This window comes from Oryza sativa, chromosome 11 (assembly GCF_034140825.1).
Source record: "Oryza sativa Japonica Group chromosome 11, ASM3414082v1".
Lineage (NCBI taxonomy): Eukaryota > Viridiplantae > Streptophyta > Magnoliopsida > Poales > Poaceae > Oryza > Oryza sativa.
The window spans coordinates 18,463,823-18,535,911 of NC_089045.1; the positions used below are offsets into that span (position 1 = coordinate 18,463,823).

The 72,089-nt window shown below is 41.4% G+C and overlaps 2 protein-coding genes and 1 long non-coding RNA gene across 3 annotated transcripts; 2 read left to right on the top strand and 1 right to left on the bottom strand.

Annotated features, from left to right (window-relative positions):
* Positions 1-27,640: 27,640 nt before the first annotated feature.
* LOC107279372 (replication protein A 70 kDa DNA-binding subunit B-like) lies at positions 27,641-30,708 on the top strand. The gene is made up of 11 exons (XM_066305672.1): positions 27,641-27,786; positions 27,879-28,152; positions 28,242-28,344; positions 28,470-28,606; positions 28,692-28,770; positions 28,859-28,979; positions 29,072-29,226; positions 29,309-29,864; positions 29,939-30,016; positions 30,105-30,329; positions 30,424-30,708. The coding sequence occupies exons 1-10, from the start codon at positions 27,643-27,645 to the stop codon at positions 30,201-30,203; spliced, it is 1,746 nt and encodes a 581-aa protein (XP_066161769.1). The 5' UTR covers positions 27,641-27,642; the 3' UTR covers positions 30,204-30,329; positions 30,424-30,708.
* Positions 30,709-30,873: 165 nt separating this feature from the next.
* On the bottom strand, positions 30,874-32,767 carry LOC107279456 (uncharacterized). The gene is made up of 4 exons (XR_001541316.3): positions 32,590-32,767; positions 31,568-31,938; positions 31,374-31,472; positions 30,874-31,284 (listed from the first exon to the last, which is right to left on the bottom strand). It is a non-coding gene; the product is annotated as an uncharacterized lncRNA (long non-coding RNA).
* A 32,539-nt stretch (positions 32,768-65,306) lies between these two features.
* Positions 65,307-68,307, top strand: LOC136354183 (uncharacterized). The gene is made up of 8 exons (XM_066305863.1): positions 65,307-65,436; positions 66,414-66,564; positions 66,646-66,691; positions 66,941-67,040; positions 67,115-67,302; positions 67,378-67,567; positions 67,640-67,744; positions 67,817-68,307. Exons 1-8 carry the CDS (start codon positions 65,307-65,309, stop codon positions 68,263-68,265), a joined length of 1,359 nt encoding a protein of 452 aa, XP_066161960.1. The 3' UTR covers positions 68,266-68,307.
* The last annotated feature ends 3,782 nt before the right edge of the window (positions 68,308-72,089 follow it).

The window sequence follows — 72,089 nt, forward strand, 5'->3', positions numbered from 1 at the left end:
CCTCTAGTTTACTAATGGTTTGTTCTTCCCAGGATCTAATTTACGGGATCTCTGATCACATAGACTGGGTTACCACCATAGTATAACTCACATGGGTCTCAAACCCATCTCCTTCGATGCATTTTCTATCACATTTCGTGATAGTCCCTTCGTGAAGGGATCTGCTAGGTTTCTAGCTGTTTGGATGTAATCCAACGTTATAACTCCGGAGTTTCTTAATTTCCTGACAGACTTCAATCGTCGTTTCACATGTCTAGACGATTTCATATTATCCTTAGAACTATTCACTTTGACAATTACCGTTTGATTGTCACAGTTCATAAGGATAGCCGGCACCGGTTTTTCAACAATAGGCCGATCCATTAATAGATCACGCAGCCATTCTGCCTCAACAGTAGCAGTATCCAATGCTGTCAGCTCTGTTTCCATGGTTGACCTCGTCAAAATGGTCTGTTTGCAAGACCTCCATGAAACAACACCACCACCCAATGTGAAGACATATTCACTAGTGGCTTTGATCTCATCCACATCAGAGATCCAGTTAGAATCACTATAACCCTCCAGTACCGCAGGATACCCAATATAGTGAAGCCCCAATTCCACAGTACCTTTCTGACTAAGTGTCAAAGAAATATTCGCCTTCTTTCTGAGTATAGCCCTTAGCAACAAGCCGAGCCTTGTACTTTTCAATAGTACCGTCAGGCCTAAGCTTCTTTTTGAACACCCACTTGCATCCCACAGGTTTACACCCATAGGGTCGCTCTGTCTCCTCCCAAGTCCCGTTAGCGATAATGGAATCCATTTCACTACGGACAGCCTCCTTCCAGTAGTCTGCATCAGGAGATGCATATGCTTCTGAAATTAACTTAGGAGTGTCATCCACGAGGTACACAGTGAAATCATCACCAAAAGACTTAGCCGTCCTTTGTCTCTTACTCCTTCGAGGAGCTGCACTGTCATCCTCCTCAGTGACATGTTCATGTGTATGTTCAGTTTGTTCTGGTGGTGTGATTGAACTAGGAATTATTTCAGATGATTGGCTCGAACTACTATGTGTATTCTTCATTGGGAAAAAGCTCTCAAAGAAGGTAGCATCACGAGACTCCATAATTGTACCAACATGCATGTCAGGTACCTCAGATTTAACTATTAAAAATTTATAGGCAATGCTTTGATAAGCATATCCCAGAAAGACACAGTCCACAGTCTTAGGTCCAAGTTTGCGCTTCTTTGTTATTGGTACATTGACTTTCGCCAAGCACCCCCATGTGCGCAAGTAAGAAAGTGATGATTTTCTCCCAATCCATATCTCATATGGTGTTTTGTCCTTATTTCTGTTAGGAACTCTGTTTAACACATGATTCGAGGTCAACAATGCCTCCCCCCACCATGCCTTAGGTAGTCCCGCAGTGTCCAACATGGCATTCACCAAGTCAGTCAATGTACGGTTCTTCCTTTCAGCAATCCCATTAGACTCAAGAGAATAGGGAGGCGTCCTCTCATGTATGATGCCATGTTCCTCACAGAATAAGTCAAACTCGTTTGAGAAAAACTCTCCACCACTATCAGACCTAAGTCTTTTTATCTTTCTGTCAAGTTGATTTTCAACTTCTGCCTTATAAATTTTAAAATAGTCTAGAGCCTCGTCTTTCGTTTTCAACAAGTACACATAGCAAAATCTAGTAGCATCATCAATCAACGTCATGAAATATCGTTTTCCACCCTTTGTCAACACCCTATTCATTTCACAAAAATCTGAATGTAGGAGTTCTAGTGGTGCCAAGTTTCTTTCCTCGGCAGCCTTGTGAGGCTTGCGAGGTTGCTTCGATTGCACATAACTATGGCACTTAGAACCTTTAACAATGGAAAACTTAGGAATTAAACACATGCTGGAAAGCCGAGACATCAAGCCAAAATTAATATGACATAAACGTGAGTGCCAAATATTAGCCTCATCATCCACACTGCCACAAATATGGTTCATAGACTTATTGCAGAAATCAGAAAGGGAAAAGCGGAACAGGCCTCCGCACTCATAACCTTTACCAATAAAATATCCATGTTTAGACACGACTACTTTATTAGACTCAAAAACCAACTTAAATCTGTCTCTAGTCAGACGGGAGCCACTAACAAGATTCCTGTCGATAGAAGGGACATGCTGCACGTTCTTCAGCTGCACGATCTTTCCCGAAGTAAACTTCAGATCTACCGTGCCAACACCATGAACATGCAGGACGGTGGAACCCCGAGCGACCTGATAAGAAGAAAACAATGAGATGTCAGCACAAACATGTACACTGGCCCCAGTATCAACCCACCAATTAGTAGACTGATTAACTGAAAAAACAGTAGGTAAATTACCATACCCGCTTCCATCTCCAGTGTTGCCAATGGTCACGTTAGCAAACTTAGAAGTCTGCCCTGCAGGTGCCTTCATCCCTTTGCGCTGTGGACACTTCCTAGCCAGATGACCAAGTTGGCCACACACAAAGCAAGTCCTCTCATCCTGATTAAGATTGTTGTTGTTCTTCTTCTGCTTCTTGAAGTTGGTGGTCTGCTAAGCTTTGTATTTCCCCTTGCTCTTGTTCTGGGCCTTGTGCACAACATTGGCACTGGACTGCCCACCATCGCCCTTAGACGCGGCATCTTTTTCCTGAGCTTTCTCCTTAACATCAAGAGACGGTATCAAGCCCTCAACGGAGTATTCTTGTCTCTTGTGTTTGAGTGCAGTACGGAAACTTCTCCAAGATAGAGGTAGTTTCGCAATAATACACCAGGCCACAAATTTGTCGGGTAAGACACACTTAAGGAGTTCGAGTTCCTTAGCCATGGTTTGTATCTCATGAGCCTGTTCGACTACAGAACGGTTGTCAGCCATCTTGTAGTCATGAAACTGCTCCATGATATACAGATTATTGCTAGCATCAGTAGCACCGAATTTAGTATTCAGTGCATCCCACAACTCCTTAGCGTCGGTCATATGCATATACACCTCGACCAGACAATCGCCAAGAACGCTAAGAATGCATCCCACAAAGAGAGTAGTGGCTTCCTCGAATTGCTTCTGCTGTTCAATAGTAAGAACTCCTTCAGGTTTGCCAATACTCACCCAGAAGCATTTCATAGCTGTCAGCCACAGAATGACCCTGATCTGCCATCTCTTAAAATGCATACCGGTAAATTTATCTGGCCTCAGTGCATCGGCAAAACCAGCCATAGTAAAATCACAGTGCCTATAATAAGGTTTTTGGATTGTTGAGATTATAGGCATATAATGATTTAATCTATTCCATAAATAAATCATGACATTACAGATGAAAACTAGCATGAACGCATCATTAGATCTACACATGTAAACTACACAGTATAACATGAACAGATCAAATATGCGCAACATATTGAACACGTACCGAGGTGGCGGGAAGACCGGCTGCTCGATCGAAACTTTTCGCAGGCGTCTACGAAGGCACGCAGCACGCGAGCGAAGAGGAAGGCGAGCCGTCGCGGACGAACAGGGAGCAGTCTCGCAAAGCGCTTCGCAAAAACCTTATTGCCGCCTTCTCCCGGTGCAGGATGTCGAAGGCAAAGGTTCCGGAGACCTGCTCTCCCGATCGCAGGTGCACGCCGGCGAGCGGGATGGAATAATCTACGAGCGACGGTGCAGTACAAAGTAGCAGGCAAACCCTAGATTGATTTCGCGTGTGTTGCGTGAAGACGGCGGGTCGGTTTATATAGAGAAGGGTCACTTGATCAGGGCGCCCGCACGATCTCCACTGCGCGTAACCGAACCGGATAAGTCGCGCGTAACTTATCCGGACTCCACGCCGTTTGCACGCATCGGATTTTTTCGGAACGTTTCCAAAACAAAAACGAATCCGAATTTACAGCAAAACAAAACTGTAAAAGGAGGCTGCATCTGCAGCAAGGTGAGGAACCAATTTGGCAGACCATTCGACGCGTACGTCGTGCACACGCACCGCCTGCCAGGCGAGGCGAGCGAGCGCGCGCGTGTTCCCCCTCTTCTCTCCACCACACATGCTTCAAGTGGCTAGGAGGGCATCCTACCTTTCAAGGAGGTCCCCCTCTCCTAGAATAAGCAAGGTGGTACTAAACTCCACATGCATGCCATCCCATGAGGTGGTCTTTTGTGATTTTCCAAAGAATTAATCTTCAAGTGGGCTAAGGCCCATTCATTAATTCCAACAACAGCAACCTTCGAGTTCTTGCAAATGGTACCTATTCAATTATAAAAACGAAATCTTGGCAGGAGCTCTGCCTATTCAATTAGTAGAAGCAAAGACTACTAAGATCATAATATAATGTCAGAGTATCACTCAACTCTTAGTACAACTCAAGAGTAGCTAGACAGCACCAGGAGCCTCCCAAATTTAATTTACACAGCATCGGTTGGTATTTGTAGTAAACACCTTTCAGTAAACTAGTAAGGTAGCCCGCGCAGTTGCGCGGGCATCTTATTTAAATTTGTTATTAGGATTTTGAATATTATGACTGTCTCTCAATGAAAGAATTTGAATGTTCCTTTATAACACATGATTGAAAAAAAAAGTATAAAGGCCGGAAACATGTTAGAAATACATGTGTAAAACAGCGAATAAACAAATTTCGGACAGTAAACGAATTTTGTACAGAGGACATAAATAACATGAATTTTAAAATTTGTTAACCCACATAGATGAAATCATCATCTTTCATTGCATAAATAAACTGCAGTTAACCAAATAACCTTTCCGTTAGCAGCTTGATTTTATCGATCCCATGCGAACGGAAAAAACATACGCATGCATCTTATTACTATTTTATTAATTTTATTGCTATAGAGATATACCGTAACCTTTTGGATATCAGCTAATCGTTATGTGCACCGTGCATGGATACCTCGTAAGCAATATGATTTAGGGATTAGTAGATAGTGGTAGTGTGGATATATCTCGTAATAATTGATCAAGTATATTGTATACTACATATTAAGCGTTTTAGTAGCTTTCTAAAGAGCTTATCGGAGTAGCTACTCCCTTATCCTATATATCTATAAAGTTCATTCTCAATAAGTGTTCTCAGTAAGTATAGTTAATGCTAATTCTCTCTTCTCTCATGAAGCCATAACACCTCAATTGTTTTTAGCCCTTGGATGATTCATCAAGGGTGCAAATTGCATCTCTTCTCCCCAAAAGCCACTCCATACAAATCAACCATTTATAACTTTTGAATAATTGATGAAGGTACAAAATATTCAAGCACATGAAAGAAAATCATATAGTAAATCAGATATTTTTTCTACTACTCATATCTACTATTTTATCACACAATTCTCCTACAGCAATGTGCCGGCCATCTAGTTCATAGTGATAACGTTTCCCGGACTGCTAAACGTGTTATATTTTATCTTTTTCTGATAATTTCTATTATTTTCTCTAATTTATTATAGTACTATGTACAATTTTAAGAGTGTTCATAAGATGTTTAATGGACTGAAACTTTTCTATGTTTATTTTTGCATGGTATCAGTAGGATATGAATTTTTTCATCAGACTTACTATAATGTATTCGTGCAAATTAAAGGACGGTATAGTGATGCAATCAATAGGAATCCCAATCGCACACTTTTTTTACTATAATCCAAAGGAGGTTTAAATTTTTAATTTTAAATCCCAACTATAGTTTTGAGCTGAGTTCAAACTTTTTAACAAAGTATTGCTTTTTGGATTTCACAGAGAAAACAAAACGAAAGAGAGGAACGTGGGACCTGCGTGGGTACATACTTATTTACACCTAGAAGTGGGGACTTTTAGAGATAAATTAAATTGGTAGTTTTTTAAGATAGATTCAATGCATGGATAAAACAATGGTCTAGCAAAATAAATGAAAACCAACGGTTAAATGCTGTTTTTCTTAGAATTTATGTGATTTATTATAGCGCCACGTGATAGCTTAGAAGTGTTTATAGGATGCTATGTGGCGGCTTAGAACCATTTATAGAGATGCTATGTGGTGGCTTAGTAGCATTTAGACGAAGTTTATTGGACTTTCAATATATAATTAATAGATAGATGGTAGATTGTCAGTAATAAAACGAATTAAGCTGAGCATAAAACCAACATATATTTTTTATAAGTTAATACATGCAAGGATGCACGCATGCATGTAACCCTCCATGAAGAGGACATGGACAGATGTAACCATGGTGCTTTTGCTCTCAACAACTTATGAAAAAAAAAAAGAACAGATGATGCATATACATGCTTGAGAGGTGAGCAGATTGCCGGATTGGACGTTTTATATGTTAGCTGTTAATTTTTCTTTTCAATCTGTAATTGTTTTTTGGTTTTTTATCTTTTTTTTATTTCGGTATTTTTTATCACTTTCGGATGTATTTTCTCTCATATAGAAACGGTATATTAGAAGTGAGAGATTATATTTTAATGGATCTAATAATCTAATGGTCCAAAATAACAGCTCCACAGTTTAAGTGTTAGATGTTTCACTTTTTTCTTACAATTCTCTAATTTATTATCGTGTCACATGGCGATGTATGAGCGTTCGTAAAAAGCCACATAACAACTTGAGAGTGTTCGTAGGATGTTTAATAGACTTTTAGTATATAATAGATATATTGTTATACACGATGTTTAATTTAATGGATATTTATTATTTGCTAGCTAGAAATTAAGGAGGCCAAAGTGAGCAAGGAGAGATGACGTAAAATTATTTGCGACCACATGATAGTATATGTTATTATTTTTTGCTATTTGTAGGAGTATTTGTCAAACGATGTATTTCTTATATATCAAAACACATGGCTAATATAGATAAATAGAATATGTTGTAGAAAATTATAATTATTTAGTTATCTAATTATTTTTTACATAATAAATTTATTATCTAAAAATTAGAAGATGGATGGGATGAAGAAAAGAGAGGTTGTGAGGGAGTAACGTACGTACACGTACATGTACGTGAGGAGTGGAGGCCCATGAGGGGAGCGGGAGTGGATGGGATCTTGGTTTATTTTGTTTAATATAGATCTAATGGTGTAAAATAATGGGCCCGCTATATTAAGTGAAAATCAAGGGTGAGATGTTTTGCTTTTTTCTAGAATTTCTTGGATTTCTCTAATTTATTAGAGCGCCAAGTGGCGGTTTAGGAGTGTTTGTAGGAAGTTTAATGGACTTTTAGTATATAATAACTAGGAAGGTGGCCCGCGCGGATGCGCGGGCATTATATTATTGAAAGATAAGATTATTGTTTGTTCGAAAATTTTGTCTTATAAATTAAGGGCAAACTAATGTTTGGATAATGTTATTTTATAATAATTTAAGGGTTCTATTTTTCTTAAAGTATCTTAAAAAAACCATTCACAAACTTTTGAATAGGAGATGGATTAAGTACTTATGACTTTTAAATCATGTTTTTTTCTCAAGTAAATAAGAAACTATTGGAAGTTAATTATTATACAATCCATTTATAGAGCAAGATACTTAAAATTCTTATGATTAAATCATCTCATGAAGACGCATGATATAGTAAGAACGGGAGGAAAGCGCATGCATGGAAAAAAAAGAAAGGGAAAAATGAAAAAAAGGGAGAGGAAGCATACGTACTCACGTACGTAGGTGCGTACCTATGCCAGGGCGGAGAGGTGGAACCTCGTAGTATTTCGTTTGTTCTAAGATCAATTTAATCTAATGGTTTATAATATTGGACACACCGATTTAAGTGAAAATCAAATAATAGATATTTTGCTTTTTTTCTTAGAATTTTTAATAGTTGCTTTAATTTATTAGAGCACCACGTGGCAGTTTGAGAGCATTTTAAGAAATTTTAAAGGACTTAACACATGTAATTAGAATATTAACTACATAATATATATATGCATGGGGCATATGGTATTATTTATTCCAGCTTCGTCCATGTTTATATACATGTAGAGAGAAATTAATTATGTGGCTAATTATGTGGCTAGCAAGCCATTAGATGTCTAATTAATAGCAATTAATTTTGACACCTATTTACAGTTATTCATAGTAGCTCTTACATATTTATCTTACGACTTTGATTATCCGTTGATCCCCAATTTACTGATCACTATGACTCGCATGAAAAAAACATGTACTACTTAGGATTTAGAATAGCTTATTTATATGATAGTTATTTGAGGGTACAAATGAATGAATTGACTTCTAAAAAGCTAAAATGTTGTTTAAAAAAGACATCATTTAGAAACTTGGAAAGCGTGCAAACGAAAACCCAAACTATGGAATTGGGAAAAAAAGAGGGTTAAACTCTCTTATAGTATGCATGTATTAGTAAAAGTTCTATTGATATTCGTTAATATTATGCCCATATTTATAACATAATGATTTCTTTCACCTGTACGAACAAATAGTACAAAATCCAAATATGACATAACACAATACATTATAATTATTCTATAATCAACTCTTAGTTTCAGGTTAAACAGAGCTAAGTGTTGGAAAAAATTCAACCCGCGGTGCTTAATTCTTCTCTCACGGCATCACACCTTTAATTTTCTTTACATGTTATTAATAAAATTAATCAACTCCATATATGACTTGATATGTGGCAAAGTGGTAGCGTAGCGGCGGTCGTAATCACCTTAGATGCCTTAGACACGACGCTTTGTCACGCGTGCAAAAGGCAAAAAGTGCAGACGTGCATTGTGTAGCGGGCCAAAAAAGAGAACTTCGAACGCTTTATTTATAAGAAAACAATAGATCCGATGATTTAAATAATGGGTCCACCGGTTCTAGTGTAAGTATAAATTAGTTATTATAGATTTAAAATTTTTAATTTAATGGGTACATAATATAATAGTGTAGACTTTATTTTGAAACAATGCATTATTGGAGAATAATAGTCCAATGTAATAAAAAATAAATCCAGTGATTTAAATAATGAGTCCATCAGCTTAAATGCACGTATAAATTAGTTAATATAGATCTTAAATTGTTTATTTGATAGGTACACAATATAATTGTGTAAACTTTATTTTTAAATAGTGCATTATTGGAAAATAATAGCACAAAGTAATGAGTACACCGGTTTAAGTGGAAATTATCTTACATTATTAATTTTATGGGTAACATATAATGGTCTAAATTTTATTTTTTAAAATTGTAGAGCTAATTTAGTTACATGCAAGTTGTACGATGGTAGATTCTCTATTTGTAAAATTATGATTATTTAAAAAATATATATCCATTATATAAATAGAAAAAAGAAGAAAAAAAAGGAAAAAATAAGCGAAAGAAGCGTACGTACACATACGTATGTATACAATATAATGTGTGAACTTTATTTTAAAATAGTGCATTATTTAAAAATAATAGTACAAAGTAATGAGTACACCGGTTTAAATGGAAATTATATTACATTATTAATTTAATGGGTAACATATAATGGTGTAAATTTTATTTTCAAAAATTGTAGAGCTAATTTAGTTATCTATGAGTTGTATGATGGTAGATTCTCTGTTTGTAAAATTCTCTGTTTGTAAAATTATGATTATTTAAAAAATATATATCCATTATATAAATGGAAAAAAGAAAAAAAATAAGCGAAAGAAGCGTACGTACACGTACATATGTACACATATAACTATGTAAACTTTATTTTAAAATAGTGTATTATTTAAACATAATAGTACAAAGTAATGAGTACACCAGTTTAAATGAAAATTATCTTACATTATTATTAATTTAATGGGTAACAGATAATGGTGTAAATTTTATTTTCAAAAATTGTAGAGATAATTTAGTTACCTCTAAGTTGTATGATGGTAGATTCTTTGTTTGTAAAATATAATTATTTAAAAAATATATATCTATTATATAAATAGAAAAAGAAAAAAAGGAAAAAAAGAATTGAAAGAAGAAGCGTACGCATGAATTATGATTATTTAAATATATATATATATATATATATATATATATATATATATATATATATATATATATATATATATAATATATATATATATATATATATATATATATATATATATATCTATTATATAAATGGAAAAAAGAAGAAAAAATAAAAAATAAAAGAGAAAGGAAAGAAGAAGCGTACGTTCATGGTACGTATATATGATATATCTAGGGAGGAGGAGAGGTGGGGCCCATAGTATTTGGTTTGGTTTATGTTAAGATCAATTTCATCTAACGGTGTATAATATTGGACCCACCAATTTAAGTGAAAATTAAGGGGTAGATGTTTTGCTTTTTTCTTAGAATTTCTAGGATTTTCTCTAATTTATTAGAGCGCCACGTGGCGACTTGAGAGCGTTTATAGGAAGTTTAATTTAATGGACTTTTAGTATATAATAGAAGATAGATAGAAGATAGATAGATAGATTAAGGGGTAGATGTTTTGCTTTTTTCTTAGAATTTCTAGGATTTTCTCTAATTTATTAGAGCGCCACGTGGCGACTTGAGAGCGTTTATAGGAAGTTTAATGGACTTTTAGTATATAATAGATAGATAGAAGATTAGTACTTGTCAAGTATTACCAAGCTATTCTGGAAAATTAATGCAATATGTTTCGTACTTATGATCAATGTTTTTTTCTTCAGAAAATCATGTCGACAATACATCAATACCTCCTCACGAAAACAAAGTACCACGCTCTCGCTGTATCTAGTTACTTATTCATGATCGTCTTATTGAATGACACTCGCAAACATGATGAGTAGTTGATTGTTGATAATCTCTGATAAGCATTCACTTAAAGAATATCTGTAAAGAGAAGACACCTCTACTGTATCGACGCTTGACCATTTGATGTACGCATGGACATCACGCTGAAGAACTCTGCATATCTAAGCAACGTTTGGTTCCATGCTGCTCGAGCAGGGTGTCGGCGAAGGCATAGGGGCGTTGCTTTTCTCATGAGAAAACAGTCCATATTGCACGATGAATTCCTGACGCCTTCCAAGCTTAAATAACAAGTTTGTATACATATTGAGGCTGAGCACTATGAATCCAAGGTTGCATGTGCTTGGCTAACTGGAGTGGCTTGCAATAGTGCATGCTGCACAACACACTACTACACAATTGAATTTTGCGGATGTGAGCACCCCCCCTCCATCCTCTAGGTGGACAGTAACGTCAGCCGCCTGCGATAATGTAGATTCCAAAGAAAAACAAATCCACTTAAAAAAACTCATTTTTTGCAAGTGGGACTCTTAACCGGCCCGCTTACCACCACTCCACCTGCCGCCCGCCCCACTGCCCTCACCCTTATAAAATCTACTAAATTATCCTCTCCCCGCCTATCCTATCCTCTCCTCTTTCTACTCCACCTCATCTCCTCCACATCGTGTACCAGCAAAGGCGGACGCTCTGGAGGTGGCTAAGGCGGTAGCAGCGTCGACAACTCCGTCGCATGAGCACGGGAGCGATGTGCCAACTTTGGCACGGGCACAAGAACGGGGTGGGCGGATCCAGCGCTGCCAACCTTGTGGCACTCGGTTCCGGTCAACAACGATTATAGGATGAGCGGATTCATCGTTGGCAACCGCCAGACGGACAGATGCCCCATCGACAGCCGTGGGGCAGGCGGATCTATCGCTGGCGTCTAGATTCATCGCCAGTGACTGCGGGATGGTTGGATCTGTCGCCCACGATCGTAGGATAGCCGGATTCACCACCAGTGACCACACAGTGTGTGGATCCATCACTGATGACCGTGGGATGAGTGGATCCTTGATGACTACAACAACGACGATGACGGCAACAGTAGGGTGGATCTGGCAATGCCCGACTCAAGAGCAGTGGATTCTGCCACCCTCGGCTCAGGAAGGGGAAAATCCGTTGGTGTCGACCTCCGAAGCGGTGTTGACTGCTATGGCGACGACGACATTAGCTTGGGGAGCTAGGGTTACGGTCGGCAGTGGAACAGAGATAAGATTTCAGTCGATTTAGTTTTTGGGAATAAAAATTTTGACATTTTTTTTTGCACATGGCCGGCATAGGTGCCTGTATGAGAAAAAGGGGTTTTCAAATGTGGTCGCTCTGCTCGTATGGAAAGATACATTTTCGTAGACATCTGGTGCGGGCGTGTGCTACACCCGCCTGCAGAAACGGGTTCTAGCCGTATGGGAAAATCTTTTTTTTAGTGACAGTAACATGTTCCCAGCATTCTTTATCCAACTCGTACTCGTCAACACGTTACTGATCCCTTACTATATCACTCGTTCTGTCAATTTTTTATAAGAACTATTTTGACATAAAAAATTAAACTTTGAACTTTTATTTCAAAGACATTTTAAAATTTAATTACACTTGTAAAATCAACAAAGTTATTTTCCCATTCATGTGGGCCTAAATCCATTTGTCCATAGGTAGTCCATGCAAGGGCCCATATTTTGTCAATATTTTTATCTTCAATACTTTTTTAGTATAAATCTGCTATATTACACCGTTTTGTTGTTACTTGCTAGGCAACAAGAGTATTCTTCGCTGAAGTTCTCACCAACGGGGACGAGGACACTAGTTTGAGTTAGTGTGCTTCCACTTCTCACTCTCCTTTAAGAACCATCTAGTCCTTGCTTCTTTGAAGTCTGAAGGACAAGCAGAGCAAGTGGAGAGAGAGCAAATGTGCGGAACGTGTTGCTTGTGGAACAAATGGACCCTGTGTATCTGCACATCTAATTCCCGATGCCTCATAATCTCTTAACAATAAGATCATTGTCTCATACAACACCAAGATATTGCTTCTATCATACTATAATGACCATCACATCATCGGGAGCAAAGTTGATGACAGCAGGCATGCTTGCTTGCATGCATGCTAGCATTGTGCTACTCTACCTACTTTATAAATAGGTCTCGGCTTGTATTAGACCCTGTTTAGATAGGGCTAAAACTTTTAAGTCCCTATCACATCAGATGTTTGGACACTAATTATAAATATTAAACGTAGAATATTAATAAAACTCATCCATAGTCTTGGACTAATTCGCGAGACGAATCTATTGAGCCTAATTAATCCATGATTAGTCTATGTGATGCTACAGTAAACATTCTCTAATTATGGATTAATTAGACTTAAAAAATTTGTCTCGCGAATTAGCTTTCATTTATGTAATTAGTTTTGTAAGTAATCTATATTTAATACTCTAAATTAGTGTCTAAATACAGGGACTAAAGTTAAGTCCAGTCCTTGTATCTAAACACCACCTTACACTGCAGCTGGGATATATGCCGGCGTCTCTTCTACTACTCCTCGGTATTTATGCATGACGCCGTTAACTTTTTAACAAATATTTAACCTTTCATTTTATTCAAAAAATTTATGTAATTATCATTTATTTTATTGTGATTTGATTTATCATCAAATGTTCTTTAAGCATGACATAAGTATTTTTGTATTTGCATAAAAAAATTAAATAAGTCGAATAGCCAAACGTTGGTTAAAAAATCAACGGCGTTATACATTAAAATACACGGAGGGAGTATTATTTTTACCTGAGAATGAAGGGAAATTTGATATTTCAGATACAGTAGTCGACGCGCCAGCATCTGCTGCTACACAGTATACGTAGCTATCTGCTGCAGCTGCAGCCATTGATGAGTTACTTGTACCGACAGTAGTGTAGTACATATTTACTCAGGATCTAATTGTTTAGCTTAATGCATATCACCAATTCTAATTGCGGAATTGAGATTATTACTGACCGACTGAATTAATGAAGCCATAAGTTTTGCTGATTGCCTTAGCTTCTTTATCATCTTTACTTTTTTTTGTTTTCCGTCTTTCTATTTCTTCTTGGAGCGGGTTGCACTATGAATCTTACAGTGCATTGAGATTGACCGGGCTCTCTTTAGGATTTCAGATTTGGCGTAGGAATTAGTCTTCACTTCTTCTCAATGCTCTCTTTTTATTTGCACTGGAGGAGCTCGAGGTAATCCGGATAGGACTCTAAGTTTGTTATCACCAATCATGGTAACGTTTATTCCTTATCTCTTATTATATTATTTGTTTCTTTCTTGTTATGGAAGAAAACATTGGAATTTATCTCTACATAATTATCTCGGCAATAACTAATATTACTCAATTATATGATAGACACGACTAGAAATATAATATTTCGAATGTAAAAGAACTCAAAACATTAAGGATGCTCATTAGTAGTGTCATGGGCATTGGGCTATAAATTAAGTCGAGGCACCTTACCTCCCAAGCAGTGCAAATGCCAAATATAAGAGTAATAGGAGCTCACTGAAGACTACAAACAAAGCCAGGGTTTACAAATGAATTAGATCACATGGTTGTTGCTATCTCAGACGATCAAGCTAGCATTGAGCAGCATTCAAACGATTCACACACAGATTTAACCATCATGAAACTGCAACAGACTCACTAGTTCAACCGTTTAGCTATCCATTTTAAGATTTATAAAAGGTATATGGTCACAGACCAGAACTCCTAATTATATATGACTAACCCACCTAAAAGGAAGACTGATTAAAGCTTACATGTATAACTTATCTCAAATGTGAAATATTCCCTCCGTACTCGTAAAGAAAGTCGTTTAGGACAATATTTAAGTCAAACATTGGAAATATAAATCATGAATAACTCTCAAGCTATTGAGTTTTAAAATGTAAAAATTATATTAATAGATTTGTCTTGAAAAATACTTTCATAAAAGTATACATATATCATTTTTCAATAAATATTTTTATAGAAAGAAAAAGTTAAAGTTGTGTTTTGGAGACCGTGTCGCTGTCCAAAACGACTTCCTTTACGAGTACGAAGGGAGTATGTATAACTTTTGTGGATGGAGGGAGTGAAAATACCAATTTACCAAGGCCCATGTTTTGAGCAAGCATTTATATTATAGTGAGATTTTGGGAGAAATTATTATAGTACATTGATATGCAACTAACAACTAAGCGTACGTACGTTAACATTTCTCCTGACCGTAGTGCATGCTTGTCTGAAGAACCATTGAACTACGATGAGCAGAGGAAGCAGCGCGAGCATCGAGGCGCAAATCTAGTAGCTTGTGGAACAAAAATCTTCCAACCATCCGCATATGACTCCTGATGCCTCATAAGCCCTTAGCACATGCGACAACAACAGATATATCAAATTTGTACTCCCTCCATTTCGAAATGTTTGACACCAATGACTTTTTAGCACATGTTTGACCGTTAGCCATATTCAAAAACTTTTATGAAATATGTCAAATTATATGCCTACATAAAAATATATTTAACAATAAATCAAATGATAGGAAAAGAATTAATAATTACTTAAATTTTTTGAATAAGACGAACGGTCAAATATATGCTAAAAAGTCAACGACGTCAAATATTTTAAAACGGAGGGAGTAATAACAAGAAGAGCAAGTTTCATAGCTTATACAACTTTGCTTGTATGCTAGGATTGTGCTATTCCTATTTACTTGGTATCTTTGCTTGTGCTGTAACTAACCACTGAGGGTGGATGTATATATATATATATATATATATATATATATATATATATATATATACTAGCAAAAATGTCCGTGCGTTACAATGGGTGAATAAATTCTAATAATAATATACGTTTTTCATGCATAATCATGTCAATAATAATGTTTGTATTTTAATGAGCGGCTTGTTTTTTTATAAACGGTGTATTTTTTCTTGTGTGATTTTCTCAAACCATTTTTTAGAAATGGCGCATTTCTTTCTAACAGTTTCTTCCTAGCATGTTTTTTTTTATTTTTTTTACTGACGACGAAAACCATATATTTCTCCCTTTTTTGCTTTTCTTTTCTCATGCGTTTTTTTCTTGTTCGTTTTAATGTTCTTTTTTTTTTTGCTTTTTTTCCAATACAGGAGAATATATGACGAAATAAAAGCCGTGTAATAGATGGCAAAAAATTGACGGATTCTATCCGACTCAAGTGTCCATCAATTTAGCTTTTTTTCTGATAATTTTTTAGAGCGATTTGTTTTTTAATAGACGGTGTTTTTTTCTTGCGCGGTTTTTTCATATCATTTTTTTTAGAAATGACGCATTTTTTTCTTACAGTTCTTTCCTTGTACGTTTTTTTAAAAAATTTTACCGATGATGGAAATAATATTTCTCGCACGTTTTTTTATGGAAGATGGAAAACCATTTTAGCATCGTTTTGTGCTTTTTTCTCACGCATTTTTTTGAACTGTTTTTATTTTTCTCGTGCATTTTCTATTTTTAAATAGTTAGATTAGATTAGAGATAGAGAAGAGATATATAGTGATTAGAAATCGGAATTTTTTTTGCCCTTTCCATTTTTTTCTCGCATGCATTTTTTATTTTGTACGAACCAGCATTTTTTTTACGAACCATTTTTTCGCCACTTTCTTAGGGAATCGAACGAACTTTTTAGATGTTTTTTCAGATTTTTTTCGCCTGTACAGGAATCAAACTTTTTTTTCCTTTTTAAAGGAATCGGATCTAGCCTTTATTTTTCACCACTTTTTTTTGCCTTTTATAGGAATCGGATGTCCGGTTTTTTTTCCACTTAGGGGAAACAAAATTTTATTTTTGTTGTTTTTCTTTTTTTCCCTTTTTTTTCTTTTTTTCGAGTTTTTCTTTTTCTTTTTATGCACCTTTATGCCCTTGTTCTCTCCCTTTTTATTATTTTTTCTAAAAAAACGACCTCAAGTATCTTATTGCAAGATTATAGGGACTCAAATGTAAATATAAAAATTATAGGGACTCAAATAGAAAAGTACAAACCCAAAAATAAAAATCATATAAAAATGGAATGCTTTCGACAGGTAGGTTCCGTTTTTGCAACCAGATCTTTAAACCGGCACATCAATTTTTTTCACCAAGATGTATGGGATATCACGGTATAGATTGAAACCGACAGGAGTGTGCCTGTAATCTCGGACTCAAACCGAGACGGAGAGGACTGGTGTGTTTTATTTTCCGTTTTTAAGGGGGGATCGGATTTAGAGTCGGACTTTTTTTTTTTTTTCTAAGAGGGAGTCGGACTTTTTTTTTAATATTTTTCGCTATTTATTTTGTTTTGACGGGAGTCGGACTTTTTTTTTTCCGGTTTTTTGATCGGACAGATTTTGTTTTTTTGCCCGGTTTTTTTTACCTTTGGTTTTTCTTTTCTTTTCCAGTTTTTTCACCCGTTTTTTTTTTTGGATCGGAGACAGATTTTGTTTTTTTTTGCCTGTTTTTTTTTACGTTTGGTTTTTCTTTTCTTTTTTCAATTTTTTCACCGGTTTTTTTATCGGATAGATTTGGTTTTTTTTCGCCCGGTTTTTTTACTCGGTTTTTTTGACGGACGATGGAAGCCTCTCTTATTTTTTAAGTAGTAGAGATATATATACCGGCATCTCTTCTGCATACTTTTTCCCTTGAAAACTGAGGGAAATTTGATGCTTCAGTTGGACTCATGTACTCAAGTACCCACTCTGCTTCTGCTGGTAATTAATACTCCCTCCGTTTCAAAATATTGACATCGTTGACTTTTTTTTCACATGTTTGACCATTCGTCTTATTAAAAAAATTTATGAGATATATAAAACTATATGTGTACATGAAAGTATATTTAACAATGAATCAAATGATATGAAAAGAATAAATAATTTCTTAATTTTTTTAATAAGACGAATGGTCAAACATGTACTTAAAAAATCAACGGTGTCAAACATTTTGAAACGGAGGGAGTATATATACGTATCCGTTATGACTGCTATTACAGAGAACTAATTAGACATGGGCGCAAACACTAGCTAGCTGCCACAGCAACCATTGAGTTATTGCAAATTGCACATATTCAATTATAAAATCGAATTTATGGCAGGAGCTCTGCCTATCCAATTAGTAAAAGTGAAGACTATTAAGATCGTAATATAGAGAATATATTCTATGCACACAACACTTCTCATGCACACGCCGTGCACCCAACTAGCAAATATCACAGAAAATTCTAAAAATATTGGACACATACTTCCAATAGTATTACACACAGGTGTGAAATTTTATCTTCAAATGGATTATAATTTTGTAGTAACAAAAAAGAGTAAAATTCTGACAGATTTTTACCCTTAAAACTGTCAAAATTTTCAATTTTTTGTTATGGATAAAATACAATAAATTTGAATATGAGTCTTTGTGAATATGTGCAATACTATTATTAGTAAATATTCAGATTTTTGTATATTTTTTCGTGATATTTGCTAGTTAGTGTATACGGGAAGCTTGTATGCGTAGGATATGTTCCCCATCATGTAATGTCAGAGCATCACTCAACTCTTGGAACAACTCAAGAGTCTAACTACACCAAAGGATCCTCCCAAATTTAATTTATAGTATCGGTTGGTATTTGTATTAAACACCATGTAGTAAATTAGTTCTTGTCAAGAATTACCATGCTATTTTCCAAGAGAAAATTAATGCAATATGTTTCGTACATATGATCAAATGCTTTTTTTTTCCGAAAAACATGTGGGCAATACCTCCTCTCCTCACAAAAGGAAATTCCACACTCTCTATCTGTATCTAGCTAATTATTCATGATCATCTTATTAAATGACACTCGCACACCTGTTGATATAAGTAGTGTTGACTGTTCATATGCTCTGGTAAGCATTCATTTAAAAAAAAAATCTGTAAAGAGGAGACACCTCCACTGTATCCACGCTTGACAACACCAAATTTGATGTACGCATGGACGTTGCACGGAAGAACTCTGCATATCTAAGCGACGTTTGGATGTTGTATGATGATCGAGCAGGGTGTAGGCGAAGGCAAAGGGGCATTACTTTTCTCATGAGTATAGAGAGTCCATATTGCACGATGAATTCCTGACGCCTTCCATGAATAAATAGCAAGTTTGTATAAATATTGAGGCTGAGCTCTATGAATCCAAGGTAGCAAGTGTGCTGGCTAACTGGAGTGGCTTTCAATTCTGGGGTCGTTTATGTCCAACTATTTTATCAAGCACGATATGAGGGGATGGCCTAGGAAATCATACCATCTAACCTTTGCAAACAAAAGAAAATAATGGCGGTATGTTATTTGCTCGAATTTTACTTAATTTACACATCACTCAAATTGGTGGTCTGTACTTTAAAAATAGCATGAAATTTTGATGCTTCAAACAACTAATTCAATTTGAAGAAGCCAAGCAGGTAAGAATCGAGTGTTTTATTGCGTGTAGTGTGCAACATGCATGTGCTCCCTATATGCTGCACAATACACTACCACAGAATCGATTTTCGCTGATGAGCCCCCCTTCATCCTCCGGGGTGGGCCATAACATCAGCCGCCTGCGATAAAGAGATCCGCTAACAAAAAAAAAAAAACAATTACCGCAAGCGAGGCACGTTTACCACCAGTCCACCTGTCGGCCACCCCACTCCTCTGATCTTCAAAAAATCTACTGACTTATGCTCTCCTCCCTTATCCTCTCATCTCCTCTTCACACTCCATCTCCTCTCCTCCACTTCATCGACCGGAGAAGGCAGACGCTTTGTGAAGTGGCAAAGGCAGCGACGACGTTGATGGCTCCCTTCCGAGGACACTGGAGCGGCGGCGGCACCTTCGGCACGCACACGAAGGGCCGGCGGATCGACCACCAGTGACCGCACTCGGCACCGACGACTACGCGGTGTCTGGATCCGTCGCTGACAATTGCAGGATGGGTGCATCCGCTCGCCGGCGACCGCGTATCACTCTCCTTTAAGAACCATCTAGCTCTTTCTTTGAAATGAGAACAACAAGCAGAGGAAGTGGAGAAAGAACAAATGTGCAAAACGTGTTGCTTACTTGCTTGTGGAACAAATGGACCCTGTGTATCTGCACATCTGATTCCCTATGCCTCGTAATCCCTTAACAACAAGATCATAGTGTCATATATACGACACCAATCGATACTGCTTCTACCAAACTATAATGAGCATCATATTAACGGGAGCAAATTAAGTTGATGACGGATAGGCATGTTTTCTTGCATGCTAGCCTTGCTACTCCTGCCTACTTTATAGGTCTTGGCTTTGTATTACACTACAGATGGGATATATGCCGGAGTCTCTTGTACTAATATTTTTTTCCTGAGAATTAAGAGAAATTTGATGCTACTGGTCAGTTACAGTAGTTGACCCACCAGCAGCTGCAGCCATTGATGAGTAACTTGAACCGACAGTAGGTAAGGAAATCCTGACAATTGTGTTGTACATATTTACTTAGGATCTAATTGCTTAGCTTAAGACATGATCACCAATTCTAAATGCGGAATTGAGATTATTATTGACCGAATGAATTAATGAAGCCATAAGTTTGGCTGATTTCCTTTGCTTCTTCTTCTCCTGATTAAGATAATTCCCACACAAAGCTCCTGGTCCATATGGGTTTAATGGTTTGCTCCTAAAGAAATGTTGGCCTATCTATCATTGCACAAGATTTTTATTGGTTGCCAGCTCATTCTCATGCTGGTTGCACAGATCTGCAGTCTCTCAACAGCTCCTATATAACTTTAGTGCCCAAGAAAATCTCCCCTGAAATCATCTTTACTTTTTTTCGTTTTCCTTCTTTCTATTCCTTCTTGGAGCGGGTTGCACTATGAACCCCTTACAGTGCATTGAGATTGACCGGGCTCTCTTTAGGGTTTGGCATTTGGCGTAAGAATTAGTCGTCACTTCTTCTCAACGCTCTCTCCTTTTATTTGCATTGGTGGAGCTCGGAGTAATCTGGATAGGACTCTAAGTTTGTTATCACCGATCATGGTAATTTTTATTTCTATCTCTTATTTTATTATTTGTTTCTTTGTTGTTGTTGTTATGGAAGAAAACAATGGAATTTATCTCTTCCTAATTATCTCGGCAATAACTAATATCAACCAACAAGTAGCTCATGTCTACCCAATCTCTTATATACAAACCTGCCGGGAATCGCTGGTGAAATCGGCTTTTGCCGCTGGCGTGGCCCTTGCCATGACTTGACACGTCATCCTGCCCTTGCCGAGTGCTGGATTTGGAGCATTGTCGTGCGCCGTTCCGTGCGCCGTTGGATCAGCATTGAGTGGCGATGCGTTCTGCCTGGGTTGTTTGCTGTTTTTATCGCCTGTTTTTTCCGTGGTCCGCGTCTGCCACGCGCCATTTTGTTAGCCGGCGCGTGCCTCTGTTGGTGTGTCGATGGGCCGTTGGACCCTGCCCAGGGAGGGATGTGGGGTGCCCTTGTTTTCTCCGGCATAGACCGCTGCCTCGTTTGCATACCCTGTTTCTTTGTTGTTTTCGGTGCTCTCGGTGCATGGGCTATTCATGGCTCCTGGGTGGGCCTTACACGCTGCGTGTGTTCTTGCGAGCCATGGAATATGTCCACGTTGTTTGGTTGCTGAACTGTGTCAGGTCTCTCTTTGCACTCTATCCATGGGTGCACGCTGTCTATGAGGCAGGCTCTCTATGACCTGTGGGCCTGCCTTTGTGTTTGTTCGTTCGGTCCGGTGCAGGAGTACAAGTTTTCGAGGGTCGCGCCTGTAGTGCGCTTTCTCTGCGGTGGCTTGTGCGCCATTGGCCCGTCCTGCTCTCTCAGCCATATCGTTCGTCGTGCGCATGGTCTATGGGCCGTCTCTCTCTGCGTTGTAGGCCATCGGAGGTCCAGATGCTAGCCTGGTTCATTGGCCTTTTTCCACGGACGTTTTGGATCCTGCGGTTTTCGCTCTCTGCCAGGTCTATAGGATTTTGTTCGATTTTTACTCTGGTGCGGTGCGCTTGCACCGCTGATGGGTGGGCCAGTGTAGGCTCGTCCGGCCACGTGTCCGCGGGTTATTGGTGGGTCTTTCTCTTGCATAGTGTGGATGTGCGTTTTTTCCCATTGGGTTAGCTTCGTGCAGGGGCGTTGCTTCCCTTGCTTATAACGCCCCTGCTTCCTTTTCGTTCTTCCTTTGCGCTTTCCCACTTCGTCCATTTGTTTCCTGCCTTCCCGTCCGATTCCCGCAAAAGTTGCGTTCGTTGTACTCCTGCTTAAACATCCATCCATCATGGCAGGGTAAGGCCTGGATCGTATTGTGTGCTTATGATGCCTGCATGGTTCTTTCGTTATATGCGCTGTGTTTGACTTCTTTGGATAGTGGTCGGTTCCCTTCTTTGCATGGTGGTGGGCTTTTATTGTTTGATTACTTACTTTGTTCCTGCCTTTTTTGTTGTGTTTAGGGGCGCTGATCTGCATGGGTTGCAACGGAGCTTCAAAGGTTCTTGATTGCTTTCAGCTAGACGTGCAAGGGCTGCTAGCAATATTTAGCAGGTGATCAAGGTTCCTTGTGCTTGTCTTATCCTTTGTTCAGGTTTTAGATTTTAGTTGGCTGACCATGCTGTCTGGTCTGCAGCTCTGTTTTGTTTGCTTTCTTGTCTGGATTGGAAGCCTGTGGTCTTACTCTGTTTGGTGCTTGAGGCTCTGCTAGAAGTTCTTTTTTGTTTGGTTGTGCTCTCTGCCTCTGCTGCACAATCAGTGCGCTCTTTACCAAAGGTAACTGTCTGCTATTGATTATTGTCGCTTGCTGTTTATCACTGTTAGTTTTATTGTTTGCTCCATATATTGTCCGCATCTGTGCATGTGCAAATATGTGTGTGCTTGGTAGATGTCTTCCCATCGTTTTATGGTGCTGAGTGCTTGTGTTCCTGTGCTGAATGAGTCTCTGTTTTCGGTCTATTGTTTGTTTTTTTTCCATGAGATTGACTGTGATTTCTGCTCCTTGCTGTTGGTCTTGTTGCGTGCGCGAAATCATGATGGCGATTGATAAGGTCATGTATGGATAGAGTGCATAGGGTACGTGCGAGCCGACAAAGGAGGGCTGTAAATCTGCTCTCTCGAGAAAATGCTATGCGTATAGAACATGACATAATCACGCCGAACCAATCGAGGCCGGAAAATGAGCGCAAGAGAACAAGTTCGTTGATGGATTTTGGGCCTGAGTTGTCTAGAGTGAATAGGCAAAGACGGTCCTTGCTGCGTTCAAAAGCAATCCCGTCGCCTCCTTTGGGGAACATAGATGGTATGCTGCTTTAGTTTGGTGAGATGCTAGCTGGGTTTTGCATAGCAACTGCATCCATGATTTTTTTACTTTGCCTTTCTTCCGTGCAGTTGCCAATGCTGAGGGGCGCGGTAGTTCATCACGGGTGGATAAGCAGTATATTCAATCACTAAAGGGTTCGGACGTTATGCTAAATATATGATAGGCTATTTTAATTCCACAAACAAACAATCTTTGACATTCTTCAATGTCTATGTTACAGCGTCATACCCAGGCAGGTCATATTATGGTCCACCAACATATGAATGCCCATATTGCCGTGCTGTATTTTGGTACCAAGAGAGAGTCAAAAGTTCTTCTGCCATTTCAAAAAGGAAAATAGTTTATAATCTTTGTTGCAAAGGTGGTCGCATACAGTTACCAAAAATACGTGCCCCTCCTGAACCTCTCGCGTCCTTACTAAACTTTAATGGCGATGCACGAGCAAAAAAATTCCTGAGGCAAATACGATCATATAACTCATTGTTTGCTTTTAGTTCGATGGGTGCAGCTATTGACAAATCGATTAATACTGGGAATGCACCTTATGTGTTTAAGATTAATGGAGTTGTCCACCATAGGATTGGTACTCTTGTGCCATCTCATGGTTCACCTCCTAAATTTGCGCAGTTATATATCTATGATCAAGAAAATGAACTACAAAATCGACTAAACATATTTGAAACCGATGGTGACCATGCAGACAGGCCAGATCCTGAAATACTCCTTTCCCTTTCATCAATGCTTGACACTGAAAATAGCTTGGTCCAGACCTTCAGGTATGCTAGAGAACGCGTTTTAGAGCATGGCGATCAACGAATAACTCTTTGCCTTTTAGGCTGCAATGCAAAGGACGATGTCCAATACAATTTACCAACAAACGGTGAGATAGCTGGCATCATAGTTGGTGATTTTTCTGCGAAAGAGTACAAGTTTGACGTGCTTGTGTATGATAGAAACCGTGGGTTACACCAGATTTCTCCGTTGCATCCATTTTATATGGCCTTGCAATATCCTTTGTTGTTTCCGTATGGTGAACGTGGATTTCATTTAGGCACTAAATACAACAATTATGATGGTACTGGGAAGAAATATGTGACGATGCCAGAATACTATAGGTATGAAATGCACTATAGGCTAAATGAACCAAATCCTTTCACATGCTATGGTCGCTTAAGTGATCAAAGTGCTGTTGATATATTCTCGACAATTGAGGCTAATAGATTACAGTATTTCATTGACCATCAAAAAGAATTGCGAACCGAGTCTGTGGATGGAATAGTGGATGCGATTGATAAAGGTGTCACTGATGGTGATTCAGTTGGCAAGCGCGTTATACTTCCTGCTAGCTTTACTGGAGGGAGAAGATATATGGTCATGAATTATCAGGATGCCATGGCAATATGTCGTGTGTATGGATCACCTGATCTCTTTGTGACATATACATGCAACTCCAAATGGCAGGAAATTGCTGAAGCAATTCGATTTGAGCCTGGCCAACAACCATCTGATAGAGCTGATATGATAGTGCGTGTGTTTAATATGAAGGTCAATGAATTCATAACAGATATTAGGGAAGGCAGGACTTTTGGAAAAGTTATTGCAGGTGCTCATATAATTCCTTTGTTTCTAGCATATGTTTATCATAGGTTCCATGCTGATAGTGTCCTTTTTTTTAATTATTACAGTCCTGTACACCGTTGAGTTTCAGAAACGTGGCCTCCCACACATACATTGCTTAGTTTGGCTTGCTGCTGCCACTGCTGATGTCTCGGCATCAATCATAGATGGCTTTATTTGTGCCAAAATACCTGACTATGAGTTGGTTAGTGAGTTTATGATGCATGGTCCATGTGGTGATGCCAACAAAAAATGCCCCTGCATGAAAAACAATAAGTGCTCAAAAAATTATCCTAAGAATTTTCAGGACGAAACTATTATCGATGAGAGTGGATTTACAATCTACAGGCGAAGAAATGATGGAAGAACTATCATTAAAAATGGGATCCCTTTGGATAATAGATCGGTTGTACCGTACAATATGAAACTGCTTAAAACATATGAGGCACACATAAACGTTGAATGGTTTGAAAAACGTCGCAAAACGATCAATGCTTACCGAATGGTTTGAAACTAACAAAAAATGCGAGAAGGCCCGTTCACTAACATATTGCGAGTTTCCAAAAGAATGGACATGGGAACCATCCTCTCAAACATGGCATGAGCGAACGCCTGCTCCAAAGATTGGTAGAATTTATTATGTGCATCCAACTGCTGGTGAGCTTTATTACCTTAGAATGCTATTGATGATTGTTAGGGGTGCTCAGAGCTATGCTGACATGCGCACATACAATAACGTTGTTTATAGCACATTTAGGGAAGCATGCGAGGCACAAGGGCTTCTTGAGGGAGATAATGAATGGTTCCTTCTTTTTGATGAAGCAATACTGTCTGCATCCTCAGCACAGCTTAGACAACTTTTTGTGACCATACTCCTTTACTGTTCTGTTAGTGATGTCCACTCATTATTTGATAAGTACTGGATATACATGACAGATGATATAAAAAATAGGCTAAAAAAAGCTCTGGATAACCCACGTTTCGTCATTCCACAGGATCACTTGCTTAATTTACTTTTGCATAAGCTTGTTGCTGTATTTGCGAATAGCGGTGGTAATATAAAGGATTTTAACCTGCCACATCCAACATCTATTCCAGATGTTCCTGGTAGTAATAGGCTAATTGATGAAGAGCTCGCAATCGATCCACTCATGCTGGCTGTACATGCAGATTCTTTAGTGCAGCAATTGAACGATGACCAATCAAATATTTTTAACATTATATCTTCTCGTGTTGCTGCTAATAGGCCTGGATTTTTCTTTGTGTCTGGTCATGGTGGGACAGGCAAAACATTCCTGTGGAATGCAATCATCGCAAAACTTAGATCGCAAAACAAAATTGTTCTTGCTGTTGCGTCATCAGGGGTAGCGTCTCTGCTATTGCCTAGAGGCCGAACAGCTCATTCTCGATTTAAAATACCCATCGACATTGATGAAACAAGTATCTATAATATAAAAAGAGGAACTATGCTTGCTGAGCTTTTAACTGAGGCTTCACTAATCATATGGGATGAAGCTCCGATGACGCACAGACGATGCTTTGAAGCACTAGATCGCACTCTATGAGATATTCTTTTAGAAACATATCCTGCAAATTCTATTATACCTTTTGGAGGAAAACCTGTTGTCCTAGGTGGTGATTTCAGGCAAATATTGCCAGTTATTCCTAAGGGATCTCGTTAGAGCATAGTGAATGCATCTATCACAAACTCAGAATTATGGAAACATGTAACAATATTAACTCTGAACATAAACATGAGGTTACTTAATCCAATCCTACCAGAGAGTGAAAGGAAGGACATATATGATTTTAGTCAATGGGTTTTAGCTGTTGGCAATGGTTCTTTGCCTATGATAGCAAGGGAAAATGAGAGCTGTCCAACATGGATCACAATTCCCGATGATTTGCTTGTTATGACTAATGGTGACAAGATATCAGCTATTGTCAATGAGGTGTATCCTGATTTTCTTCATTCTTACAAGGATATTGAATACTTAGCCAGCCGTGCGATTGTTTGTCCTAATAATATAACAGTTGATGAGATCAATGACTATGTTATTGGTTTAATCCCAGGAGATCCAAGGATATACCTCAGCTGTGATACCATATCAAAATGCTCTGAGTTAATCCCAGATTTTGACTTGCTATATCCACCTGAGTTCCTTAACTCAATAAATGCCACTAACTTCCCTACACATAAGCTCATTCTTAAAGAAGGTGCTGTGGTCATGCTGCTGCGAAATCTTAACCAATCAATTGGATTATGTAATGGAACAAGGCTATTAGTCACAGGTTTAGGAGATAGAATCCTACAGTGCACCATACTAACTGGATCAAACATTGGCGAGATTGCTTATATACCTCGAATAACATTAAGCACAACAAAGATGAAATGGCCTTTTACACTGCAAAGAAGACAATTCCCTGTTCGAGTTTGTTATTCAATGACTATCAATAAAAGCCAGGGCCAAACACTCCAGCGAGTTGGCGTATATCTTAGGAGGCCTGTTTTCACACATGGGCAGTTGTACGTTGCTATTTCAAGAGCAACAAGCCGTGCAGGTTTAAAGATACTAATTGAAAATAGTGATGGATCATGTGGCAAGGAAACAAAAAATATTGTCTACACTGAAGTGCTCAGTGCTACACAGGCAGCGGTGCTTTTCTGTGCATCATTTCATATATAAGCTTCTGTTAACCTGCTAAATTAACAACAAAGTAATGTGCATGTCTTCCTGGTGCAGGCTTCGCCGCTCCATGCCTAGCATTTTTGCCCTCACCAGCACACAGATTTGTACATATGTTTTGGAATAAATGGCCTTCTATCCCGAATAGTATAAATTATGTGTATACTACAGAATATATCGCTTACAATCATGTGTACTATTCTGTACGTTGCTATTTCTGTTATACTTTATGTAATTGTTTTACCTATGCTAAAATAATTCTGTGCTTATTGCAGATCAAAGATGGTGCATGTGCTTATTTCGCAGCTTGCATGTGGGGATTTAAACACAAGGATCCTTGCAAGAGTTTCTAGGTTATGGGATTTCTCTGATCTCAATGACAGCAGCAATATTTTCCATACCAATGTGGTCCTACTTGACCAGATGGTAATGATTCAACTATAACAATCTTTCTTGGGTGCTTTCCTTTGCATGTCTGTCATTTTGTCCATGACATTATTGCTTCTCAAAATATGCAGGGAAAAAGCATTCATGCCCAGATTTACCACCCTGTGATTGGAGTACTGAAGCCTCTTCTCCAGGAACAGAAGGTTTACTACATTGACTCATTCACTGTGAGATACGCGAACAGGTCATATAGGCCAGTTGAAAACAACCTGATTATCCTGTTCACTAAATGGCCGACGCTTGAAGAATACATTGACCCCCCTGCTGATTTCCCTAGCGTAACATTTTCATTAACATCCTTTGGAGATATTCCTCCCTTAGTGGACAAGACCTTATTCTATGTTGGTAATAACAAGCATCTATGCCACTGCATTCATCATGTGCATGCTATGCGCTATCATATTGTTGATCCATTTCCTATTCTATTCAGGTAGACGTCATGGGTGTCATCACAGAGGTCGGTGCACCAGCTATTGTGCGTCCTAAGTCAAGAAATACTGATAGTTTAAAGAGGACGATACAGATATGCGATGCAAGGTTAGTTCACTAGAATTACATTTCATAGATTTTTGCACAGCGCTTGCATAGATGCTCGCTATTACACCAATGTCTCTAATATTGACTCACACCATTTTGGTTCTGCTGTTTGTAAACAAAATTAGCAATTCTACGCTTCCTGTCACATTGTGGGGAGACAAGGCAGCTATTTTCGATGCTGACACCATATACAATGCTGGCCAAACTCAACCTCAAGTTATTGTCTTTGTTGGAATGCTTGTGAAAGACTATCCAGGATTGGGTATTTTTCCGCTTCACCTTTCCATTGCTTTGTTATCTATCTTCTACAACTAAAAGTGTGCTTCTATTTATGCAATACCATATAGGTCTGATAGTGACTGGTAGCTCACCATGCCAATGGTATCTTAATCTAGATATTCCTGAAGTGCTGGAGCTAAAAGAAAGGTAATACTGTCTGTTTCACACTATTTGTGATGCTTTTTCATACCCGAACATGGCATCCATTATTCTAAAACATAGCATTATTATATAGCTTTAGCGCAAACTTTCGCGCAATTGCCTGGGTTGACAATCCAGCAACAGGCTACAACCAAGACATTGCAGAAGAGAAAAAAATTTTAGAGATACTGGCTCTCAATCCTCATAAAAACAGGGTACAACCTTCCCACTTTGTTATCCAACTTTTGCCTGTGCACTTTTCCAGTTATACTAATAGCATGTTAATCTTCATTGTCTGCTTTTGCAGAGTACACGTTTTATAGTCACTGTCACTGTTAAAAAAATATGCACTGAAAATTCATGGTGGTATAATTCATGTCGCATGTGCTACAGAACTTCCAGACCATACGGTTCCACCTACAAATGCTCTGGCTGTTCCAACATAGGCATACCAGACCCAAGGTTTGTAGCAAGACTCAGCCCAGGTTTTCACATGTTTGCTGATTATAGCCTTACCATAGATATATATGTGTTGCACGTGTAGGTATAAGGTTGTGCTAATTGCCGGCGATGACAGCTGCGATGCCACGTTTATCCTTTTTGGGAGGATTGCACATCGTCTTATCAGAAGGCCGGTCGAATCTCTGATTGAAGACAATCCACCAAACAGTGAATACATTCCAAGTGAAATCGCAGCACTTATTGATGGCAAGTTTGTATGGAATGTCAGCTTCACGCGTAATACTGTGAAACGAAGTCAGGAATCACTTCAGGTCAACAGCATTGTGTCCACTGCCTCCTCAGGTCACAGCCTGCTGCTCATGCCCCCAGATACTTCACAGGCAACATCAGCTATTGTATCAGCAGGCTCAAGTAGCTCAGTTCAAATAGCACCACCAGTAAGTGAAACAAGCACTGGATCACACCAAGCTATTGAGCCAGGCCACAATGCTTCGACCCCAACAAAGCTAGCTATCGGTTCCACAACACATGACACGCCAACTAGCAAACCATGCCATTCAACACCAAGCAAGAAAAACATAGTTGTTTCGATGTGCCATGTGCAATCTGCCAGCCCTAGCCTTCCCACTGATACTAAGGTAAGAACACTGACATAGCTTCCTTCTGCTACACTATCTAAACCTCACCTTCCACATGTCTCTGTACGCAACAGGCTGATGCAAAGGTTGAAGAGGACACCTCACAGCATGCTTCTTCTACACCTCTTGTGGCTCACTCTGCTGAACATAAGGTGATCCTCCTTTCCTTTCCTTTTAGCTGCTTTCCTTTTACCTTATTTTTCTGTGCTAAAATAATGCTCATTTTACAAGGAAAAACAGCCAGCCAAACATGAAGAGAACATCCCACAGACTAGCCCATCATCGCTTGCAAGCGCAATAGCAAAGAAAAGGTGCTTAAATACATCTTGGGCACATTAACCGTTTCCCTGTCGTTTCCATTGTCACTTACACATCTTTGCATGTTAGTAGATCCAAACCTACAGTCGTAGCTCCAGCTTCTAAGAAACTCTTCAAGGACACTGCTGAATAATAGCAGGATATCAGGTTTGTGCTCATTACATAGAGCCTCTGTGGCTGCATAAAGAATTCAGGAACTACAAAAAATTTGCTCACCTCTTAACCCTTCTCTCTTGTACAGACTGGACGCCCCTTCTACATGCAGCTCATCACCAGGTCTTTTGCTTTTCTATATAGATGTAAGATATTAGCCCAGCCAAATAGCAGAAGGAAGTCCCTAGCTTAGTTAGGGCTTAAAATCAGACTCTTTTGTTCATGGCTTTCGGCCCTGGTTATTATTGTAAGACCTGTTGCCTATGTTTATGCCTGTTGGTGTTCTATATTGTAAGCTACTCTAGCAACAATATGGCACTGCCTGCAATGTGCGTAAGGAACTCCACTTGTTTATAGCACCTGTTCAATTGCCGTAGAACAACACTTTTTCGCGTTCCCTACTAAAACTGCCAAGGATCTTTCCTCCTTGCCGATGTGTACATTTAGCACGGTCCACACACCACATGGTGCCCTGTTCCGATTTCTGCCAACACCATTTCACTGCTATTATTCAGCCACACAAATAAAATAACCCGCATGAAAGAATACTCTGCTATATGTATAGCGTGCTATCACACAGCATAATATACACTTCCTCTCCCTGAACATACCAACAGTTTCCAGTTTCACATGAACATACACAAGGCTACAAAAAAAAACAAATGCAGCTAGAAATCTAATATTAATATCTCCCTTATGGTTCCTGCATATATTACAATAATATAACAAAGGCTGGCCCACCAGTCAATTTTACAAGTCTCCAGCAATGCATGCTAATATAACACATATATAATTAAGTGATGCAACAACTGCTTAACATCTTTCATGCTGAATATTTCTTCCTGACATTGTTCTTCTTCTCTTCAACGACCGCTGTACTTCAGGCTCCAATCAGAATCAACACTCATGCCTAAAGAGCCATCAGCTGAACTGCTGCTTTCCTCGCCATCTTATACATCATGTGATAAAACAAATGTAAATTTTAGCTTCCACGCTTAATTTGTAGACTACTTTATGGGTTACTAGGCACAGTGATACCTGCAATACATTCCAGCCTAACATGTGTCTCAAAAAATTCCCTCACAACATCTGGATCTTCATAGATTTCAGGGTCTTCATAGATTTCAGAATCTTCAGCTGTAATTGTGACAAATTAGATTTAACAGCATAGATAGATATGCACACAGTTAATTTGCTTATACAATGCATTTTTACCCCCATTTTTATATTACCTTCAGTGATAGCGTTCGATTCTGGTCCAGCATACAGTGAAGCCTCTAAGTTCAACAAAAAGGACTTAATTCGCACTCCATTTGATGTCCCATACTTTAGTTTCAGATGCTTAGACTTTGGAATAGATTAAATGCTCTGTGCAAATCCACAGATGTAGTAATCTTTGTTGACTGCATCAAACCTGTACGTCTGTGCATCGCAAAAGAATGATACTAGCCTCTCCATTATTTCTGGGTGGTTAGCATGCTCAGGAACATTCTTAATCTTGATTTCAACCTTTGTTGTCCATTCTTCACTACCCGTGCCATACTCATCGCACCACTCCATGTCAGCTCCAACAACTAAAGCGTTTTCCATCCTATTGATAATGCTGCTCAGACAAATATGCAACATGTCAATGCATAGTGCATTCGAAACAAGCAGCTCATCAACAAATTAATAACCAATCATATTAAAAAATAATACTTATAGTCGATTAAACCTTGGCTATGCATCATTGAAAAGGCCACTGTTAAACGCAGCCTTAAAAAATACATCTCCATCTTGCTAAATATTAATAGGCATTGTTCTCTAATATAAATTTTCACATTTCTAGCAGGGTAAAGAAGATGTAAACTATAAACTATACAGGGTTGTATGCAATCTGTATACAAATGAGCAGCCTATTATTCCAACCAATATTTCCGAGACAAAATCTTATAGATCTAGACTTGTTTTTGTCAACCAAAAAAAATGCACACCTTTTCCTAAAAATACTAAATGACATCCTAAAGTCCAACCTTCTGTATCACTTAATGCTAGGTTTCTACTGTAACCAACCCACGAATCGCCCAGGCTTTAGAGACAAATAAAAACCACTTGTTATAAATTTGCTTTTCTCCACTGAAAACACACGATTCGTTGCTATTGAGCCTAACCCAAAACAAGTTAATCAAACACCATACACAATTTTAGACACATAAAAAAAACATTGGGCTCGGCGACGGCACAGGACATAGCAATCCCCACGCACTGTGCTAACCTGCCTTATCCCCTTTCCTTCTCCCGCTCGCCGCTCCTCCCACCGCGTCCTCCGTGCTCACCGCAAGCGCATCAACACCCACAAGAACAAAAGCCCTCCACATCTGCACAAATGAAGAGAGCAAACCTTGGTCGCCGCTTTGCGTCACAGCTTATCTAACCTAACAAAGCAAAGCTGTAAGCAGCTCGCCCTGTGAAAGCGTTCATAAAGATAGACTGCAGCAAAGCAAAAGTCTAAAAAGCCCATAGCTCTGTTTTCTACACGTGTCAAGTCACACAAAGCCCATACTATTCTATCCTGTCTTGCTCCCGGCAGTGCGCCACCGGCGCGCGTCCCCCCTAGTTATAGTATAGACACAACTAGAAATATTAAGGATGCTCATTAGTAGTGTTATGGACATTGGGCTATAAGGTGGAGACCCTATATATAGGCAGTTCGTACCATGCAAGTTAGATATAAGATCAGCTTGAGTCCTTAATCGCTAGCTTACGGGTCAACTTATACTACTATAAAAAAAACCTCTACAACCTCATGTAGAGACACTTTTGTAGAGGCAATTTTTAAAATGCCTTTAAAGTCAGAAGTTATAAAGTGTAGAGACACTTTTTAGAGGCACTTTAAATATTGCCTAAAACACTTTTAATCTAGAGACACTAATAAGGCAATTTGTTAAATATATCTTGTAGAGTTACTTTTTCGGCACTTTAAAGTTTGCCAGATATGTAAAGGCATTTTCTTGAGACATTTCAATCTATATAGAGGCACTAATAGGAATTTTAGATAAAAGTAATATGGGGCACATAAGTATAAGTAATGACATTGGATTAAGATGGTTAGACCATTCAGGATTAAAATGATTTATTCAAGAGGTATAGAGTTCAAGGATTGGCAATTGCAATGAAAGTGGTAATTTTTCCTTTTTATAATGGTTCGATACGGTTGTGGCAAATTTTAATGCCTTTAGAAAATGCCTATACTCTCTTATAGACATAAAAAGATGTCGAAAATGCCAGAAGGTGTCGAGACATTTTGTAAAATGCCTCTTAATTTGTAGAGGCAATTCACTAGAAGGCATTTATGAGGCATTTTTTTAAAATGCCTCTAGAGTATTGTAGAGACATTTAAAAAGTGTATTTATTGTAATAGAGAAATGTCTCTACGAGAAATCTTTCTTGTATCTACATAAGGATATGATTGTTTTTATTATCATTAAGCAATGAATATTTATTAGTCTATTATCCCTTCCTTTAATGTCTCTCTCCCCAACATAAGTCTACATCCCTTCTCCAGGAGCCGATGTAACCCATCTATCCTCATGATGGTGCTTATCACATCATGGCCTCGTGTTGTGACAAAGAAAAATGCATCCTGCTATATAGAGTTACCAAGTTTACCATATTGATATTTATCATCTTATCAAGATGTCATGCTAATCTTCATGGTCAAGTTAAATATAATAAACCTACTACTTCGTTTATGTGGACGCTCTTCACTACTCTTTGTATGCATATAGCCATCATGCATGGACGTTATCTAATGCTTAGTATGGACAACTCCTGTGAATTAGTTATCATGCATGGCCATTGTAGTCTTGCATTGGTGGGTATGGCTACTGAATTGGGTGTAGCGCTACTTTATCACTGACAGGCGGTAACCGTCAGCAAAAAATAATGTATATTTCTGACGTGGTTTAGTTGTCAGAACAAAACAATGCCAGGTCTGATGGTTTAATCAACGTTGGCGATATTCAAATTTTTCTGATGTTGCATCTAATTGTGATGGCTATCCACATCAAGATTAATTTCCCTGACGAGGACAAGTCAGCAAATTTGAAATTTCCTGACAAGCTGGACTTTACAGTATTTTCCTGACTGTACCATGTATGCAGACGGAATTTTCCTGACGTGAATTTATTCCTTACGGTTTTGAGCTGTCGAGGCTAGTTGAATTTCTGGTAGCCAGCATGAGCTTAGCTCTGTTAAGTACTGAAGTTAGCGTGGCAGCGTCAACTAACATACATGGGTATGACATTGGCCGTGTGCCTGTTAACAAATAATGCAGTTATAAATTATTCTCATTATAAAAAGTGGCCCAAAAAAATCGAGCCGAGCCGAGTCAGCGCAGGGTGGGAGCAACAGGAGTACTTTTTACCCCACGGGACCATATTCACAAGGAGGACGGCCTCCGGCATGCCACTGTCCAACAAGGAGGAGAAGGTAAGGCACTCTCCTCCCACTGCCAGCTTTGGTGACGATGACGATAGTAGCCCCCTCGTCACTCACTCCACCAGATCTTGAGGTACCTCGTCCTCTTCTCCATCGCAGGCCCAGGCAGTCTCCTCGTCCTCGGCGCCGCGGCAGACACCAATTGTCAATGTCCCCCGTCGTCCTCTCCCTACTCCCCCACTCCCTCACCCTCCTCCTCCTCCTCTCTCTTGCTGATCTTACCGCTAGTGATTATCTAGATGACAATAGGTGGGCAGACTCATCCATGGTGGACAGCAGCATCGAATTGTATAGAAATCCTAAATCACTTCAAATCCATGTGATGAATTTTGTAAATATAATGTGATGTGGTCTGTTAACAGGCCCACTTACCACCGGTCCACTTGCCGGCCACGCCACTGCCCTCACCCTTAAAAAATCTACTAAAATTATCCTCTCCCCTCATCTCTTTTCCTACCTCATCCTCTCCTCTCCTCTTCCCTCTCTATCTCCCGTCCTTCACTTCGTGGACCGGCGAAAGCGGCGGCGGTGGTGGCGGCTGCTGTGGCACGGGCACGGGAGCGCGGCATCACCCGGGATTCATTCGCTGGCGATTAATTGTTGGATGGATGGATCCTAGTTAGCGACCGTGAGACGGGCGAATCCCCTACTGGAGACCGCGGGGTGGGAGGATATGCACGACAAGCAACCTCGTGGCATCCGGATCCATCGCTGGTGATTATGGGACAGGTGAACCCACTGCCCACAATTATAGGATGGGCATATTGACCACCGAGGACCTCGCGACGTCCGGATCCGGTGCCATAGCAGACTACTGGATGGGTGGATCTATCGACGACGATGACAACGACAACGATAGTAGCGATGACAGCTAGGGCGACGATGACAATAGCAGCAAGACACGTGAGGGAGCGGTGGATCCGCCACCCCCGGCCCAAGGAGGGGCAGATCCATCGCCGTGGGCCTTGGGAGTGGCGTTGACTGCTGCAGCAATGACGATGGCAGTGGCAGACTACAGCGACCATACTCCTTTGAGTTAAAAGTGAGATGCTAGGGAGAGAGAGATCGAGGCAGCCAGAGAGAGCGAGAGAGAACTGAGAGAGGCAGGGGGAGTAGACTTTGAGACAGAGGCTGTGGACTTTATTTCTTGCATCCCTCCCTCAGGCTACATCCGCGTGGTTCGAATGTGCTCGGCTCTCTTTTTATTGCATGTTAATTAAAAAAACTGGCACTGTAATAAGTTTCCTAAGTGTTGGTTTAATTAAAAAACCTGCACCGAGTACATCAGTGTCGGTTCAATTAAACAACCAACACTGAAGTGGTGTTACTATTGTCGGTGGAAAGGATCCTCTGACTTAACTGCACATGCAGTTGAGTCACTGATATGTGGACTCAACTGCATGTGCAGTTAAGTCAGAGGATCTGCTTCCAATGTCGGTTTTTTCCAAGGTGCAAGTGGGGCCTGTTGGGCGTGATAAGTGCTGTTTTTTCCCCCAAACTTGCACTGAATGGGTGTTAAGTTTTTAGTAATTCTGTAGTAGTGTGTTGGTACACCTTACAAAATTTGTTGAAGAGAAATTATATATTCAAGTAGATTACGATTTAAGGCTTACTGATTTTGGTTGCATTCATATTAAAATATTTACAAGAAAAGCATCTTCTGGTATCTTTTCTTTTTCTGAAACAGAAGGACATGAACTCTGCTAACTAACTTATAACAATGAATTTCCCTCACCTTGAAACAAATTAGAGCAGCTAATTGATGAGAAAGGTACATGGTAAGAAGTTTGCCTGCTGCTAGTAGTACAAACTCTGTCACTCTGAGATTCATGGCGTCAAACAGCTGCGGGGCATGCCAAATCTGATCTCCGCCATTGTGAAGCTGTTTCCACTAGCCAGAGAAATTTTCCTAGCCAGAAGGTAGATCGTGCACCAGGCCTTAAATTAGAAGCACTTGCAGACGGCATGCACGCATTTGTGAGGATTACGAGCGGCAATGACCATCATTTGCTCATTAACCATCATGCGTTGAACTTCCTTTTCTGTTGGTGTTGCCCAAGAGCATTTGATGAATATAGGCTCATGGCCTTCTGTAGGGTCAAATACTCCTGATATCTCACAAACCTATTTGCAGCGTCGAAAATGGCAAGCAGCAACTTTCCCATATCACTGTACTTTTCCTGTCAAGAGCTATCTATGCATGTCACAATGGAAATATTTGCTTAATTGTGTTATATAACATATGCATGTCACATTGTCACAATGAAAATGGCAGCTAGCAAGCTTAAGCTAGTGGGCTGTTCGATGACTGGGCACTTTTTGCAAGTGACTATGCATGCTTTAGTATGGAGTTCCTTTATGGTGCACCATACTACCGTACACTAGTGGATCATACTAGTGATGCAACGGTTCAGATCCATTCTATACAATAAAATCTGTATCTTCGGTATGGATAGTAGGGAAAATATGTGGTAGAAACCGCGTACTCCCTCCGTCCAAAAAAAACCAATCTAGTATTGGATGGGACGTTTTCTATGTCCAGATTTATTATACTAGAAAACATCACACATCCAATACTAGGTTGGGTTGTCTAGATTTAATGTACTAGAAAACATCCCATCCAATACTAGGCTGGGTTTTTTGGGACGGAGGGAGTATGTGGTGGAAACTTTAAAACTGCCGCTGGATCGAAAAAAGGACGTGCAATGACATGGACGAATCTTAGACGTCCTTTTTTCGATCCAACGGCAGTTTCAAAGTTTCCACCACACATGTGGTTTCTACCACATATTTTCCCTAGATAGTACATATATCACTTGTATGCTAGTATATGTATGGGTATTATTGGAAAAATAAAACAATCACTACTAGAAAAACAATTTTTCATGGCGTTTGGGAAAAATTTTTGCTGGCGGCTACGAGATAAAACCGCCATCAAGAAAAATAGGGAGGGTGGGGGGTCATGGGTCGCTAGCAAAAACCTATCTTCGTTAGCGGTCGCCTTAAGCTGGCTACCAGCGAAGATATGGTATTTTCGCTGGCGGCCCTCTTAACTTGACGCTAGTGAAAACATCAATCTTCACTGGTGGAGTGATGACGTTGGGCGCCAGCAAAAATAAACCTATTTTCGCTGGCGGTAGGAACAGTGTTTTACGCGGTATTAAAATCGAGTCCCATTAAAATCCTACCTACCTGGCCTCATTTTCTCCGTCTCTCTCCCTCTTTCTCTCCTTCTCCTCCTTCGTCTCCTCCCTCCCCACAGGCGGCGGCGGCGCTCGGGCGGGAGGTGCTCGCGCGCGGCGGCGCTCGGCTGGGAGGGGCTCCGGCGCGGCGGAGCTCACTCGGGAGGGGCTCGGGCACGGGCGGCTCTCAGTCGGGAGGGGCTCGGCGGATCCGGCCGCCGTAGGGCCGCGGGTGGCAGATCCAGCCGTGGGAGGGGCGTGTGCGGCGGATCGGGCTGTAGTGACAATGCCCTCCCTCCCCTCGCTCTCTCAGATCTCACGGTGACCTTGCCTTCCCTCCCCTTCAGGTGACGGCGGCTTCCTCCAGCCTCGAGGCGCATGGCGGTTGTGGCGGCGATGACGATGGTGACGTGGGGCGGATCCGGTGGTGCGATGGTTGGAGACCAGCGACACCCTCCCTCCCCTCTTCTCCGATCCGGCGATGGTTTGAGACGGTGGCGGCAGCAACCTCCAAGGTCGTCGGCAATGATGTTTGCGTGTTGAAAATGCTATGTGACAAATCGATGTAGATATTTGGATGCTGTGAGAAATTGATGTTTGCATGTTGATATTTGGATGTTGATGTGAATGTGGACTGGATTTAAATATTGTCTTGATGTGGATTTGAAATTGAAAATACAGCGGGTTTCTGAATGTTTTTGCTGGTGGTTAGAGGGTATCTGGCATTTGGTTAATTTTATTTTATTTTCCTCGAAATCGATTATCGCTGGCGGCTGTCATAGCACAACCGCCTGCAAAATTTGATTATTGCTGGCGGTCCTCGTAAGGCTGCAGCCAGCGAAGATATTTTTCGCTGGCGGCTGTCTTAAGCAGGACGCCAATGAAAATACATTTTTGCTAGCGACTGCCTTAAGACAGCCGCTAGCGAAGATATATCTTTGCTGGCGGTCGATAACCGTCAGTAAAGATCTTGATTTTCACTGGCCTTTGGTTTGTGGCGGCTCTAAATTCCGCCAGTAAAAATCTAAAATGGCCGCCACGAAAGATAGTTTTCGTAGTAGTTAATGGCATATCTGTAGTTTGTTAGGTACAACTATGAAATATCAAGGATTTCCCTTTAAGTTGATTGATCTCAATCAACAGTGGCTACTCCGACGCAAGCCTTTCTCTTGTGGAATACTTGACATAACTTTACATCGACAGCTGAGATTTGATCATAAATTGATGCAAGCACTCAACTAAACGGACTGACACATTGTACGTTGTTAGCTTGCAGACAAGCCTAATTGTTAGCAGACCAAATGCTGTATGGGCTGTACTATGGGCTCGATTAGTCCATATCAAGCTTAAAGACCAAAGTGAAACAAGAGAGCTAGCAGCTTGGCTATAAAGGAGTAATGCTTCGGAGAAGAATCAAACAGAAAACTTAAGGTTTTGGCTTGGCTTGGCGACGGCGGCGACCTAGAGGCTGCTTGGCTCCTTGTCAATCTCTCTCCTTCCTTTGCTCTTGTGCTGATAGCAGATTGTATCCAGTACTTTATCTACGTATTGTCCACTACCAATCCATGAGTTGTACTTAATAGTTGCAGCTCAATTCCATCTTTGTGTTCAACTGATTTTGTACTGGAATTTGCCTTGCTTGAACTGGTAAATTGAGTTGCTAACAAGTAACTACATATATCTATATTTATATCTATACCTAATTAAAAAATAAGTAAGGTTTCCAGTTGATTTTTTTCGTCCGTCATTAAAGGGTGGGCCCACGTGATTATGGGACCACCTATACATTTATCGACAAATTTTCTCCTAAAAATTTGACAGATATAATTATGGTACAATCGTAGTGTAATTACACTGTAACTTATATGTAATTATACTGTAATTTGCACGTAACTACAGCGTAACTTGTATATAAGTTTCATGTAAGATTTGTTTTGGCGAGGAAGAAAAATAAAATCACAACACACACATATGTGTAAGGATTTTTTCCCACAACCTCTATTTTACCGAAATAACATATTACGTAGAGATTTTTGAAAGTTACATACAAGTTACACTATAGTTACAGTGTAATTACATGCAAATTACAGTGTAATTATACTACGATTGTACTGTAATTACATCTGTCAAAATTTTGGGAGAAAATTTGTCGACAAATATATAGCAAAATCGAAAAAAAAAGAGAAACCTAGCGAGCAGCCCAGCCAAGACGGCAGCAGGCCGGCCCAACAAAAAGCAAACACAGCCCAGCAGCTAGCCCACAGAGCAGAGAAGCAGCAGCCCAGCACAACACAGTTCTGCATGATATCGTAGCAACTGAGCACTGTAGCACGAATAATACCACCTATAGGCTTGCCTGAGACTAATAATACTAAATAAAGTTTGTGTTTGGACCCATGTCTACCAGGAATTGGATAAAAAAAACTATTTCATTATTTTGGAAAAGTAAAAAACAATCACATATCTTTCTTTTTTATAAAAAACATGTAACCACCAAAAAATAAATTATTTACCGACAAAATAAATTACGTTTAGAAAATAGAAAACAATCACGTGTCTTTCTTTTTTAAAAAAGCACGTAGTCACCAACAAAATGAATCGTGTTTACATCCAGATTTTTTCCCTCGTTCACATCAATTTTTTTCCATTCGTGGTATGTTTTTGTTCTAATTTTTTTAGAGTGAGAGCTATTCTGTGATACACCACTTTTTTCTTTACATTTTTTTTCTTTACATTCATCGTACGATTTCCTTCTGTTTTTTTAGTGAAAGCGATTATGCAATTAGAGTGCAGTGAGGTTAATCTTCACCCGTTGCAACGCACGGGCATTTTTTCTAGTATAGTTTAATTTGCATACCGGCATCAAGCTTATAAGACAAGTTTATCCACAAATTTACCTAGAACAGTTCTACATTGAAATCCCTAATGATTTTTTTATAAATTAGTGTATCTACGTACACATTGACGTCATGTTGCAACCTCGGTTTGATCCTAACGTATGGAAGGAAAAAAAGTAAAGTGCGTTCTAGTTTGTTTGTGCCCAAGTTCTTTAAGTTAATTGATCTATTCCCTTTACTGATGGCTACATCTAACAACATAGATCAATCGATTCCTTTAGCATTGTCCTGCCATACTTCAGCATCTGACGAGATATGAGGTCGTATACGAGTGGTTGTTTCAGTCCTCAGCACTGTACGTGTCGAAACTAGATTTCGGCAATAATAAAAGGGGTGGCTATCAAGCTAGGAAAGTGTATGGGTTTGGAGACAAAGGATTTATACAGGTTCAGGCCTTCTTATAAAAGAAGTAATACCCTACTCCTGTCCGGGGATGAATCCGCCGAGTGTATTATTGATTGTATGATTTAGAGAAAATCAACATCTGCCCCTAGAGGCACCCGGACCCCCCTTATATATAGGGAGGAGTCCGTGTTACAAAAGATAATCTATATCCCTAACGGAATATGCAAATACAGATGAAATATAGTCGTAACCGACTAAGTCTCAAGGTGTTTCCTTGATGTACAAGTTAAGAAACAAACCCGAGATACAAATAAGATATTCTATATATATTCAGTATCCTATATCCAGTCCAAATATCATCGCCATGTAGATATGGGATATCCATAATCTCCACAGTAGCCCCCGAGACCTTTGCAGTCAACCATCATAGCCTTCTCAAAGATAATAATCCGAGTGCTTCAAACTTTTCATGCCAAGGCCTGCCGAGTAGCGAAGACGAAGACTGTAAAGGGCGAAAAGATAAAGAATATGGTGCATCGAATAGATGCACCTAATTAGGTGTAGCCCCCAACTATGTGATTAGTTAACAAACTAAACATATAGTTGAGAACAAAATAATAGCATAATCATGCATCATATGACAAAAGCATATGCGGCGCCTAAAGAGGCATTCTAGCCGACTGCTTTTTAGCCATAACAAAAGAAATCCGAGTGGTTAACACTCTAAAAGGTTCACGAATGAACACACTTGACAGGCATCCGAATAAAAACTCTAAAGATTACCCACCAAGTATTATAAAAAATATGGTAATAAATAAGTCTAATAGCCTAGGCTATGACTATTTACCATGATGAAAACAGGCATATAACATGCCAAGGAAATGACTATGGTAAAAACAAATCATTCCAAGTTAACCCAGACAGCTTTTGTAGCCTAATAAAGCTTACAAAAATAGCATAACACTTTTCTGTCAGGCACCTTTTAATTTGCATTGCAATAATTCCAAAGAATTATATGACCGCATAAAAAGGATTTTATCAGCATTGGGCAACACTATTGTGCGCATAATATTGCCAAAGCAAAATATGCCTAAGTCCCTAAGGAACACAATGGGCCACGCTGTTAAAAGTATTGGGCTGAAGTACTGTTCAGGCCTAAGCCCATTTGCACCTCCGATACCCTTAACAAGAAATCCCGAGATCCAAGCGACGCTTCGTCTTCCCCACCGGAACTCTCGCCATCTTCCCCACTCCTTGCTACAGTGCAGAACTGTGCCGGCGAACTAGGGTTCACCACTCCACTCAAATCCACCTTCGAAAAGTGCATCAAAATCCTTCCCGTGATCCACCGCCTCAATTCCTCACCTCTCCCAAGCCATCCCTCGAATCAAATCAGCGCATTTGAGAAAAATCGATGGCGGAAGAGAGAGAAAGCTTCGAAAGCCAATGGGCGCCGTCCGACGTGACGGAAGAAAACCTGAAGGAGATGGTGGCGCACGGCGTTCTCCCTGCCAAGGAAATCATCGGGTGGCGGCCAGCATGCGGTGAAGCCTTTCCAACCCCCGATACACACGAGGTCGTGGTCTTCTCTCATTTCTTTTATGGCGGATTTGCTCTTCCAACCTCAAAGTTCTTCCGTGGGATACTGAATTTCTATGGAATCAGCTTACATCATTTGAATCCGAACTCCATAGTCCATATTGCAAATTTCGTCCATGTCTGCGAAGCTTTTTTGGGCATTAGACCTCATTTTGCTCTGTTCCGCCGAATATTTTTCCTTAAGCCTCAACCGAACAAAAACAAACCATGCGTAGTTGGAGGGGCTGGATTTCAACTGAGGGGCACTCTGAGCCAAAAGTATTTCTCCATGCCTTTCAAGACTTCAAACAAAGGATGGCACGCCAACTGGTTTTATATTCAAAATCCCGAGCCCGCTCTTCCTGAGTACTCCTGTCTTCCCCCAGTATACCAAGATACATGGAACTCTCTTCCCATGGGAGATGAAGCTGCCCAAGCCTTAGAACTGATGGAACGCATGCTGAAACTCAAAGAGCAAGGCTTACAGGGAGAGCAAATCACTCGGCATTTCATTAAGTGCCGATTAGCTCCAATCAAAGAAAGATCCCGCACAGCATTTGAATTTGACGGCAAGCATGATCCAAACCGTGAAGACCCAGATTCTCTGGATTTTAAGATCATGAAGGAGAGGATGTACAAGATATTCTCGAACGCTATTGTCGTCAGCTACTCACATCAACTGCCAGTCGTACCATACAACGCATTCAATCCGCCTCCGCAGGTATGTATCTGAAAATCTTCAACCCAAGGTCAAAACATAATTTCATCTTCACGTTGAGTTAGCTAACTGTGGAAGCATCTCATTCAGGAATACGTATTGATGAAATCTGATCCCCCAATTGCTCAGCGCCGATCTCCTCGCCAGCACACCATTCAGGGAAGTGGGGGGCCGACAATCAGGTCAGACCCACAACCTCAAACCTCCAAACCGCCTGGGCAGACAGGTCCTCGCAAGAGAAAGCTGGTGCTTAATGACGACGAGGGCGATGACAGCAACAAATCTGGGGACAAGGGCACGCCCAACAAACTCCCAAAGCATACTATGCCCAGGAAAAAACTGGCTGGCCGTCAAATGCCAAAGATTAGAACATCTTCCAGGTATAAACCTCTCGATACCATTTTATTTCGGCATGCTTCTCTCATAGAAATTATGCTAAATATCGAAAGGACACTTTGCAGGAAACCGTCCGATATAGATCCAACCGGAAAAGACCCTGATCCGGCTGTGACAGAGCCAAATATATCCAAGGATGCTGAGCCAACTGCTGAAAGCCAGCCGACTGCCGAAAGCCAGCCGACTGGCGCCCATGCTTCGGATGACAAGGCCAATCCGAGTGACCAGCCGCCGACTGGAAACCAGTCGGCAACAACTGAAACTGCAACAACCCGAGAGCCCCCAACTAGAAACCAGTCGGATGTAGGTCCTGATAAAGAAATCCCTGAAGTTGAAGCGCAAGCGATAGCTTCTCAAGGACCAGAGGCTGGTAATGACTTGGTGATTGGGTCTCCAGATAAAGAGCAAGGATCACCTCGCGCTCAGCCAGGCACATCCTCAGGTAACTCATCTTCTCAAGTGATGCCGTTCTGAATAACTCCAGCTTGTTCGTCTAATGTCTTGGGAATACATCAGGTCCACTAGGCGGCGACGAAGAAGAAATTCTCCGCATAAAGGCAGCTAATGACTCTCGTCCTCCTATCTTACTCAAATGGTGGGACGAGAACTCTCAAGTTTCCGGCATTGTTATAAATCGCCAAAAAGAAGATGAGGAAGTGTGCCAGCTGAAGAAAGTACTTGGAGAAGCCACTCGCATTGTGAATGTAAGTCTTCTAGGTGACTGCCTTTGATGACTTTGTTTTCTCGTTAACAAAACTAATCCATGAACCACCGTGCAGAGAATCCATCTTCGTAATGAAGCCAAGACTACAACCTTAGAAAAGCTGGTTCCACATTTGGGAACTCTTGAAGCCGTCAGGGAACAGCTACACGAGGCCAAGGAGCATGCCAAGAAAACGGAGAAGGAATTAAGGGAGCGAATTGCACAGCTCCAGGACTCCAACTTCGAGCTGAGTGGTTCATCAAAAGGTAATCTCTAGATCTGTCCCATTTGTGCTGTCATAACTGGATCCTCAAACATTTGGATTTCAAACAGCGCAAGCCACCAGGATGGCTCAGATGGAGAAACAGATTGAAGCCTTGAAAAGAGACAAGGTAGAACTAGCTGCGGAAAGGGACTCAGCCTTGAAGGAGGTTGAAGGTACTGCCAACTGACAATTTGAACTTTCCTCTCTTTAATGCAGCAGATTCTTATTATAAATGTGTTTTGTAGACCGTAAAATCAAATCTCAAGCTCAGTTTGATGTCCTGGTTGGTAAGATCAAGAAGCTTGAAGGAGCAAGAGACGAAGTCGCCAATGTCGCTACACCACTTGTCCAAGCTATGTTCCTTAATAACAGTGGTCCGAGTGCACTTGACGCAACCGAAATCTTTGACAAGCTGAGAGTTGCACCGGATGTATACTTCAAGAATATCAAGAAAGCTGGAAGTATGGGAGCTAGTATGGCATTGGCGATGACCAAATCCTTGTACCCGAGGATTGAAATTGATACCATTGATGGCTTTGCAGACGGGACAAGTGAAGAAGCTGCTCTTGATCTTATTAGTAAGGCTCAAAGTGCGGCTGACAAGATTGCAAGTGATGTTGTAGAGCAATTCCGCAACAACGACCTTCAGCCAAGCAATAATAACTCTGATGATGAAAGGACTGATTCTGACTGAGTGTAAATGTAGCAAATGGAGGCTCAATTTGTACAATACTGGTGTATTTATGCTGTGCTTGATAGTTCTACCCAAGTCTTTGATTTCTTAAAAGCTTTTATCAAGCTTTGTTGAGCCTAAAACCCAAAGAAGCTATTTAAAACTTTCAGTCCTCGCAGACTAAGTAGAAAAAATCAAACAAGGCAATGATAGACCAAGTAAGCAAATTAAATTGATAAAAAATCACACTCCATTATTATGATGATAGCCCCCCGACTGACAACGGCAAGAAGAAAACTTGGTGTTGACAGTCAAAATAGGGAAATACAATGATAAGCTTAAGCATAGAAACGGCGAAGATGTTCAATATTCCAAGAGTTGTCGACGAGAGTACCGTCTTCTCGCTTGAGTCGATAGGAACCTGGCCGGGTGACTTCAGAGATAATAAATGGCCCCTCCCATAAAGGAGATAACTTGTGCCGATCCCGTGTAGTTTGAATTTTCCTCAAAACCAGGTCGCCAACTAAAAAGGCACGGGATCGAACATTGCGATTATGGTAACGCCGCAACCCTTGTAAGTATCGAGCCGACCGAATCAAAGCTGCTTCGCGGACTTCTTCCAATCGGTGCAAGTCATCCACTCAGTCCTCTTCGTAGCGTTCTTCACGGAAATTTCGAAAGCGCAAAGATTCGAATTCAACTTCACTCGGCAACATTGCTTCTGCCCCATAGACAAGGAAAAAAGGTGACCGGCCTGTGGCCCGACTGGGTGTAGTTCGCAAAGACCAAAGTACCGATGGCAGCTGTTGCACCCATTTGCCGGCATAGGGTTTTAGCCGGTCAAAGACACGCGCTTTAATCCCTTGAAGTATCATGCCATTGGCTCGCTCCACCTGTCCGTTGCTCATGGGGTGTGCCACTGAGGCGTAGCAAATCTTAATTCCAAAGTCCTCACAAAAGTCTTTAAAAACTCCGCCAGTGAATTGTGTGCCATTATCAGTGATGATCCGATTGGGCACTCCAAATCTATGCACGATGTTGATGAAGAAATCTCGAGCATTATCTGCTGTGATCGCGATTACCGGTTTAGCTTCAATCCACTTGGAAAATTTATCAATGGCCACGAAGAGATGCGTGTAACTGCCGACTGCCTTTTTAAACGGGCCAACCATGTCAAGCCCCCAAACCGCAAACGGCCAAGACAACGGGATAGTTTGCAACTCTTGAGCTGGTAAATGAATTTGTCTGGCGAAAAATTGGCAACCTTCGCACGTGCGCACAATCTTGTCGGCGTCGGACACTGCAGTAGGCCAGAAAAAACCCTGCCGGTAAGCTTTGCCGACAATGGTGCGTGCAGCGGCATGGTTTCCGCATATCCCAGAATGTATGTCTTTCAGCAATTGTCTCCCTTCCTCTAAAGATACGCAGCGTTGCAGAATTCCTGAAGGGCTTTTCTTGTATAACTCAGCTTCATGCATAACATAAAGTTTGCTCCGCCTTGAAATCCGCTCGGCTTCACCTTTGTCTTGGGGGAGTTCTTGAGAAGTCAAAAATCGTATGAGGGGTTCTCGCCAGTCGGCTTCAACCATAGCTACGTCATGAGTGCCCGCAACTTGAGTAGTATCTTTGTGAGGTACTGTCGGCGTATAAAGGTGTTCGACGAAAACATCGGAGGGTGCCACCTCGCGCTTGGATCCAAAGTTTGCAAGTCTGTCGGCGGCTTCATTGTTATGTCGAAGAACGTGACTGAGCTCGAGTCCGTCGAACTTGTCTTCCAATTTGCGTACCTCTGGTCGATATGCCATCATATTGTCGTCAAGGCAAGACCACTCTTTCATAACTTGGTTGACAACCAGCTGTGAATCGCCTCGAACAATCAGACGCTTTATCCCTAGGGAAATTGCAATCCGTAGTCCATGAAGGAGCGCCTCATACTCGGCAACGTTGTGGGACGCCGAAAAATGTATCCAAAGCACATAGCTTAATCTTTCTCCAGTTGGGGAAATCAAAACCACTCCTGCTCCAGTGCCCGAAAGTCGTTTTGATCCGTCAAAATGCATGGTCCAGTGCTCCATCTTCTCCGCAGGGGTATCCTCCTGGCACTCGGTCCACTCGGCGACAAAATCAGCTAACGCTTGGGACTTGATTGAAATTCGGGGCTTGAATGATATGTCCAAAGACATCAACTCCAAAGCCCACTTAGCAATCCGTCCGTTTGCTTCGCGGTTGTGCAATATATCACCGAGCGGAAATGATGTGACCACCGTTACCGAGTGACCTTGAAAGTAGTGAGATAGCTTCCTGGTAGTAATTAGAATACCATATAACAGCTTCTGAACCTGAGGGTACCTCGTTTTGGAGTCGGCTAGGACTTCGCTGACAAAGTAAATCGGTCGCTGGACTTTCTGAACATGGCCTTCCTCCTCGCGCTCAACGACCAAGACCGTGCTCACAACCTGGGAGGTGGCTGATACATACAGCAACAACGGCTCCTGCGGATGTGGTGAAGCTAAGACTGGTGGCTCGGTGAGGAGTTTCTTGAAATCTTCAAAGGCCTTCTGTGCTTCGGGTCCCCACTGGAAATCATCTGTTTTCTTCAGTAGCTTAAAGAAGGGCATCCCCCGCTCGCCAAGTCTTGAAACAAACCGGCTGAGCGCCGCCATGCATCCAGTTAGCTTCTGAACATCTTTCTGGGTACTTGGCGGTTTCATGTTGAGGATAGCAGTAACTTTCTCCGGGTTGGCTTGGATGCCCCTATGAGACACCATAAAGCCAAGCAGCTTCCCTGACGGTACTCCGAAGGTGCACTTTTCAGGGTTCAATTTCATCCTGAAAGCACGGATGCTCGCAAAGGTTTCTTCTAGATCCGAGATCAAATCATCCTTTTGCTTGGTCTTGACGACTACATCATCCACATAGGCTTCAACGTTGCGGCCGATCTGCGTTGAGAAGCATCTTTGGATCATACGTTGATAAGTTGCTCCTGCGTTTTTTAGTCCGAACGGCATGGTGACGTAGCAATATGCCCCAAAAGGCATGATGAATGAAGTCTTCAAGCAGTCGGATTCCTTCAGTCGGATCTGATGATACCCCGAGTAGCAATCCAAAAAACTGAGAAGCTCACAGCCGGCGGTCGAGTCGACTACCTGGTCAATGCGAGGCAACCCAAAAGGATCTTTAGGGCACGATTTGTTGAGGTCAGTATAATCAACACACATGCGCCATTGCCCTGTTTTCTTCCGAACTAGAACCGGGTTTGCCAGCCAGTCGGGATGAAGGACTTCTTTGATGAAGCCTGCTGCTAACAGCTTGGTTAATTCCTCCTTGATCGCGTCCTTCCTGTCTTGTGCGAATCGGCGGAGTCGTTGTTTGATAGGCTTGGCATCTTCTTTGACATGTAAGGAGTGCTCAATCACCTCTCTAGGAATACCGGGCATATCAGATGGTTTCCACGCAAAAATATCTTTATTGTTCTGAAGAAAGGTGATGAGCGCGCTTTCCTATTTACAATCTAACTCGGCGCCTATTACAGCAGTTTTAGTAGGATCAGAGGGATCTAGGGGAATCTTCTTAGTCTTGGCTTCGCTTTCTCCACTTTTTGAAGTCTTGGTAGCAGGTATTTCTCCTTCGCTCGCCGTGGCTGCAGCCAGTCGGATATCCTCTCGGGCAGACGCCATCTCGCGGGTTTGAGCCATGTCGCAACTCTCCTTGTCGCATGTGACGGCTTGCTTGATGTCACTCCGTAGGGATAGGACTCCTCGGGGACCAGGCATCTTCATCATCATGTAAGTGTAGTGCGGGACGGCCATGAACTTGGCTAATGCCGGGTGTCCGAGTATGGCATGGTATGCTGTCTCGAAATCAGCGACTTCAAAGCTGATATTCTCTGTGCGAAAGTTTTCCCGAGTACCAAAAGTGACCGGGAGGGTGATCTGGCCGAGTGGAGTTGCGGATAATCCTGGAATTACTCCGTGAAAAGGTGCATTGCTTGGTTTCAGCTCGGAGCGAGGAATCTGCATATCATCCAAGGTCTTGGCGAAAAGGATGTTGAGTGCACTGCCACCGTCAATGAGGGTTCTGCGAAGCTTGACATTACGGACCACTGGGTCTAGTACCAGGGGGTACCGCCCCGGGTGGACCACTCGGTCAGGATGATCCGAGCGGTCAAACTTGATTGCAATCTCTGACCATCGAAGATACTGGGGCGTGTCGGGCTGCACAGCATTGATCTCCCGTTCAGTCAGCTTCTGCTTCCGTTTAGACTCATAAGCCAGGGGGCCGCCGAAGATATGGTTGAGCTCCTTGCGGTGATCTTGAAAACCTGCCGGGGTGTCGCCGTCGTCCTTCTTCCTCGACGTGCTTTGTTCTTTGTCAGAGTTCTTCCGTGCAGTCTTGGTGTATTGATCCGCGAATTGCTTGTAGACGAAACAATCTTTGGCCACATGGTTGGAGTTAGGATGGTGCGGGCATTGGGAGTTCATGATCTTGTCGAACGTGTTGACGCGCGAACGCTGTCGAGAAGAGTGGCTGGCGGTTGCAACAAGTTCCGCAGGCTTACGCTTGCGGTCCTTATGATTGTTACTTCTACCTCCTCCCGTAGCCGGCGTATCCTTTTTTGGCTTCCAACTGGGACCCGACTGCTTTGATGCGGTGACGGCGTCTTCAGCTTTGGCGTACTCGTTGGCTTTTTCAAGCATAAGCTTGACTGTCCTGGGAGGCTTACGCCCAAACTTGCCGACTAGTTCTTCGTGGCGAATCCCTTTGGTGAACGCGGCGATGATGACGTCATCGGTGATGTCGGAGATCTTGTTACGTTGTTCAGAAAATCGCCGGATGTAATCTCGAAGGGATTCTCCGGACTTCTGAATAACGTTGTAGAGGTCGTATTGTGTGCCGGGACGCTCAAAGGTGCCTTGGAAGTTGGCGATGAAGTGGTCGCGTAATTCAGCCCAAGATCCAATTGTACCACGGGGCAATCCATGGAGCCAAGATCGGGCGGAATCCGCTAAAGCCACCGGTAAATAATTCGCCATGGCCTTGCTGTCTCCTCCTGCTGCGCGGATTGCGAGACCGTAGACGGTAAGCCACGATTCTGGGTTAGTGGTACCGTCGTACTTCTCTATTCCAGTCGGTTTGAAGCCGGCTGGCCAATCCACTCGACGCAGGTCGTCGGTGAAGGCTGCTACTCCATCAAGGTCGTCGTCGTGGCGGTCTGGCGAATGATGATGGCCTCGAGCCGCTCGGCGCTGTATGATTGTGTCGCGAAGATCGATGGGGCGGCGACGAGGTGGTGAGCGAGGCCGTTCCACTCGGCGCTCCCTATGAAGGTCGAGAGGTGAGTGAACAGACCGCTCGTCGTGACCCCTGCTCCTGCGGTTGGATCCTGCGCCGGTGATGCTGAGGCTTGGATGACGGTAGTCATGAGATCGGAAGTGGGGGACTCGGCTGCCAGTCGGCGTGTGGACGCTTTCGGAGTTAACTGGGACCGACGCCGCAATCATGGTCTTCGTCTGGTTCAAGATGTTGACGACGTGGTCGGATTGATTGAGCTCGTTTTGGTTGAGGAGGGTGTCGAGAAGGGTGATCGCGGCAACCGCATTCTGTTGAGGGGTGCGGAAGACCGGTGTCCCTTCGACATCTTGTTGGCCGATGAGATCACGCGCTCGGCGCCCTGCTTCCAAAGCTCGCTGACGTCGATCCTCAGCCTCCTTCGCGGTCCGCTCACGGTCCTGCTGCTCACGCCGTAGCCGTTCTTGTTCTTGCGCTTGATGCTCCTCCTCCAGTCGGCGACGTTCTTCGGTCTCCCGGGCTTGGCGTTGCTCCTCCGTCTCATTATTGGCCATGAAAACGCCAAAGTAGAGAGGGGTGTAGTTGTCATCTAGGCTTCCGTCGAAGTCGTCGAAGTCGTCGAAGTCGTTGTAGCGAGAACTAAATTCGTCGTACTCCACGATGTCAGTAGGACGTGAGTCGACGGTGGGAGAGCTGTTGTAGTCATCCAGCTGATCCGTCGAAACCGTGCCGAGTGGTTGGAGGATGACGCCGACTTCCCTGAAGCTAGGCGAAATCGGTGTTGAAGCCGACTTCCGCCTAGGCCTACGGGATGAAGACGCTGTCGTGGTGGAGACGGCCGCTAAATCGTCGGGGAGCTTCATCAGGACTGGTGGGTAAGCCCCATCATCTTGATCTGGTGTCATTGGAGAAGATGCGATCTCGGCCGAGTGGTTTGAAGCCGACTCGGTTGAGATGGTCTTGAAGTAGCTTTCAGCCGCGTTCGGGAATCCAAACGGGACCGAAATCCGGTTCTCTCCCGACTGGTCTGATTCCGAGTCGAGGAGAGAAATCTTGCCGAAGTTGTTGGTGACGAAGTCGAGGCTGCCGAACCGAAACGTCTGCCCGGGAGGGAAGACGAGGTCGTCGATGCCGGAGACGGAACCCATTGCACTGATCGGCGAAAAGCTTGACGCAACCCCTACCTGGCGCGCCAACTGTCGAAACTAGATTTCGGCAATAATAAAAGGGGGTGGCTATCAAACTAGGAAAGTGTATGGGTTTGGAGACAAAGGATTTATACAGGTTCAGGCCTTCTTATAAAAGAAGTAATACCCTACTCCTGTCCGGGGATGAATCCGCCGAGTGTATTATTGATTGTATGATTTAGAGAAAATCAACATCTGCCCCTAGAGGCACCCGGACCCCCCTTATATATAGGGAGGAGTCCGTGTTACAAAAGATAATCTATATCCCTAACGGAATATGCAAATACAGATGAAATATAGTCGTAACCGACTAAGTCTCAAGGTGTTTCCTTGATGTACAAGTTAAGAAACAAACCCGAGATACAAATAAGATATTCTATATATATTCAGTATCCTATATCCAGTCCAAATATCATCGCCATGTAGATATGGGATATCCATAATCTCCACAGTACGTCTAGAGCTCATCCCCCATAACAGTTTGCAAGGCTGGTGAACGAGTCAAGAGGGGATCGATCGATTCTCTGGCCAAGCCGAGCACTATGATGAGTCTCAACAGCAGTACGAGGATATCCTGTTCCAAATGCTTGCACAAGATGGCTTTTCGCACTCTGGAGTTTGTAAGCATTCATGATGTCTCACATGCCTACATTGTAGAGTATGGTATGGAAGACCAATTATTTGATGTATTCAAGTGAGGATATGGTTCCCTATATATATTTGTGTGCATGATGTGTAGAAATTAATTAAGGAGTGGCAGTCACCAGCAGATAGGCCGGTCAATCTCATCAGCAGAAATTAACATATCCTTTCTGTTTGGTCTTCCCCGAGAACATCCGGTGAAACATATGCTAATGATGTTTGCATGCAGTGGTCAAATTAATGCTCTTGATACCTCACAAGTCCTATTGCAGCCTCCAACATTTTAGAGATAGAAAGACAAGCAAACGGAGTTCCCACATCTTAAATTGTCTTTTTTTTCTCAACTAGGAAGATAGCCCGCGCATTCGCGCGGGCATGTGTCGTAGACTATGTTTTAACATCTACAATATATGATTTCTCCATAAATTGTTTTCATTAGCAATGGTTTTATAATTTTCTAACCTAGCTATTAGTTGTCTTTATAACATATCATATTTGATTAATCCCTACAAGCAATTATTTATAATATTCTTCATCATCTAAAAAGTAGGTAGACATATTTTGTGTTAGAAAACATGTATAGCAAATTAAGTGTAAATTCAAAAGTAAGATGTTTTTTTAATTGGATGTAGGTTGTCATTGTTTATTGATGGATAAATTGGGTGGGATATGAGGCTCCACTAAATGTATGGGTTTATATAGCCTAATATTATTGTTTAGTTTGACAGAGAATCCATATGTGAACGTTCCATGTAGAGTGTGCGTGAGACTCCATGCAACCTAGAGTGAATAATATTGGATGAAGAAATATAGTTGTGCAATATATTATTTTGGAAGATGATGTATTATGAATACACGCTTGTCTTTTAATATGATATAGATATAGTGGCTGGAAATAATGGGTTCATCGGTTTAAAAAGGCCTAGGAGGATTTATGGGGTAACATGTGGAGACTTTATATCAAAAAGAAACCATTATCTAAAATTGATTAGATGAAATATAAAATAAAATTATAAATATAGCTTAAAATTATGGTCTTTTTAATATTTGTTTCTCTCTTTAGTTTAGTAGCTGAAAATAGGGAGGAGACTGGAGAGAAACGAATAGCATAGAACTCGAATAAGATATGAGAAAGGGTTCGCAGTGCAATAGTGTTACGTGCATGTGATTGGAGAGGGAGGTGGAGGGTACATTATTTTTTTTCAATCTTTGTAAACAATCTAAGTGAGAACCTATGATTTGTTGTTTTCTCATTCTAAGAATCTTTAAGACATGACATGTGGTGGCTTAAGTTTTTTTATAAAGAGAAAGGTGATCTAATAGTTAAAAATAATAGGGCATCAAATTAAGTGGAAACCGATGGATAGATATATACTTTATTTTTTCTTTGAATTTCAGTTTTTTCAAAGTTTTAAAATATCATACATGGTGGCTTAAGAGTGCTATAGAGCACATTTAATCGATCTTTACTATGTAAAACGATTCAAGAATATATAATATGTGTTGTCATGTTTTTCAATATTTCGTTGTTATTTGGTAAGGAGATGTTGTTTTTATTGAGGTAGATTTAATGTGTTCATCTGTTTGAATTATTTATGTCTTTAAATCCAATTGTTAAAATTATAGCTCCACTGATTTAAATGAAAATTGATGAAATTATAAGTCCACCAATTTAATTGAAAACTGATGGTTAGATTTGTTTTCTTCATAATATTTTTTATAATTAGAATTTTTATTTATAAAATAAGAAGGTATGAGAAAGAATTATTGAAGATGGAGAAAGTGTATGTATGGATACTTACGTGTGTGGGGTGGTGGGAAGGGTGGGCTAGTGGGGAGAGAAGAGTTGTGCCGGTGGGAGACAAGCGATGGATGTGGATTGTGGTTTCTTTTAAGAAAAAAAAAGATAAATCTAATAGTTGAAAATAGATGGTTTACCGATTTATTATAATTCCATGTGGTGGTTTAGTAGTGTTTATAAGAGTACCACGTGGCAGTATAGGAGTGTTTGTATACTTTTAGCATGTAATTTTTTTATTTTTAAATGGTAATTAGGATGACATGGCACGCCCTAGAAATTATTCTTTTCTGTAGAAGTTTACCACGGTTGAATCATTAAGTTTTTTAAAGACACCATGGATCTAAATTTAGATGTGTTCGCAAATTTGATGATTATTTAGGGTGCTTGTTGTTTAGCCAGTAAAAGATAAATCTCGTAGAGCTTTGCAGGATGAAAACACGTGCACACCCTCATTTGTAGCAGACCTAATGCTAATTGCATTGATAATCCCTAGCAAGAATAGGTTAGCCTATTTGGATAACCAAATTAAAGCAAGAAGCACGCACGTTGAAAACCTATATATTCAATGTTTTGATTTCTCTGCATCGTTGTGGTTTATTATATAACTTAGTAACAATTATGATCACTTAAGTTTTTATATGGGGTTGCTAGCTATAAAATAGGAAATTCACCAGAGGGAGGAGTACATATATGTAGAGAGAGGAGATTTCTTTTATTGGAAACAGATCCTTGAGATATATTTAATGGTTAGAAATAATAGATTCACCGGCTTATAAGTTATAACGGATGGTCATATTTTTTTTAATTTTTTCTCATAATTTTTAAGATTTTTTTGTAATTTATAAGAGTGCCACATGATGGCTTAGGAGAGTATGTAGGATGTCACATGGCGACTTGAGTACGTTCGTAGAAAGCTTATGGACTTGTGCGTAGAATACAACTCGAAATAGCATATATTTTTTACAACTAATGGCTGAAATTATTAATTTAGTTTTTATCTCATGAGAGTGAAAAAAAAAAGAAAAAAGAAAAGAAGGGAAGGGGGGACACGTACTTACGAAGTATGTAAGTACACGTACGGGATGGATCGACATAGAACGTGGCGCTTTCTAAATATACATTTATTTGGTATTTTTTTATGTTAGATCTGACGGTCAAAAAAAAATATGGTTCCACCATATTAAATAAAAATCAATGGTTAGATATTATATTTATTTTAGAATTTTTCTAATTTATTAGAGCGCCACTTGACGGCCTAAGAGCATTTGTAGAGATGACATGTGATGGTTTAGGAGCGTTTGTAGGAAGTTTAATGGAGTTAATAATTGTAGAAAATCTTATTTTGTCGTTGATTTTTTTTTCATTGGTGTTAGAGGTACATATCACATATGTATTTCCTGCTTTTATTTTTTTTCCGTAAGTACGTGTGTACTTATTTTTTCTTCTTCTTGGGAACAGTATAGGTAAACTTTGTTTGTGTTTAACGTATGGACGTGCAGATATATATCATGATGTGTACGTATACATGAGTTCTTTTAATAACAAATCTAATGCCACCAATTTAAGTAAAAATCGACGGTAAGATCATATAGTGCCATGTGGCAACCTAGGAGCGTTTGTAGATGTGCCACGTGGCGGCTTAGAAGCATTTTTAGGAAATTTAATGGACTTTTAGTATATAATAATAGATAGATAGATAGATAGTGAGTGATTGGGTACGGGGTATATTATTGAAGGTAGTGTGCAGCGTGTATGAGTTGTCCTCTCTGCTTTTCCATTATATTATAGATATAATTTTTTTAACATGTGTTGTCTCCCTTGTCAGATACTGTATGAATTAATTCCATAGGGATAGGGGATGCTTATACCTTATTCAAAATAAGGGGATTACAATAGTTGAATGTAATATATGTTCAAACACTTGTTAGAATACTCGCTTTATTTGGAACAATTTTGTGTCAATAATCCTAGACATAATAATTTTGCACGCGGGCACTCACAACACGCGTACACTCATTCATGGCAATTGTATGATTTAAACCCGGGTAGGCTGGTTACATCACAAGGAACCTAACTAGTTGAGCTACGCTCACTTCGCGGTGCACAAGAATATTTGGAAAAGACATGATCCCATCTTTTGTGACTATCGAATGCTCCTGATGTCTTACAAACCTACTTGCATCTGACATGTAGAACTGGAACAAGTTGCAAATTTGCCATCTAATTGGTGATATTCTATTTTCTCCAAGAACATCTTGGAAACTTTTTGTTTATTCGTGGTTGTGATATGCAAATCTATTTTACCAACGTTTTCGTAGAGTGGGCAAGGGCCGTCCACCTGTGCATTTGGTATGACTTAACTCTCTGCTATGGTGTTCTCTTATAGGTAAGCTTTACAACCAGAAAAATATTCTGAGGACTGATTCTTGATATTACTAAAAGATGTGATGTGTGCTTGTAATACACGACAACAAGCCACCTATATATATGGATGTATTGCGTTCATTACAAGCGATGAAATATTGCACGATTTTCACAGGGCTTAGATAAGTGGCCACAACAATCAGGAAAAATTCCCAATGTTCTGTCCAACACCAAAGGCCAAAGTTTTAGGTGATTCAACACATCAAAGACTTGAGTGTCTCCACATGAGGATTGTTGACATATATGTAAGTGAATTGCCCACTCCACATCAGAGGCTTTAACCTTTTGGTTGGGTGCAAGCAACACAATAACTACATTTTTATTAGCTTCTAAAGCAACTTTAACCACAAATTTACCTACGTTGAAATCCTATGCATGTATCAACAATTGGTAGGGAAATAAAACAGTAGAAACTACTTCATGCACTCAAATGGATTTATATATATATTAGTGGGTTTACATGTCAATGCAGTCATGCGCCAATCCGTTCAATCCTAAACTGGAGATAGAAATTAAGGTCAATAGAAATATTACTCCTGTTTGATGTGTGCCTAAGTTCTTCATTTAATCAAGTGCCATTCATTGACAATTCACTAGCTACCTCCGGCGCGCCTGAGTTGTGGCAAGTAAGCACAATCACGTTGATTAATCAACAATTCTGGCAGCGTCAATGTATGAACTCGTATATTTCTCTCTGTTTCATTTCTGACCCAATATGTGTTTGACATATTGCTAAATAATTTTATGGTGTTAGTATTGACTAGCAGTCGCTGTGTGGCATATTAGGGTTTGCATTTCACTGCGTCCTCTATAGGAACGAACACAAACCAACCAGAGAAGGATGAATGGTTATAGTATCAAAAACCAAAATTTTTAGCAGAATTAACACTTACCCTCGTAGTTGATGGAAATCTAGACATAGCCGGTTAGATCGTTATGTGCATACCGGTCTGACCGTCCCTATGCCGCCAATCTGACTAGTATTGCCCGGCCGGTCGAACCACCGCCTCCTCGCATGCTGCTGCTCAGCGCTGCCTGTTTGACCGCCGCCTTCTCGCCGGTTAGACCACCCGTAGTATTTCGGTCAAACCGTCGGGATCTAGAAAAATGCGTATCGACAAAACTCTTGAAAGTAGATGAACTTTATTGCATCAATATGTATTTACAAAGTGTATCTAAAGCAGTCCTCTCTCAATTTTTAAACTTTGATTGAAATCTCAAAGCAAACCCTAACTATTCTCTCCCAATAAGTTGATATCTTGTCCCTAAGCATAGTCTCGTGCCTCACTATTGATCAAGACTAACCTTAAGTCACCTACACACAATCAGACGAAACAACTGTTTCTGAGCACTGATATCACAACCTGACCCATGTTAGTCGCACGTACTCACACCAACATCCAAATATAATTCTAAACCAATTCATCGAATAAATCATTAGCAAAGCTAATTGTTCATCACAAAATATTAATGACGACAATGATTGCACATCCTCAAGTGTAGTAGGATGTACATGCCATTTTTCTAGACCTTAGTGTTCACCCTTGGATCTCGATTCGCATGGCCAGCGACAGTGAGCACACCACATAATTATGCCATTGGTTCTTGAGCGAATAAATCCACATCAAAGTATTTCGATCAGCTTGTGAATTTGTAATTCCTAGCCCAGAACATTTGTAGAACACTACCGAACACTCCCGGATGTCTGTCATGCCTATGAGGGATCAAGTATGATGTGGAGAAACTATGTTCTTGGTGGAAACCAAGACCTCTCTCGCGTGCCTTTGAGATGGTTGTCGGTGAAAAACCAATATCTCTCGTTTTGTCATTGCATTGGCTTGTGATCGAGTTTCTATCTCCTTTCTTATATAGGCTTCTGTTTTCATGGAAAACAATTCTGTTGCTTGAGTCTATATATATATGTATATGCTACAACCACTACCACTAGCTTTCGAATTTTTAAGAATAAAGTTGGATCTTTTGAAAGTAGGTTTCATGGTTCAATGCAATTTATTCGGGCACTTTTTCACAAATGATGTAACGCTTTATTTTTCCCATGTGGATGTTCATTTTGTCAGATATACGAGTTGGCTAATTTTGCTAGCCTGTTTCGTGGTGGCGTTATTATACAACATAAACTAAATTGATGCAAAGAACTTAATTTGTGTATTGAAGTGTGCCTAGCTCCAGAGTTCTCTACATTGGGATTCTTTCATGAATAAGCCTTTTGGGTGGGATTATATTAAAAAAAAACTTTGGTCTTTCGAAAATTTAATTGCATTTTCCAGACAACAAATTAAAGCGCTTATAAGGTTTGTCCTGTGGTTGCAGTATTTTGTCTATTTGGTATATATATCCGGAATCCTCCACATGATTATTATTGAATATTCAAGCTAACATTCTATTTCCCGTTGAAGAAGTTTATTTTGTCCACTAATTGAAATCTGCTACCATGCATAACACCTGCTCAATATTTAACAGGGAATGATGTTTCCAAATGTCTTAACACTCGCCTATTAAGGTCGATATATATAAACTACAAAGGCATATGTGCTATATATGTCAATAAGTATATACTACCTTTGTTTTTAATATATGACATGGCATTTGACAATTTACTCTTTTTTTTAACTTATACATTCCACTAATTTAAATGTAACTAATTTAAATTCTACATAATATGGGACATTTATTCCTAATAGTATTGCACATATCTACAAAGTCTCATATTCAAATTTATTATATTTTAGCCGTTACAAAAAAAATGTAAAAAATGTGACAGAGAATTTTATGTATTTTATGACTGAAATATGATGAATTTGAAGATAAAATTGCACACGTAGGTATATATACTATTGGAAGTCAATGGCTCCACATATGTAAAAAGCAGATAGTAACATGCATGATTTTTCCCGTGAATAAAAAATTGACTTAATATAAACATGTGCAAAGGTTAATAATATAGATGGATTGATGAATTCACAAATATATGGCTCATTTAAACGTGACCGTTCGTCGCTGGACCGTCGACATATTTGCACACTTTAGTATAACCAGACTGCTAGAACAATATGCCATCCTGTGCTGCAGCTACGATGAACACACACTAACATATATAAGAACCAGCAATCCTAGTGGGTACGCAAATGGAACTCTTACGAGCAGAAATTCTTGCTTGATTTGGCTTCTTATGCTGCTATTTTTTCATAGCAATGGAACTCAAATCGGCAGTCTATAGATTCACAAGAACTTTAGCCCGGGACACCTCTCGTGTTGGACTGTAAGCACTCCTGACACCCCATAAGCCTATATATTCGTATGGTACTGAAAAGAGAAGTAATATGTAACGAGAAACGACATTTGTTCTCTCTATGCCGGTTGTGAGCAAGCTAGAAACCAAGAAATTCGATATCTTCTGCTGGTACATTCACGTTTGGCTTGTGTGCTCTACTGACGTCGTGTAGGCACTCTCTGTTTTTATTTCCCAGGGATATGGGTAAAACTCTACTGAAATACTACTGAAATACTATCTCTGTCCCAATTTAAATGCAGTTGTGGGTTTTCCGTGTCCAACATTTAATCATCTGGTTCATTTAAAAAATATGAAAAAAATAAAAAACAATAGTTTCATTTAAAAAATTTATAAAAAATAAAAAAATAGTCACACGTAAAGTACTATTCATGTTTTATCACCTAATAACAATAAAAATACTAATCATAAAAATAAAATAGACGGTTAAACGTTGTACATAAATAATGCATAACTACATTTTTTTTGGAACGGAGGTAGGAGCAACCAGCAAACTAGTTAGCTACGACTCTCTCCGTCTCAAAATATAGCAACCTAAAATAGGATGAGACCCATCTCATTTAATACTTCTAATTAGTATACGTTTAATACTTCTAATTAGTGTACAAACATCCATTGTGACAGGGATTAAAATTTAGTCCCTGGATCCAAACATGCCCTAAGTAATCCGCCGTCGATAAGCCAAAAATACTCTAGTTATATAGAAAAAAATCAATTGCTGGAAGACTACTTAATTAATTTAAGACAGAGGGAGTACATGATACTTCACTAGGTGAGTGAACGTCAGGCAAATTAATCTTGACTTCTCCCCATAAAATAAATTACTTTTTTTTCTCTGACGAGCTAGTCTTCATAGAATTACCCTAACATTGTCACGTCAGGAGCAATTTTCCTAATGCCGTTTGGTTTAGAGGGGATTAAAGAAGATCGGGAGGGATTGAGGGGGAATAATTCTACGCCACAATTGGTGTGGAATAAATCCCACTCCAATCCCTCTCTCACAGGGATTAATCGAATAAGGCCTAAAGAGTTTACTTTTTTCTGACGGTTTTTCCCGTTAGAACTAACGAGGTCTGTGGTAGTGTACCTCTCAAAGTCTCAATACATCATAAGTAAAAAAAAAGAACTGCATCAATTCGGATGTAGTTATTCCGATTAATACTTAAAGAGTCATATTGCATAGGTATGATCATGCTATATAAGAGGATCAGTTAGGACTAAAAACTATTTTTAGAACCTGGACATTGCCCTGATTCAGTAAATTCATCTCCGTTTGCATTGATGAACCGATACATGTGTCATCCTCACATGGTCCTCACACCACAACATTACATGGTATCATCGACCGCAGAGCTGAATGGTACTCCGTGGTTTCAAAGCGAACACACATGCTACACAGCATAACAAACTTTAGATATGTTTCTCCACTACCAAGTGGCTGGCAATTCCTGCATCTTAGCAATGAGACGTGCTGCCCTGCATAGAGTACAAAGGGTATGCCATTTCTTTTTAGGCAATGTCTTTCTTCTCTGAGGGCAAAGAGCAATGTAGCACAACGCCATTAATTCTGTTGATGGGAGACTCTGAACATTCAGGGCGACAGGAAAAATATTCTGGTGTCTGTCGGCTAGAACACGTATTCTAGATGCCTTAAGGCTTGTGAGCTCTACTTCCTTTTATTATAGACGGATGTTTTTTTTGGATAGAAGATATAATTCAATTATCGTACCATGCATATATAGAGGATACGTTTCACTACCAGGGGATCGATCGATACAGTCAAGGATTCCGTACTTAAGTGGCATTCGTTCAGTACGACTTATATTAATTTCAAGTGCGAAGGTTAGAGGTTGTGTCGAATATGTGTACATAATAATAAGTGTATACAATAATGTTAAAAGTTTTTTTTTGACTATATGTGTATATAGCCGGTTACCGTTAAGAACTTCGACATAGGTATAGAAATAGAGTAGGAGTAGTCGGTCTCAATCCTAGGCATTTACTTAAATAGAATGGCAAACATGTTCTAACCGTAAGGTGATGGTAGCATAAGTGTGGGCACGACTTATTGGTGGCCTGGCCGGTGGAGGATAACAGATACTCCTCTTATATACTATAATTTGTTGGATCATGTAGAAGCGCTCGTATTCAGTGGCCCAGAGGTGTAGCCTTCGGCTGAGAACTCCGTTATAAAATATCACGCGTCGGTGACTTCACTCTTGGATATTCTATGGCGTTTCTTCTGTGCTATCAGGGCCGGTTTAATAGCAAGTGGTAACAGAACCTGCTGGAGCCATAATAGAGGTATGAGGGTGTCTCCACACCTTGACGACTACGCAGGATTTCAAGGGACGTACATGGACGCAAGGTGGAGCACGGCAGTGATCAATGGAATCTGATCGATGGAATCAGACACTTCAGGAGACGACCAGATGTGGTGCTCGGGTTGATGGTGGCGGAAGCAATTGGCGATCCAATCGGTGGATTGAACACTTCGGGCGGATGGCTTAACCTTTCCGGTGAGCTACCCTCAACAGGGAGACGTGTGGTCACACGCTCGGTTTGATTGAAACTGGAGGCGATCGGTGAAATCAAACATTCTGGGAGAGGTGGCCCATGGATTTTAGTGAGCTGAGTTTGATACGGAAATAGCTAGACATGGTGGTCGGATCGTTCGGTGGTTGGGAATATGGCGCGGATTCGCCGGCTTCGGCTCGCGGCTTGATTGACGGGTAGTCAATCAGAGGTTGGAGCGGGTGGACCCTTGGTGTCGATGGAGAGGTGGCACCTGATGGATTGCTACGGTGGTGACGTACGTATGACAAGCATTGCACATCACAGAGGCATGCATTGGTTTTTGATCAGAGGTGTTCGTCGTCGACGGAGTTGACCCGAAGTGTTTGGTGGTGATGCAGGAAGTCGTGGAGGCGTATGTGTGAAGCTTGGAGATGGTTAGGGCTGCGGGCGGTGTGCGGTCTTCATGTCATGTCCGAAGATGAGCAATGGTCATGCGATACCGATCGTTTCTGATGGGGGGTTCGCTACGCAGGAGAGGATGTGGACTCGAAGTCCAGCCATAGAGCGAGTCCAGCCATAGTGCATGGCATCATTACAGTAGAGACGAGTGTGAAACTAAGTCGGACACCAGGGAAATGCGGACTCTGATTTGGGAAGAAATGGGATGTAATTGGCCTTGTAGAATCAGCAAAGAGTATTTCCACGAGATTGTGAAGGCAATCGGTTCAAACCAAAGCCAAATTTAAGATTGAGGAGAATATTCCTTGGCGGTGGTTGTTTGGGCGATGAAGTCCGGGCAGTAGGAGCACGGCTTGATGTAGGCGTCGTGTAGGTGCCGATGGAGTTTGTCGGGCCGGCTCCGATGAGGAGGCGGCGTGTACCGACCACAGGGTGGCACTGTTCCTGCGCCGGGGAGACGGCTCTTGTGGGCGTTAGTAGCTCCATGGCCGGCAGGAAGGCAGCGGTGGCGCTTGCCTTGTTTGGTGTGGTATTCGGCTACTTCCTATAGCGGTGCATCGGGGAGGATCGATGCATGATGTATCCCCGAGGACGACCGTAAAGATGAACACTAGCGACGACCGGGTGATCGTGGTCAATTGTCGAAACTAGATTTCGGCAATAATAAAAGGGGGTGGCTATCAAGCTAGGAAAAGTGTATGGGTTTGGAGACAAAGGATTTATACAGGTTCAGGCCTTCTTATAAAAGAAGTAATACCCTACTCCTGTCCGGGGATGAATCCGCCGAGTGTGTTATTGATTGTATGATTTGGAGAAAATCCAACATATGCCCCTAGAGGCACCCGGACCCCCCTTATATATGGGAAGGAGTCCGTGTTACAAAAGATAATCTATATCCCTAACGGAATATACAAATACAGGTAAAATACAGTCGTAACCGACTAAGTCTCAAGGTGTTTCCTTGATGTACAAGTTAAGAAACAAACCCGAGATACAAATAAGATATTCTATATATATTCGGTATCCTATATCCAGTCCAAATATCATCGCCATGTAGATATGGGATATCCATAATCTCCACAGTAGCCCCCGAGACCTTTGCAGTCAACCATCATAGCCTTCTCAAAGATAACAATCCGAGTGCTTCAAACTTTTCATGCCAAGGCCTGCCGAGTAGCGAAGACGAAGACTGTAAAGGGCGAAAAGATAAAAAATACGGTGCATCGAATAGATGCACCTAATTAGGTGTAGCCCCCAACTATGTGATTAGTTAACAAACTAAACATATAGTTGAGAATAAAATAATAGCACAATCGGGCATCATATGACAAAAGCATACGCGGCGCCTAAAGAGGCATTCTTGCCGACTGCTTTTTAGCCATAATAAAAAAGAATCCGAGTGGTTAACACTCTAAAAGGTTCACGAATGAACTCACTTGACCGGCATCCGAATAAAACACTCTAAAGATTACCTGCCAAGTATTATAAAAATCATGGTAACGAATAAATCTAATAGCCTAGGCTATGACTATTCACCATAATGAAAACAGGCATATAATATACCAAGGAAATGACTATGATAAAAATAAGTCATTCCAAGTTAACCCAGACAGCTTTTGTAGCCTAAAAAAGCCGACAAAAAACAGTATAACACCTTTCTGTCGGGCACCTTTTTATTTGCATTGCAATAATTCCAAAGAATTATATGACCGCATAAAAAAGGATTTTATCAGCATTGGGCAACACTATTGTGCGCATAAATTGCCAAAGCAAAAAATATGCCTAAGTCCCTAAGGAACACAATGGGCCACGCTGTTAAAAGTATTGGGCTGAGGTACTGTTCAGGCCTAAGCCCATTTGCACCTCCGATACCCTTAACAAGAAATCTCGAGATCCAAGCGACACTTCGTCTTCCCCGCCGGAACTCTCGCCATTTTCCCCACTCCCTGCTACAGTAAAGAACTGCGCCGGCAAACTAGGGTTCACCATTCCGCTCAAATCCACCTTCGAAAAGTGCATCAAAATCCTTCCCGTGATCCACCGCCTCAATCCCTCACCTCTCCCTAGCCATCCCTCGAATCAAATCAGCGCATTCGGGTAAAATCGATGGCGGAGGAGAAAGAAAGCTTTGAAGGCCAATGGGCGCCGTCCGACGTAACGGAAGAGAACCTGAAGGAGATGGTGGCGCACGGCGTTCTCCCTGCCAAGGAGATCATCGGGTGGCGGCCAGCATGCGGTGAGGCTTTTCCAACCCCCGATACACACGAGATTGTGGTCTTCTCTCATTTCTTTTATGGCGGCTTCGCTCTTCCAACCTCGAAATTTTTCCGCGGGATATTAAACTTCTATGGAATCAGCTTGCATCACCTAAACCCAAATTCCATAGTCCATATCGCCAATTTTGTCCATGTTTGTGAAGCCTTCTTGGGAATTAAACCCCACTTCGCTCTGTTCCGCCGAATCTTTTTTCTCAAGCCTCAACCGAACAAAAATAAGCCATGTGTAGTCGGAGGGGCCGGATTCCAGCTGAGGGGAACTCTGAGCCAGAAGTACTTCTCAATGCCCTTCAAGACTTCAAACAAAGGGTGGCATGCAAACTGGTTTTATGTTCAAAATCCTGAGCCTGCTCTCCCCGAGTACTCTTGTCTTCCTCCGGTGTACCAAGATACTTGGAACTCTCTTCCGATCGGAGATGAAGCTGCTCAAGCCTTGGAATTGATGGATAGCATGTTAAAACTCAAAGAACAAGGCTTACAAGGAGAGCAGATTACTCGGCATTTCATCAAATGCCGACTGGCACCAATCAAAGAAAGATCCCGTACAGCATTCGAGTTCGACGGCAAGCATGATCCCAATCGTGAAGAACCAGACTCTCTGGACTTTAAAATCATGAAGGAGAGAATGTATAAAATTTTCTCAAATGCTATTGTCGTCAGCTACTCACATCAGCTGCCAGTTGTGTCATATAATGCATTCAATCCGCCTCCGCAGGTATGCATCTGAAATCTTCAATCTATGACCAAAACATTATCTTGTCTTCATGTTGAATTAATTAACCGTGGAAGCATCTCATTTAGGAATATGCGTTGATGAAATCTGATCCCCCAATCACTCAGCGCCGGTCGCCTCATCAGCACACCGTTCAGGGAGGTGGAGGGCTAAAAATCAGACCAGATCCGCAACCTCAAACCTCCAATCCAACTGGACAGACAGGTTCTCGCAAGAGAAAACTGGTGCTCGACAACGATGAAGGCGACGACGATAAATCTGGGGACAAGGGCTCGCCTAATAAATTCCCAAAGCGTACCATGCCCAAGAAAAAACTGGCTGGCCGTCAAATGCTAAAGATTAGAACATCTTCCAGGTATAAACCTCTCGGTACCATCTCCCTTTGACATACTTCTCTCATAGAAATTACGCTGAATGTTGAAAGGGCACTTTGCAGGAAACCATCCGACATAGATCCAACTGGAAAAGATCCTGATCCGGCTGTGACAGAGCCAAATTTATCCAAAGACGCTGAGCCGACTGCCGAAAACCAGCCGACTGCCGAAAGTCAGCCGACTGCCGAAAGCCAGCCGACTGGCGCCCATGCTTCGGATGACAAGGCCAATCCGAGTGACCAGCCGCCGACTGGAAACCAGTCGGCAGCGACTGAAACTGCAACAACCCAAGAGCCCCCGACTGGAAACCAGTCGGATACAGGTCTAAATCAAGAGATTCCTGAAACTGAAGCGCAGGCGACAACTTCTCAAGGACCAGAAACTGGTAATGACTCGGTAATTGGGTCTCCGGATAAAGAGCAAGGATCACCTCACGCTCAGCTAGGCACATCCTCAGGTAACTCATCTTCTCAAGTGATGCCATTCTGAATAACTCCAGCTTGTTCGTCTAATGTCTTGGAAATACATCAGGTCCATTAGGCGGCGACGAAGAAGAAATTCTCCGCATAAAGGCAGCTGATGACTCTCGTCCTCCTATCTTACTCAAATGGTGGGACGAGAACTCTCAAGTTTCCGGCATCGTCATAAATCACCAAAAAGAAGATGAGGAAGTGTGCCAGCTGAAGAAAGTACTTGGAGAAGCTACTCGCATTGTGAATGTAAGTCTTCTAGGTGACTGCCTTTGATGACTATGTTTTCTCGTTAGCAAAATTAATCCATGAACCACCGTGCAGAGAATCCATCTTCGTAACGAGGCCAAGACCGCAACCTTAGAAAAGCTGGTTCCACATTTGGGAACTCTTGAAGCCGTTAGGGAACAGCTACATGAGGCCAAGGAGCACGCAAAAAAGACGGAGAAAGAATTAAGGGAGCGAATTGCTCAGCTCCAGGATTCAAACTTCGAGCTGAGTGGTTCATCAAAAGGTAATCTTCCAGATCTGTTCCATTGATTTATGTTGTCATAACTGTATCCTCAAACATTTGGATTTCAAACAGCGCAAGCCACCAGAATGGCTCAGATGGAGAAACAAATTGAAGCCTTGAAAAGAGACAAGGTAGAACTGGCTGCGGAAAGGGACTCAGCCTTGAAGGAGGTTGAAGGTACTGCCAGCTGACAATTTGAACTGTCCTCTCTTTAATGCAGCAGATTCTTATTATAAATGTGTTTTGTAGACCGTAAAATCAAATCTCAAGCTCAGTTTGATGTCCTGGTTGGTAAGATCAAGAAGCTTGAAGGAGCAAGAGACGAAGTCGCCAATGTCGCTACACCACTCGTCCAAGCTATGTTCCTTAATAACAGTGGTCCGAGTGCACTTGACGCAACCGAAATCTTTGACAAGCTGAGAGTTGCACCGGATGTATATTTCAAGAATATCAAGAAAGCTGGAAGTATGGGAGCTAGTATGGCATTGGCGATGACCAAATCCTTGTACCCGAGGATTGAAATTGATACCATTGATGGCTTTGCAGACGGGACAAGTGAAGAAGCTGCTCTTGATCTTATCAGTAATGCTCAAAGTGCGGCTGACAAGATTGCAAGTGATGTTGTAGAGCAATTCCGCAACAACGACCTTCAGCCGAGCAATAATAACTCTGATGATGAAAGGACTGATTCTGACTGAGTGTAAATGTAGCAAATGGAGGCTCAATTTGTACAATACTGGTGTATTTATGCTGTGCTTGATAGTTCTAACCAAGTCTTTGATTTCTTAAAAGCTTTTATAAAGCTTTGTTGAGCCTAAAACCCAAAGAAGCTATTAAAAACTTTCAGTCCTCGCAGACTAAGTAGAAAAAATCAAACAAGGCAATGATAGACCAAGTAAGCAAATTAAATTGATAAAAAATCACACTCTATTATTATGATGATAGCCCCCGACTGACAACGGCAAGAAGAAAACTTGATGTTGACAGTCAAAATAGGGAAATACAATGATAAGCTTAAGCATAGAAACGGCGAAGATGTTCAATATTCCAAGAGTTGTCGACGAGAGTACCGTCTTTGCGCTTGAGTCGATAGGAACCTGGCCGGGTGACTTCAGAGATGATAAACGGCCCCTCCCATAAAGGAGATAACTTGTGCCGATCTCGTGTAGTTTGAATTTTCCTCAAAACCAGGTCGCCGACTAGAAAGGCACGGGATCGAACATTGCGATTATGATAACGCCGCAACCCTTGTAAGTATCGAGCCGACCGAATCAAAGCTGCTTCGCGGACTTCTTCCAATCGGTGCAAGTCATCCACTCGGTCCTCTTCGTAGCGTTCTTCACGGAAATTTCGAAAGCGCAAAGATTCAAATTCAACTTCACTCGGCAACATTGCTTCTGCCCCATAGACAAGGAAAAAGGGTGACTGGCCTGTGGCCCGACTGGGTGTAGTTCGCAAAGACCAAAGTACCGATGGCAGCTGTTGCACCCATTTGCCGGCATAGGGTTTTAGCCGGTCAAAGACACGCGCTTTAATCCCTTGAAGTATCATGCCATTGGCTCGCTCCACCTGTCCATTGCTCATGGGGTGTGCCACTGAGGCATAGCAAATCTTAATTCCAAAGTCCTCACAAAAGTCTTTAAAAACTCCGCCAGTGAATTGTGTGCCATTATCGGTGATGATCCGATTGGGCACTCCAAATCTATGCACAATGTTGATGAAGAAGTCTCGAGCATTATCTGCTGTGATTGTGACGACCGGTTTAGCTTCAATCCACTTGGAAAATTTATCAATGGCCACAAAGAGATGCGTGTAACCGCCGACTGCCTTTTTAAACGGGCCAACCATGTCAAGCCCCCAAACCGCAAACGGCCAAGACAGCGGGATAGTCTGCAACTCTTGAGCTGGTAGATGAATTTGTCTGGCGAAAAATTGGCAACCTTCACATGTGCGCACAATTTTGTCGGCATCGGACACTGCAGTAGGCCAGAAAAAACCCTGCCGGTAAGCTTTGCCGACAATGGTGCGTGCAGCAGCATGGTTTCCGCATATCCCAGAATGTATGTCTTGTAGCAATTGTCTCCCTTCCTCTAAAGATACGCAGCGTTGCAGAATTCCTGAAGGGCTTTTCTTGTATAACTCGGCTTCATGCAAAACATAAAGTTTGCTCCGCCTTGAAATCCGCTCGGCTTCATCTTTGTCTTGGGGGAGTTCTTGAGAAGTCAAAAATCGTATGAGGGGCTCTCGCCAGTCTACTTCAACCATAGCTGCGTCATGAGTGCTCGTAACTTGAGTAGTATCTTTGTGAGGTACTGTCGGCGTATAAAGGTGTTCGACGAAAACATCAGAGGGTGCCGCCTCACGCTTGGATCCAAAGTTGGCAAGTCTGTCGGCGGCTTCATTGTTGTGTCGAAGAACGTGACTGAGCTCGAGTCCATCGAACTTGTCTTCCAACTTGCGTACCTCTTGTCGATATGCCATCATATTGTCGTCAAGGCATGACCACTCTTTCATAACTTGGTTGACAACCAGCTGTGAATCGCCTCGAACTATTAGACGCTTTATCCCTAGGGAAATTGCAATCCGCAGTCCATGAAGGAGGGCCTCATACTCGGCGACGTTGTGGGACGCCGAAAAATGTATCCAAAGCACATAGCTCAATCTTTCTCCAGTTGGGGAAATCAAAACCACTCCTGCTCCAGTGCCCGAAAGTCATTTGGATCCGTCAAAATGCATGGTCCAGTGCTCCATGTTCTCCGCGGGGGTATCCTTCCTGGCACTCGGTCCATTCGGCGACAAAATCAGCTAACGCTTGGGACTTGATTGAAATTCGGGGCTTGAATGATATGTCCAAAGACATCAACTCCAAAGCCCACTTAGCAATACGTCCGTTTGCTTCGCGGTTGTGCAGTATATCACCGAGTGGAAATGATGTGACCACCGTTACCGAGTGACCTTGAAAGTAGTGAGATAGCTTCCTGGTAGTAATTAGAATACCATATAACAGCTTCTGAACCTGAGGGTACCTCGTTTTGGAGTCGGATAGGACCTCGCTGACAAAATAAATCGGTCGCTGGACTTTCTGGACATGGCCTTCTTCCTCACGCTCGACGACCAAGACTGTGCTCACAACCTGGGAGGTGGCTGACACATACAGCAACAACGGCTCCTGCGGATGTGGTGAAGCTAAGACGGGTGGCTCGGTGAGGAGTTTCTTGAAATCTTCGAAGGCCTTCTGTGCTTCGGGTCCCCACTGGAAATCATCTGTTTTCTTCAGTAGCTTAAAGAAGGGCATCCCCCGCTCGCCAAGTCTTGAAACAAATCGGCTGAGCGCCGCCATGCACCCAGTCAACTTCTGAACATCTTTCTGGGTACTTGGCGGTTTCATGTTGAGGATAGCAGTAACTTTCTCCGGGTTGGCTTGGATGCCCCTATGAGACACCATAAAACCAAGCAGCTTCCCTGACGGTACTCCGAAGGTGCACTTTTCAGGGTTTAATTTCATCCTGAAAGCGCGGATGCTCGCGAAAGTTTCTTCTAGATCCAAAATCAAATCATCCTTTTGCTTGGTCTTGACGACTACATCATCCACATAGGCTTCAACGTTGCGACCAATTTGTGTTGAGAAGCATCTCTGAATCATACGTTGATAAGTTGCTCCTGCATTTTTTAGTCCAAACGGCATGGTGACGTAGCAGTATGCACCAAAGGGCGTGATGAATGAAGTCTTCAAGCAGTCGGATTCCTTCAGTCGGATCTGATGATACCCCGAGTAACAATCCAAAAAACTGAGAAGCTCACAGCCGGCGGTCGAGTTGACTACCTGGTCAATGCGAGGCAACCCAAAGGGATCTTTAGGGCAGGATTTGTTGAGGTCAGTATAATCAACACACATGCGCCATTGCCCTGTTTTCTTCCGAACTAGAACCGGGTTTGCCAGCCAGTCGGGATGAAGGACTTCTTTGATGAAGCCTGCTGCTAACAGCTTGGTTAATTCCTCCTTGATCGCGTCCTTCCTGTCTTGTGCGAATCGTGTAAGTGTAGTGCGGGACGGCCATGAACTTGGCTAACGCCGGCCGTCCGAGTATGGCATGGTAAGCTGTCTCGAAATCGGCGACTTCGAAGCTGATATTCTCTGTGCGAAAGTTTTCCCGAGTGCCAAAGGTGACCGGGAGTGTGATCTGGCCGAGTGGAGTTGCGGATAATCCTGGAATTACTCCGTGAAAAGGCGCATTGCTTGGTTTTAGCTCGGAGCGAGGAATCTGCATATCATCCAAGGTCTTGGCGAAGAGGATATTGAGTGCGCTGCCACCGTCAATGAGGGTTCTGCGAAGCTTGACATTACGGACCACTGGGTCTAGTACCAGGGGGTACCGCCCCGGGTGGACCACTCGGTCAGGATGATCCGAGCGGTCAAACTTGATTGCAATCTCTGACCATCGAAGATATTGAGGCGTGTCGGGCTGAACAGCATTGATCTCCCGCTCGGTCAACTTGTGCTTCCTTTTAGACTCATAAGCCA

Coding starts and splice junctions, on each gene's coding strand:
- LOC136354183 (XM_066305863.1), top strand. CDS start 65,307: ATGGCGGAGGAGAAAGAAAGCTTTGAAGGCCAATGGGCGCCGTCCGAC. Junction 66,565..66,645: donor AAGATTAGAACATCTTCCAG/GTATAAACCTCT, acceptor GGCACTTTGCAG/GAAACCATCCGACATAGATC. Junction 67,303..67,377: donor AAGCTACTCGCATTGTGAAT/GTAAGTCTTCTA, acceptor ACCACCGTGCAG/AGAATCCATCTTCGTAACGA.
- LOC107279372 (XM_066305672.1), top strand. CDS start 27,643: ATGGTGCATGTGCTTATTTCGCAGCTTGCATGTGGGGATTTAAACACA. Junction 28,771..28,858: donor GTGCTGGAGCTAAAAGAAAG/GTAATACTGTCT, acceptor ATTATTATATAG/CTTTAGCGCAAACTTTCGCG. Junction 28,980..29,071: donor TCAATCCTCATAAAAACAGG/GTACAACCTTCC, acceptor CTGCTTTTGCAG/AGTACACGTTTTATAGTCAC.